The 70,687-nt window shown below is 47.9% G+C and overlaps 2 protein-coding genes across 4 annotated transcripts; both read right to left on the bottom strand.

Annotated features, from left to right (window-relative positions):
• Positions 1-1,493: 1,493 nt before the first annotated feature.
• LOC125440241 (chromatin target of PRMT1) lies at positions 1,494-16,461 on the bottom strand. 2 transcript variants are annotated; one of them, XM_048509952.1, is made up of 6 exons: positions 16,244-16,461; positions 14,132-14,212; positions 12,218-12,368; positions 6,219-6,405; positions 4,522-4,659; positions 1,494-2,587 (listed from the first exon to the last, which is right to left on the bottom strand). In XM_048509952.1, the coding sequence occupies exons 2-6, from the start codon at positions 14,194-14,196 to the stop codon at positions 2,385-2,387; spliced, it is 744 nt and encodes a 247-aa protein (XP_048365909.1). In that variant the 5' UTR covers positions 14,197-14,212; positions 16,244-16,461; the 3' UTR covers positions 1,494-2,384. The 2 variants fall into 2 exon arrangements, with proteins under 2 accessions (XP_048365909.1, XP_048365919.1); XM_048509962.1 differs by having other exon boundaries at positions 6,219-6,402; positions 16,244-16,459.
• A 6,522-nt stretch (positions 16,462-22,983) lies between these two features.
• Positions 22,984-52,684, bottom strand: S100A1 (S100 calcium binding protein A1). 2 transcript variants are annotated; one of them, XM_048510099.1, is made up of 3 exons: positions 52,560-52,684; positions 29,959-30,138; positions 22,984-23,331 (listed from the first exon to the last, which is right to left on the bottom strand). In XM_048510099.1, exons 2-3 carry the CDS (start codon positions 30,097-30,099, stop codon positions 23,188-23,190), a joined length of 285 nt encoding a protein of 94 aa, XP_048366056.1. In that variant the 5' UTR covers positions 30,100-30,138; positions 52,560-52,684; the 3' UTR covers positions 22,984-23,187. The 2 variants fall into 2 exon arrangements, with proteins under 2 accessions (XP_048366056.1, XP_048366066.1); XM_048510109.1 differs by lacking the exon at positions 52,560-52,684 and adding an exon at positions 36,160-36,259.
• Between the last annotated feature and the right edge of the window lie 18,003 nt (positions 52,685-70,687).

Genomic DNA, 70,687 nt, shown 5'->3' with positions numbered 1-70,687 from the left:
ACCCGGTGAGCTTCCACAGCATGAGGGAGAATTTGAACCCAGGTCTCCTGGATGGTAGTCATATACTCTTCACGGGCATGCTGCCATGCAACACCTAAAAATAATGTCCACTAATTCGCCAACATAAATATCCCTGCCTGAATCTTAGTCTGGGCACATATGTGGGGATCAGAGGTAGGAAGCACCCCCCCCCCCCAAAAGGGAGCTGAATAGAGAATGTATCTGAGCATATACCAAGTACATCTTCCCAGTACATCTTTGTTAAGATGTTAACAAATTGTTACAAATTGTAACAAATTGTTAAGATGTTAACAATTTCATTATAAATATTATAAATATCTTTAAAAATAACACTCTAGAACTACCATTTAAAATTAAGATGTACTTAAGATCTTAAGAATTGCTCCCCTTGGTGGCAGAGAACAGGACGTGCAATAATGGATTTAAATTACAGGACTGAAAAATACTGGATAGATATTAGGGAGAAATTACAGTAATCCAGCAGTGGAATCAGGCTCCTATGAAAGCAGTGAGATCCCAACCTCACTGGCAGCGTTCCAGCAGCTTGGCAAACACTTCGCCAGGGATGTTCTAGAGCAGGGGTGTCCAATTCTGGCCCTCCAGATGTTAATGGACTATGGTTCCCATTAGCCCTTCCATTTTTAGCCAGCATGAAGAGGAGTTTGGATTTACATCCCCCCTTTCTCTCCTGCAAGGAGACTCAAAGGGGCTTACAATCTCCTTTCTCTTCCCCTCTCCCCCACAACAAACACCCTGTGAGGTGGGTGGGGCTGAGAGAGCTCCGAAGAACTGTGACTAACCCAAGGTCACCCAGCTGGCATGTGCTGGAGTGAGCATGACAATCTGGTTCACACCAGATAAGCCTCCACAACTCAAGTGACAGAGCGGGGAATGAAACCCAGTTCTCCAGATTAGAGTGCACCTGCTCTTAACCGCTATACCCTGAGATACTAGATGAAGGGAGCTTTGACTCCTGAAAACGTGCACCCAAAAATCTTGTCTTCTAAGGTGCTGCTGCACTGAATACTTGCTCCCCAGCAGAGCCACCTTTTGAAACTTAACTGAAGAACCAGGAAAAGGGAAGAATTACCCAAGGCAGCGTCTGGAATGAATTGCTGTATTAAAGTGCTTTGATTTTTTGCCTTCCCCACTGATCACAGGGGCAGACAGCACTGTGACTAGCCCAAGGTCACCCAGCAGGAATGTAGGAGTGCAGAAACACATCTGGTTCCTTAGATAAGCCTCTGCCGTTCAGGTGGAGGAGTGGGGAATCAAATCTGGTTCTCCAGATTAGAATCCGCCTGCTCTTAACCACTACACCATGCTGCCACAAAGGTGAAGAGCCCTCCACACGAATTGGACATTCTGTGTACCCACTGCTTGCTGAATGCAAAATCTAAGTGTCTATCCAAGTGCCGAAGTGCTTGGCTGCAGATACCTAACTAAAGAAGCAGCACACGCAAAACCAGAAATTATTTGTTTGCAATTTTGTTTTTTACAGAGAACCAAAGAATACAAGATGTCATTCAAACTGGAACAGAGCGGGTCAAAAACGCACAAGAGTCCTCGCGGCAGAACCAACTGCGTGGCGTCTCGAACACAAATTTAGGCGGTGAGCCCGGAAACAAAGAGCGTCGACGCACACAAAGGAAAGGGCGGCTGCAAGTTAAGAGGTTCTGTTCTGGCCCAGTCACGGTTTGGGAACTCAACTAAAAATCGGTGGTGGGGAAGGGAACGAGACCACGGCTTTGGCTGTCCGCTCAAAGCGTGGACATGTCGGTGGGCAGAAAACGGCCAAACAGCAGATGCGAGGAGAGCCTGCAATTCGTTTCCAACGTGGCCAGCGCTGCCACCTTGAAATCCAACCCTTAAAGAGGCTGCATCTCCTTGAAGAGTCAGATTATGAGTACAAGAGCCCTTCCATCTGCGGCTAAGGCTCGTTCATTTGAGCAGGGGAGGGGCACAGAGGAAGGGCGTGAAACATGCAAGGCTACCAGCTTTATGGTGGGGGGTGGAGAAGGGGGGTGGAGTGTAGCTCAGCACTCCTGCGTCACCTAGCAAACTGGGTGCCACCTGGGATGGCAGGTCAGTCACATTCATTTTCTGAGCTGTTTCAGAAATATTTTCATATATATATTTATGTAAAAAAACAACCCCCCCAACAATTCGTACAACACAAGAGTATCAAAATGTAAAAGGAACACATTAAAGTCGTGATTCCTGCCCTTCCCCACCCGCAGGCCGGCAAGGTTCTCCCCCCTCCCTCGCATGATCTGCTGTGGCTGTTCTTAGAGAGGGTGGGGTGGGGGAGTGGGGGGGACCCACACAAGATAATCTCAGCAAGTGTCTGTGGGGAGCGGACGTCAGTCATTGGTTTCCGGGTCTGTCTGGGCCATGTAGGCATCTAGCTCAGCGTCCAGGTGTCCTTTGGTTTTGGACATGTAGGCGTCTAGTTGGTTGTCCAGCTGCTCCTTGGTCAGCGCAGGGCGGGCGGAGCCTCTGCCACGCCCTCTGCCTCTCCCACGGCCGCCAAAGCCGCCTCTGCCCCGGCCTGCCATGCCGCGACCTGGCCGGAAAGGAACAAGAATTAGAATTTTATTGCTGTGCCAGCCTGACAGGAAGTTGCCACATTAGTAGTTAGTAGTTTACCACTGGTTTTAATCTTAATGGGGTTGTTTGTATGTGTTGTAAGAGGAAACTATGTTGTGCACCGCCCAGAGCCCTCCAGGGGTAGGGCGGTATATAAAACCCACAAATAAATAAATAAATAAACACTGGCCATCCTCCTAATGATTCCAGGACACTCACTGACCTACCTAGTTTTTAAAACTGTGTTTGCGCACATATGTGCGAGCACGGGAGCTTTAAGGTGGGGTTCCCCTTACTTGAACCGGCAGATCATTTTGGAACTGCCAGAAAATGGCTTTGGCGGTTTACCTTTAGTCAAACAGCAAAGATCTTTAAGCTGAAGCGGCAGCTGTCACCAAGGCAAGGCTTTAAAAAAATCTGCAGTCAATCAAACCTCCGGTGGCCACTCAAAGGGCTTGCTGGGTAGAAGCCATCCCTGCCTGTTAAAAATACTTGGCAACTGTCAGGGAAGTGTCGGTGAGCGCAGTGCCATCCCCAGGTGCCGTGTTGGGGACCCCTGTTCTATGGTGAGGCATGTTTGCAGGTCCAGGGTGAATCGCTGGGCCCTGAAGTCCCAACTGACTGAGAAAGGTTCAAGGCCTTGGGAAGCCACCACCGGTCAGAACAGATTCTGAATTGGTGAACCAAGAGGCTGCCTAACTATGCTCCCAACAGTGTTCCCTAACTGCTTCTACTCTGCCTTTGCAACATTTCCCAGAATGGTGAATTGTACCACCAGTCCAAGGAAAACAGCATGGCCACGTGGTCCGAAACCAATGCACCAAGTCTGCTCTACAGGAGCACTTTGATCCCCGCATTGCAGGGGGTTGGACTTGATGGCCCTCGGGGTCTCTTTCAGCTCTCATGACTCTAGGAGGCCTCCAGAGATCAGCACAAAGGTGGTGAATTAATACTGGCAACGACGCTGTCCTGTTATAGTCGCTGTATGCAAGTGTGGGGCTACACCGGAGAAGCAACCACCACAAATCCAAGTTCCTTGTCATTTCAACCGCAGTACTTTTCAAGAGAGGCAGTTCCATCCTTCCTAAGTTGGGCAGGGAATAATCAACATTAGGTGCCAGGACAGTGGCAGAGGGTGTTTCTACACGCAAAAAGTGCCGGGTCCAATGTGACCCGATAACCTTTGTCCCAGACTCTGGACAACCACTGCTGGTCAAAAGAAGAAGAGTTTGGATTTATATCCCCCCTTTCTCTCCTGCAGGAGACTCAAAGGGGCTGACAATCTCCTTGCCCTTCCCCCCTCACAACAAACACCCTGTGAGGTGGGTGGGGTGAGAGAGCTCCGAGAAGCTGTGACTAGCCCAAGGTCACCCAGCTGGCGTGTGTGGGAGTGTACAGGCTAATCTGAATTCCCCAGAGAAGCCTCCACAGCTCAGGCGGCAGAGCTGGGAATCAAACCCTGTTCCTCCAGATTAGATACACAAGCTCTTAACCTCCTACGCCACTGCTGCGTACTAGGCTAGATGGGAGTACTGGCTTGATTGTGAAGAAGGTAATTTTTGTATGCACAGGAACAGAACCAACCTCTCTGCAAACACACTGCCTTTTTGCCAGTTTTCTATAGGGAAACTGGACTACTGAGATCAAAGCTTTCTCAACCCCCCCCCCCCCCAGGTAGGAATCCCAACCCCCCACCCCGTAGAACAGGATACATAGATAGCATCAGTCAGGCCCAGGTCTGATCAAAAGTCATACTTCCAAGGTATTAGCGAAGGTGACCCCCCTCTCCAGAATATAATGAGAAACTGTTCCACTTGCAATAAGGAATATCCACTACACCCACAGATGGGTCAGACCCTTTCCGTGTGCAAGACACGGCACAGTTTCCCCCCCTGAGCTCATTCCACTCACCTCTGCCTCCGATTCCACCACGCCCCATGGGCCCCCTGAGGAGCCCACCTCTGCCAGGCCCTCCGCGCCCTCTGAGGCCTCCTCTTCTCAGGCCTATCCTAGGAGAGATGCCACGCCCACCCCGGAGTAAACCTTGCCCTTTAATAGGATGGGAGAGAGAAAAACAGGCAAGTTAGTTGCTGACCTTTGAGAACTGATTAGGAGAACCAAATTGGGGTATTTCCACTTCACGCAAGGTTTGAAAGGGCTCAATATTGGGTTTTTGGGAAAACCTCAAGGGATTTGTATTTTTGATCTGATTTTTGCTTTGTATCCCACGATACTTCACAGGTCCTGGAACTTCTTTTGCAACCACAAAGACTAGAAGCTTAGAAAATCCATACTCGCTTTCAGTCTATACAATGCAAAGTGAAGGCTGAAGCAGCCTCAATTTGTCTTGGGGCCAGGCAGGAAAGGAAGGGGCTTTCCGCACTGACAGAGTTGTACTGGTTTCTACCCAGGTTCGCCTCAGTGAATCCGCACTGCAACAGAGCTCAACGTTGTTTTGTCTCAGTTCCTCCCCCTCAGAACTGCGACATCCTAGTCGCAGTTATGAACTACACTTTTCTGCCAGAACAAGGTCGATACTGCTTCGAAGCTTCAAAGTGCGGACGCATCGAAACGACACCTCATCCATTCAACCAATCAGGATTATATAATTTTGTGGCATACGCAGAACGGGAGAGTCGTGGCAGGCAGAAAGTGCATGTAACTGTAAACTGTAAAAACAAAGAACGCTCCCGTTTCCCGTGGTAACACAAGCTCCAATCACGATCGAGGAGCGAGACAGGCACCAAGATGATCCCGCCCACTTAGCTCGGTTCCAGGGGGCCAACTCAGTTGCTGTGCGGACAGCCAGGAATCACCCTCCACTGAAGGGAACCGAGTCGACCTTAGCTCCCTTCTGTAGTGCGGAAAGCCCCAAAGAGAGAGTTTAACCAGGTACACTGCTAGCATCTTAAACATTTATTTATTTAATTTGATAGACCGTTCGTCCCCGGAGGGCTCTGGACGGTGTACAACAGTTAAAACACGATAAAACATATCAAAACACAATAAAATCAAACAGTGATATTTTAAAACAGTATAATCATAGCAAGAAGGTCAAAAGTTACAGCTGCCCGGAAAAATCCGCTTTGGGAGAGGACAGGCACAGCACATACGCGGGCAGAGATGTTATCGGGGACAGCGACAATGTGGGTAGGTGGAAAAAAGTGGTAATCAGCAGCTGGCGCTTCCAAACATGTACATTTTCTTTCCACTTCCCCTGCTTTTCTGCAGAGGCTGAAAGGTTAAATCTTCTCTCTTTCCAGGCAGAGCCTCAAGGCAAATTGAGGCTCTACAAGGCTGCATTCTGCATGGCATGGACTGAATCCGAGATGTCTGATCTCCCGTTTCTGTTCTTACCCTTCTACCTGCTGCTCTCCACCACATATTCCCTTTTGTCCCCGAGTGTTTCCCAAAAACTTCAAAAATCTATTGCACTGGAACCATGCCAGCTAAGAATGTGTAGATTTATTCTAAAATCAGCCGGGGAGAAAGAGATACAGAAGCCAGCCATACCTGGCAAGGGCACCGTCAGAAAAACGCCTCAATCATTAACTGAGTCATCAAGTAGGGCACCTGCACGTCGTACTTTTAAAGTCATATCTTCTCACCTCTGAGGGGAATTCCTCCTCGCAGCAATGCTCTCGCTCCACGGCCCCCACGCATGGCTCCTCGGGGCAGCCCTCTCTGACCCATGGGCAGCCCTCGGCCCCCCAACATTCCACGGACCAGGGGTCCCACGGGTCGGCCTAAACGTGCTTGGATGTTGCTCTTCCCCAGGCGTTGTTTCAAGCTCTTCTGAAAGAAGGAAGTGTTAAACAGCGCAAAGCCCTACACAAATGAGTGGGCACAGAGGGATGCATTCAGGCTGCTGGGGGGAGAGGGGAAGGAATGAAAGACCGTGAGGAATCAGCAACCAGCTGTTCAATCCTTTGAGGCCTAAGGAAGGAGGGAGAGAAATCAGAATCTGGTCCCTGAAGCCAGGTCCAGACAGTTTCAACCGATGTGCCTCAAAGCAGTTAATTCCACCACTGGCATAACATGTGCCGGATTAATCTTTTTTTAATCTTCCATACGTAAATTAAACATGGCTAGTCAGAAATCACAGCAGTAGTCTACATTTAATTCATTGCAATTTACTGTAACGTTGTTAAAGTCCACCTTGAACATTCTCAACCTGTGCACTCCTCCCGCAGTACAGAAGAAGAGTAGGATTTGTAACTCCCCTTTCTCTCCTGTAGGAGACTCAAAGGGGCTTACAATGTCCTTTCCCTTCCCCTGCCACACAACAAACACCCTGTGAGGTAGGTGGGGCTGAGAGAGCTCAGTAGAACTGTGACTAGCCCAAGGTCACCCAGCTGGCGTGTGTTGGGAGTGCACAGGCTAATCTGAATTCCCCAGATAAGCCTCCACAGCTCAAGAGGCAGAGCAGGGAATCAAACCCGGTTCCTCCACGTTACAGTACACCTGGTCTTAACCACTACGCCACTGCTTCTCCCAGGAGAAAAAGGAATTATGTCGGGGGGGGGGGGGGGGAGTGGTGGGATCCGAAAATTTTAGTAACAGGTTCCCATGGTGGTGGGATTCAAACTGTGGCGTAGCGCCAATGGGGCTGGGCACGACGGGGGCATGACCGGGCATTCCGGGGGCGGGGCATTCCTGGGCAGGGCTGTGGCAAGGACGCAGCCGCTGCGCCGGTCCTGGAGCGGGAAATGAATGCACCCAGGCGCAGGCTGCCATGCACGCCGGTGCACCTCCTGCTAGACTGCTTCAAGTTCTGCGCACTACTTCTGAGAGGAGGGGCATAACTAAGGCAAAAATCACGTGGCAAAATCACCAATTAGTAACCCCCTCTTGGCACACACAAATAATTAGTAACCTACACTTGGGAACCTGAGAACCTGCTGGATCCCACCTCAGCGGGGGGGGGGGGGGGGGGATAACTTTTAGAATTCTAAAAAATCAAATAGTTGGCCATTATAGATGTTCAGTTTTGGTGTTAATTTATATAATTTTTTGAAATTGTGGAAGCCGCTCTGAGCTCTGGCTAGGAATGGGCAGAATATAAATATAATAATAGTCCAGTAGGCTCACAAATAAACTGGTTTGGTGGCCACATTATACAACCACTCAAGGGACATCTGGCATGATATCAGGGAAGACTGTACTGCAAGACACTTGAACCCATGCTAGATGCCAAGTCAGCAGCTCCTGGATAGACAGATATGGCTAGGGAAGTACTCACAACTCCTACTAGGTTCTGAGAGCCAGTGTGGTGTAGTGGTTAAGAGCAGGTGGATTCTAATCTGGAGAACCGGGTTTGATTCCCCACTCCTCCACCAGAGTGACGGAGGCTTATCTGGTGAACCAGCTGTGTTTCCGCACTCCTACATTCCTGCTGGGTGACCCTGAGCTCACAGTTCTGTCAAAACTATCTCGGCCCCACCTGCCTCTCAAGGTGTCTGTTGTGGGGAGAGGAAAGGAGCTTGTAAGTCACCTTGAGTCTCCTTACAGGAGAGTTAAGGTGGGGTATAAATCCAAACTCTTCTTCTTTTAAAAACGTTCAGATTATTTTAATTTCATTACATTTCTATACTGTCCCTCCCCCTTTCGAGCTCATTAAGCTGCACAGACAAAATGCTCTCTGAACAGCAAACTGGCTCTTCCCTTAAGCATCAAGCTTCACGTACCTACAGCATTACATGGTATGTTTTAGAAAGATAACTGGATAGTGCGGCTATTCAGGAGAGCTCCTCTCGGGCCAGATGCTGGTTTTTCCACTGATGTCTGTTTCTTTAAACAAGGAACTACTCTTATTTCTCTTGGATCTATAGACAACAAAGAGGCTGGGCACCATATGAAAGGCTTCCTGCTGTATGCAACATTCTTTGTGCGCTTCACTTCCTTTTGGCAGCTAACCTTCCACTGGTGAAGCTATATAGCAGCTTGTACTTCAACAGATGCTGAAAACCCACATAAAGCCTTTTCACAAGGGATGAAAAGACATAAGAACAAGCCAGCTGGATCAGACCAGAGTCCATCTAGTCCAGCTCTCTACTACTCGCAGTGGCCCACCAGTTGCCTTTGGGAGCTCACATGCAGGATGTGAACGCAATGGCCTTCTGCGGCTGTTGCTCCCGAGCACCTGGTCTGCTAAGGCATTTGCAATCTCAGATCAAGGAGGATCAAGATTGGTAGCCATAAATCGACTTCTCCTCCATCAATCTGTCCAAGCCCCTTTTAAAGTTATCCAGGTTAGTGGCCATCACCACCTCCTGTGGCAGCATATTCCAAACACCAATCACACGTTGTGTGAAGAAGTGTTTCCTTTTATTAGTCCTAATTCTTCCCCCCAGCATTTTCAACGAATGCCCCCTGGTTCTAGTATTGTGAGAAAGACAGAAAAATTTCTCTTTGTCAACATTTTCTACCCCATGCATAATTTTATAGACTTCAATCATTTCCCCCCTCAGCCGTCTCCTCTCCAAACTAAAGAGTCCCAAACGCTGCAGCCTCTCCTCATGGGGAAGGTGCTCCAGTCCCTCAATCATCCTCGTTGCCCTTCTCTGCACTTTTTCTATCTCCTCAATATCCTTTTTGAGATGCGGCGACCAGAACTGGACACACATGTACCTGCAAGTAAAGCGGTCACACCACTGCTTTATATAAGGGCATGACAATCTTTGCAGTTTTATTATCAATTCCTTTCCTAATGATCCCCAGCATAGAGTTTGCCTTTTGCACAGCTGCCATGCATTGAGTTGACATTCCCATGGAACTATCTGTCTGCCTTCTTTTGTGTCTAGTCAGGTCAAGCTATTTCCTAAGCAGCCAGTGTCAGTAATACCAATTCAAGCTATGCAGCCAACCATTCCTGGGCATCCACACTGCATGCCAGAGGACTGGTGCAGAGTGTTGTATTTAACCCCTGCAGCTAAGTCAGGCAGATCTCTCAGTTGCCAACCAGCCTGCAACTAAATTAGAATCTTCCCTCAAGCAGAGATTCTCCTCTGGCTCAGGGACCGAGAAAAGGCACACTCTTCGAGTTTAAATTTCCTTAACATCCTGCTTGGCCAACGGGTGCTTAAGGCAACTTAAAACAGGGCAGAAGGAACTGGAAGGGGAGAGGAACTGGAAGGGTTTTGTTCCACGAAATGGAATTACTCAAATGTTAGCATCCGTTAACCAACCATAAAAGTCGCTGGCTCAGGGCACAATAGGCCGAGGCAGCATGAAGGTACTTCCACATTTCAGTCCTATTTATTTTACATATTACTTGGAAGTTCCACTTCCTCAAATAAATTCACAACCCATAAAGCAGTGGTGGCGAACCTATGGCATAAAAGAGATGGCACTCAGAGTTCTTCTTCTTGCGGGCATCACAGAATAGAGTTCATTATAGGTGCTGGGGGGGAACTCGGCATATCATACATATATATTATCTATAGGCTGGCCTGAGCACAATCCTTTACCTGGGAGTAAGCTTGGTTGCTGGCAATGGGGCTTGCTTCTGAGTAAACCCTCCTAGGGTCGTGATTCACCCATTCAAAGCACTGAACGGTTGCTTCGCCAAGCTTACTCCAGAGTAATGCGTGCCTCAGAGGCAACTGTTTTTTCTAAACTAAAACCTCAGTATTCAGGTTAAATTGCCGTGTTGGCACTTTGCGATAAATAAGTGGGTTTTGGGTTGCAATTTGGGTTCGCCATCACTGCCATAAAGACATAAAGAAGCGGTCCTAGTCTCATGCTATTGGTCTGTCAAGGTCAGTGTCGGCTACTCTGATTGGCAGTATGTCTCCAATGCTGAGGGACCTACCTTTCACATCATTTATGACATAAAAAAAAAAGACAAGAGGTGCCAGGGATTGAACTTGGAAACCAGAGCTACAGCCTATCCCCAGTGAGAATCGTAACAGAGGGAACGGGCCATTCAGGCCATCTAGCCCAACCGCCTGCTACAGTATCCTGAATAAGTGTTTGTCCAGTCACTACTTGAAAACTGCCAGTTTGGTGAAGAGAAGGTTGAATGTACTGCCTAGGAGTGTGGTGGAATCTCCTTCTTTGGAGGTTTTTATATAGAGGCTGGATGAACGTCTGTCGGGAATGCTTTGATTATGTGTTCCTGTATGGCAGGGGGTTGGACTTGATGGCCCTTGAGGTCTCTTCCAACTCTATGATTCAGAGAGGGGGAGCTCACTTCATCCCTAGGCGGCTGATTCCATTGCTAAATTGCTCTTACTGTAAAAGGCATTCGTAATGTCCAGCCAGTACCTTTCTGCTGACTCTAGGCAACCCCAGGTGTACTTCGTTTTCAAGGCAAGAAATAAGCTGAGGCAGTTTGCCACGGCCTTCCTCTATGTAGGAACCCATATTCCTTGGTGGTCTCCCATCCAAGGATTAAGTGAGGCTGACCCTGCTTAGTTTCCAAGATTGGATGAAACTGGGTAAGGCCTGGCTATTAGACTCCTCCCTCCTCTTTATCGTACAGAGATATACAAATGACACCAGCTTGGCCCTCTATATCACCACCCAACAAGAAGAGTTGGATTTATAGCCTGCTTTTTCTCAAACTCTTTCCCTTCCCCACATGTGGAGGAGCAGGGAAACAAATCCAGTCTACCGGATTAAGGGTCTGACACTCCTGTGGAAAAGAGGGGAACAAAATCTGGTTCTCCAGATTAGAGTGCACTGCTCTTAACCACTATGTCACGCTGGCTCTTCCTTGCTGGATCAAACCAGGAGTCCACTTGTTTGGACCAGCATCTTAATGGATACCTTGCTGCCCTGGCTTTGAGGTCCTCTATGCAAACGCTCTCGTTGCTCACCTCTGCAAAGGTATGCTGTCTCAAAACTAGAAGGTTCCAAACAGCACTTGACAGGCCCACCCTCAATGGACTGGGTTAACTACTTTATCCGTCACAGAATCATAGAATAGAATCACAGAGTTGGAAGAGACCCCAAGGGCCATCAAGTCCATCCCCCTGCCATGGAGGAAACACACAAAGCACTCCCGACATATGATCATCCAGCCAGTTTAAAAACCTCCAAAGAAGGAGCCTCCAACACTCTCCGAGGCAGTGAATTCCACTGTCGAACAGCCCTGACAGTCAGGAAGTTCTTCCTAATGTTTAGGTGGAATCTGTTTTCCTGCATCTTGAGTCCATTACTCTGTGTCCTTGTCTCCGAGGCAGCAGAAAACAAGCTTGCTCCCTCTTCGACATGGCATCCCTTCAAATATTTAAACATAGCTATCATGTCCCCCCTTAACCTTCACTTCTCCAGACTAAACAACCCCAGCTCCCTAATTCTCTCTTCATAGGGCATGGATTCCAGACCTTTGACCATTTTTGTTGCCCTCCTCTGGACACGTTCCAACTTGTCAATATCCTTCTTGAATTGCGGTGCCCAGAACTGAGCACAGTACTCTAGGTGAAGTCTGACCAATGCACAGTAGAGTGGCACAATTACTACCCTCGATCTAAACGCTATACTCTTGATGCATCCCAGAATCGCATTGGCTTTCTTGGCTGCCGCATCACACTGCTGACCTGCCAGCTTCCCAAATCCCTCCAACTGCTCAGTGGCAGACGGCTCTCTGCCCCACTCTCACCTGCTTGAGCTTTAAGGCGGCCTGCACAGAAGGTCTGTTCTCCATCTGCTGGGCCAGCCTCCTGTTGCGGGCGCTGGCGAGCTGCTGCTGCTGCATAGTGGCTCGAATGTTGACGGGGATCGGCTGTTTGTTCTTCAGCATGTTAGTGAAGCTTCAAGGTCGAACAAAACGGGGGGTGGTTTAAATGAAAAACGTTTATTACAAAGCATTTCAATTGGCATTTCACGGCCCTTTAGAATAGGCAGCTGCGTCCCATGAACCGTTTTAACGCGACAACGTGGTACACATCGCGGCAAACGAGTTACGTGTTTTTTCTCGTTTTTCAGGAAACGTGCAAGGATGAGACACTCGGAAGGTGCAGACTGGGCACGGCATATTAAAACCAGAAGTTGAGAATCTTTATAAAAAGGTTTCAGGAGGGTAGAGATGAAAAACATGAAGCAGGAAGCAGAGATGGAGACAAGAGAAGCAGTGAGGGAAGATGCAGAGAGAAAGGCGGTGCCAACGGAAAGACTGCAAGCAGCCGGGGCAGGACATTGATGGGAATTTTTTTAACCAAGCAGCGTTGAACCACAAGGTTATGATCTAAGTCTGAAAAACTGACTCTCATCTAACTCTAGGCAGACTATTCCTCCGCCATAGAACTCAAATGCCGGACCTTCTTTGTTGTAAAATGCTCTGCATGGGCCCTAGTGCCTACCTAGCTCGCCCCCCCCCGCCCAATTTGTTTGAAAGTATAAATATAAACTATAAACACTCTAGTATCAAAGTTCCGTGTTCAATAACACATAAAATGATGGTTTTGTAAAAAGGAAGTGCACAAAAACGAATAATTCTCATATTTGCTTGGGACTATATTCTAATGTGCAAGCGTATAACTTTCTCAACCACTGTACCTCAACTAACTGTACTACCATCTTTTCCTGGAATGGAATATAAGATGGACTCGATTCTAGTGGCTCTACTGCAGGCCAATACAACAACCCTGAAACTATCTTTCCAGCCAAAGTTGCTTATGCAAGCCAGATCCAAAGTACAAAACTGTGCTATCTGAGTACATCTTATGGTGTGTACCAAAGCCCACCTACGCCTTGGAGTGATAAGCTGAATTGTATGTTATAGGCCTTTCAGCCCCACTGTTGGCTCAGGTTGGGCACCAATGCTTTTTAATATTGTGTCAATAACTAAGCCCACGGAGCTGGACAGTGATGAATGAAATCTGGCAACTCTTTGTTAGATTGCACTTCCAGCCAGACCTGGCTCTGGGGGCTAGCAGCAGGCGAACGGGTTTAACAATCCTAACCCTGTTAATCTGGGAAAAGGGGGTTTTGCACAGAAGGAGAAGGCAGGCATTAGTTGGGACACGTAATTTTACAGACACTTAGGAAGAGAAAAGGAGTAAGCAGAAAAGAGAGGGCGTGCAAAGGAAAGGAAGCAGACGCTGGATGAAGCAGAGCGCTTGCCTCTTACAAGGACCTAGGCCGGGGCCAAGGAGCCTTTGGGCTGATCATAGCGGCCAGCTTGCCTGCCTCTTACAGGCCAGACCACACGGGAGTGTGTCTGCCTTGGACACACAGCAGGCCTCCCACAGCTTAGGTAACATGCTACCACACTGTAGGGTCGCCTATGTAACGTGAACACATGTGAAAGAAAAGGAAAGTGCTAAGTTTCCTTTTTTGGGGGGAAAAAGGACACATCCCATCACATAAACCTTTCGGTTGACTAGGAGACTTAAGACCATTTTGCCCTTTTAACCTCGTGTACCACTGTTTGTGAACCGCTGCCTGCTTGTTTGCATCTGGGTAGATTTAAAACCAGGGCAAGGACCATGCTGGTTCTTGATACTGAACACAGTGACAATTAAGCAGAGAAAGAAAATCTTAATCAGCTGTAGTTGGCCGTTGGGTTCCTCACCGCTCGTTGAGGGACATCTTGGTGGTGCTCTTAAGCACAACTTTCGGTGTGGACTGCGTGGCCATCTTGGGTCCCCAGAACCTGCAAGGAATGAAGGGGCGAGGGTCAGAAGGGAGATTTTCACCTTTGTGCCTGTTCCTTCAAATCTAAATTATTCGAGACAGCTTTTTTGCCAGGAAGCATAGCTGCACTGTACCAGTGGTTCAGAAAGAATGTTAAATGTATTGTCAAAGGCTTTCACGGCTGGAATCACTGTTGTGTGGTTTCTAGGCTGCATGGCCATGTTCTAGAAGCATTTTCTCCTGACATTTCCTGATCCTCTGAAGATGCCAGCCACAGATGCAGGTGAAAAGTCAGGAGAAAATGCTACTAGAACACAGACATACAGCCCGGAAACCCCACAATACCCCAGTTCAGAAGGAAGCTTGAAGTAAATGTAGATTATACCACTATAAGAAGAGCACCACTATGTAAAGTTTGTTTTACATAGTCAAGAGATGTGCCCAGGGAAACGATCTGGGAAGTACTTAAAACAGTGGTGGTGGACCTATGGCACGGGTACCAGAGGTGGCACTCAGAGCCCTCTCTGTGGGCCTGCGCACATAGAGTTTGTCATGTGGGGTTGGCCTGGGCTGCTGGACTTGATGTGCGTGCACCTCAGCGAGCAGGGACGCTGACGGGCCTGGTGCCTGTGCTCCAGGTGGCTGCTGCCTGGGGGGAGGGGTGGTGGTGAAGAGGCGGCAAAGATGCTAGAGAGGCACAGAGCGGCGCACGTGGGACTTGCTGGAGGCTACAGCAGGCTGGCCCCTGCTCGAGGGGGTTATTCGGGTTAAATTGCCGCGTTGGCACTTTGCGATAAATAAGTGGGTTTGGGTTGCAATTTGGGCCCTCGGTCTCGACAAGGTTCGCCATCACTGACTTAAAACATGCACCCAGACCCTGAACACTGCAGTTTTTGAAAACACGAAACTGCCTTATACGGAATCATTGTCTCTCCAATAAGATCTGAGAGGTCTACCAAAATTGGCAGCAGCTTTCTAGGATTAAGTTTGAATTATGGCCTGAGAGCTACCAACTAAGTATCAGGACAACATTTAATGCAAAAGTAGCTCAGCAGTGGAATCAGTTGCCCAGGGAACCCGAAAGCTCCCCCTCACTGGCAGTCTTTAAGCAGCAGCTGGACAAACACTTGTCAGGGATGTTCTGGCTGGTCCTGGATAGAACAAGGGGTTGGACTAGATGACTCATACAGCCCCTTCCAACTCTAGGATTCTAAATCGAGGTCTTTAACATCATCCGCTAGCAACCTAATACAATAATGGAAGCAGAGAAAAAGAGAGAGCAAATTTTCCTAATTCTTAAGACCTAACCAGAAGCGCTGGTGATTGAACCAGGGGCATTTTGGATGTGCGATTTTAACGCAAATCAATTTTATGCACCACCTAAGGTTTTGACTGGTGATATATGATTTAAGAGGTGACGCATTTATTTATTTCATCAAACTTATTTGCCGTTCTCCCCCATACGGCTCAGGGCGGCTTACGTTCAAGATGAAAATAGAATACGTTAATACAAGACATTAAAATACAATCCACTAAACCATATATGATCTGGTTTCATCCTTGCATGTTGATATGCTGATGTGTTCCACAAGAACAAGAGTTGGATTTCTATCCTCACCCCCCCCCGCCCCTTCTATCCTGTAAGGACACTCAAAGGGGTTTACAAACTCCTTCCCAAGGGGAAGGGTGGAATACAAACTGAATTAAACGAACAGAAGGTAGGGGGAGATAACAAATTGGGGGGTGGGAAAGGGGTTTAAAGGGGGAAAAATAAGTGGAAGAGCACGTGAGTGGGCTGGGGGGGCATAAGAGGAGGGTCTGGGAAGGCTATAGGAGAGTTCATAGAGGCCATCTAGTCCACCCCTACGCTATTAGATAAGCCCCGCCCAGAAAGGTTAGGCCTCTTCCGCGCAGTGACGAGCCACGCCCCCTCATTATCCGGGGCCTGTTCTCTCTCCCCCTCACACGTCGGGTCTTTCAGGCCAAGGCCTCGCTGCGGCCACATGGCGGACAGCGGCCTCGCCCCCTCCCTCTGCCCGGCTGGGCTCACCGTCGGGGGCGGGACTGGCTCTGCTCTGTCGGCAGCGGCAACGGCTGGAGGCTCGGCTCAGGCTGGCCTCCGCCCTCAGGCGCCCTGAATGGGAAGAGCGGGATGGTGGCGGTTGGCGGCGGCCTCTTTTCTCCTCAATCTGGTGGCGACCCCCGAACGCGGCTGCTCCACGTCCCCCCTCAGAAACCCGGCAAAATGGCGCCGCGTCCCCCAGCCGCGCTGCGCTTGCGCGTCACGCAGGCGCACAAAAGGGGAGCGAAAAGGGCGGGCTCCAGTGAGCCGCGGCGACGTGAGGGGGAGGCGTCAGGGTTCAGGTCCAATCGAGTGGCGCGTTTTGAGGAGATGGGCGGGCTTTGCCTGTGGGATCGACCATTGTGGGTCTGCGGTTGCCTGGGGAACTCACTCTCCGAGGGGGCGGGGTTTCGCAACGAGTGCGAGGTTGGTATTGGTTGATGCCTTTTTGGGAGGGATGTAATTTGCAATATGAATGGGGCGTGGCTGGGCTCTTTGTGGCAGGTGTGTTTTGGAAGCAGGTGAATGGCTTTAGATTGAACATCTCTTTTTTTACTCCGCAGAGGTGCGTCCCTGTAAGCAGTCCGTAGCACGTGATGGCATGCTTACTCATGTGTGCACACTACACACATACCATATTATCTATTCTGTACTATAATGTACTATATGCTTACTCATGCGTGTATACTACATACATACTATAATATCTATACTGTAATATACAATATGCTTACTCATGTGTGCGCACTAAATACATACTATAATATCTATACTATATTATAATGTACTATATGCTTACTCTGCACACTGAGCACTGCACACCAAGACAACTAGACATAAGAACAGTTTTTTCCCAAATGCCATCACTCTGTTAAACAAATAATTCCCTCGATAATGTTAAACTATTCATTATATACTTATTATATAATTACTGCACTACTTTTTTCATCATTCCTATTACCCATCTCCTCCCACTTATGACTGTATGACTATAGCCTGTGCTGACATTTTATTTTATTTTATTTTATGATTTTACATTTTATGTTTTCATTACTACTGATTGTTTCCTGATTGCTTACTAGACCTATATGACAATCATTAAGTGCTGTACCTTATGATTCTTGACAAATGTATTTTTCTTTTATGTACACTGAGAGCATATGCACCGGAGACAAATTCCTTGTGTGTCCAATCACACTTGGCCAATAAAGATTCTATTCTATTCTATTCTATTCTATTCTATTCTATTCTATTCTATTCTATTCTATTCTATTCTATTCTATTCTACTCATGTGTGCATATTACACACATGCTATAGTAGCTATAATATACTGTATGCTTATTCATGCATTCATACTATATACATACTATATACTATCTATCAATATTTTTCTATATATAAAACATATGATAGTAATCTACATAATATAATATCATGTGCAATGGATTGCTTTACAGGGATGCATTACTCCAGTAAACATACTATGGGAAAAACCCTTGAGAGTTTTCACATCTGTTCCTTGGGGTTAGTAGTATGGTGGTTGTCCACAGAGGGGCAGCTCGTTCCATGATAAACCAAACCAAACCTGGCATGGTTATTTAAAAAGTGTTCAACCAAATGTGGGGTACTGCAAAATAAGTCAGAACTGCACAGCTGGCTAATGAGTCACAACAAAACATGGATTTCTAAAGTGCAAAAACATTGAATCCAAAATAAAATTGTAGTAGAAACACACTGGCCTCATGTGTTAAGCAATAAATACAACAGTTGTATTAACTTCACACTGTGAGTGGGAAATGGCAGTTAATAATATACCTGGAATAACAGGTTAAGGTTTTCAGGCAATGTAAGGCACTTCTTACCTAAACTAAACTCTTGGTGGGTCTAATTTTTCTTCTTAAATAACACTATCCTTATATTCTATTTTAGCTTATAAGATGTAATTTAAGACTTATGGGTTTACTTCCTAAAGTTACAATCTATATCTTATCTTAACTCCCTCTTAACAACTGGCAACTTAGAACTTATATAGGCATATTAATTTCTAATAATATAAATCCATTCTGGTCCATCATACAACAAACAAAAAATTATCTCATAAAGAGTTCGATGCTTCAAGTCTGGAAGTTGTTACCCCAAGGCGTAGCCTAAACTGGTGTCTCACTGGTTCGGAGTGTTTATTGTTTGAAATTACTACAAGCATGATAAGGAAATTCTGTCCTTGACATGTTATATTTTCTGTACACATTGAAGTCTTTGTGTACGATTATTTGGTTTCCCCCACAGAGTGTAAGATGCTACGTGCGTCCAGGTTGAACTCTTTATGAGAAGATTTGGTATGAATATACCGTAACTGTTATATTGATTGCTTAATGAGGACACATGAGGCCAGTATGGTTTTAATACAATTTTTATTTTGGATTCAATGCTTTTGTTTTTCTGTACTTTAGAACTTCATGATCTGTTGTGATTATGGGCATTTAAAAGCCAGTTCCTTCTCTAAAAACTTTGCAATTGAATCACAGGCTAGTAAGGGTCACATAACAGCAGTCAGCCGGAACTGGTTCAACGCATCATTAACGGGCTGCTGTGGGTTTTCCAGACTGTGTGTCCGTGGTCTGGTAGAACATAAGAAGAACATAAAAACTAGCCTGATCAGACCAGAGTCCATCTAGTCCAGCATTCTGCTACTCGCAGTGGCCCACCAGGTGCCTTTGGGAGCTCACATGCAGGATGTGAAAGCAATGGCCTGCTGCTGCTGCTGCTGCTGCTCCTGAGCACCTGGTCTGCTAAGGCATTTGCAATCTCAGATCAAGGAGGATCAAGATTGGTAGCCATAGATCGACTTCTCCTCCATAAATCTGCCCAAGCCCCTTTTAAAGCCATCCAGGTTAGTGGCCATCACCTCCTCCTGTGGCAGCATATTCCAAACACCAATCACACATTGTGTGAAGAAGTGTTTCCTTTTATTAGTCCTAATTCTTCCCCCCAGCATTTTCAATGAATGCCCCCTGGTTCTAGTATTGTGAGAAAGAGAGAAAAATTTCTCTCTGCCAACATTTTCTACTCCATGCATAATTTTATAGACTTCAATCATAAAAGCTTTTGCTCCCAACGTTTCACATGTATCTGTGGCTGGCACCTTTGGAGGTCTGGAGGAGGGCAACCAAAATGGTGAAAGGTCTGGTCATTCCATACGAGGTGAGACTTAGGGAGCTGGGGATGTTTAGTTTGGTGAAGAGAAGGTTAAGAGGTGACATGATAGCCATGTTTAGGTATTTGAAGGGATGTCATGTTTGGTGAGGGAGCTAGTTTGTTTTCTGCTGCTCCAGAGACTAGGACCAGGGTTCAAGGTGCAGGAAAAGATATTCCACCTAAACATCAGAAAAAACTTCTGGACAGTCACAGCTGTTCGACAGTGGAATGCACTGCCTTGGAGTGTGGTGAAGTCTCCTTCTTTGGAGGTTTTTAAACAGAGGCTGGATGGCCGTCTGTCAGGAGTGTTTTGATTCCTTCATTGTGTTCCTGCATTGCAGGGGGGTGGACTTGATGGCCCTTGGGGTCTCTTCCAACTTTATGATTCTATGATTCATGTCACAGCCAGACGAGTTTCTCTCCATGGCAATGTGGAATTGTGTGTGTAGAGGCAGGCTTGGCGTCAGGGTACCCTGAAGTTGGACAGCTGTTGGGCTTGAGACCTCTTGTGTGGCTTATGACCACCCATGCCCCATTCTTCTAGTGCTGCCTGTGCTCCTTGCTGAACGTATTGTCAAGGAAGACGGAGGGATCAGGGAGAGGTGATGCGCAATGTTGGCAGGAATTTTGGTGGGCACAGAAACAGCACTTCTTGCTGTATGCTTTGCTCTGTGCCAGTAGGAATACAGCTGTCGGTGGTGGGAGGGTTTGGGGAGTGGGCACTAGCGAGGGGTGGAGAGTAGGGTTGCCAGTGATTCCTGGAGATTTGGGGGTGGAGCCAGGAAGGACAGGGGCCTCAGAGGGGAGGACAGGGGCCTCAGCATTTATTATCTCCAGCAGTGGTGGGATCCAAAAATTTTAGTAACAGGTTCCCATGGGGGTGGGATTCAAACTGTGGCGTAGCGCCAATGGGGCTGGGTGGGGCATTCCAGGGGTGTGGCTGGGCATTCCGGGGGTGGGGCATTCCTGGGCGGGGCTGTGGCAAGGACGCAGCTGCTGCGCCGGTCCTTGGGCGGGAAACGAATGCACGCAGGTGCAGGCTGCCACGCACGCCGGTGCACCTCCTGCTAGACTGCTTCAAGTTCTGCACGCTACTGCTGAGAGGAGGGGCGTAACTAAGGCAAAAATCACGTGGCAAGATCACCCATTAGTAACCCCCTCTTGGCACACACAAATAATTAGTAACCTACTCTCGGGGACCTGTGAGAACCTGCTGGATCCCACCTCTGATCTCCAGGGAACTGATCTCTGTTGTCTGGAGATGAGCAGGGATTGCCAGATCCCACCTGCAGACTAGCATCCCTAGGTACTCCAGGTAGTTGTGAGCATGGTTGGTGGGAAATCTTGCAGGAGTGCAGCGGGGAGGCAGGCGGGTAAGCAGGGTTGCCAACTCCCAGGTGGGGCCTGGAAACTTCCCAGAATAGGAATTGATCTTCGGGTTGCAGTGATAAGTTCCCCTGGAGAAAATGGTTGCTTTGAAGAACCGTTTTGATATTTGACAACAGCAAAATATTGGAAGATGGAAGAATGCCTTTGCCTAGACGACTGGGAAAATAAAGTAAGGGAGTACTCAACAATAGCAAAATTAACGACCTTGGTCAATAAAAGGCCTAATCAAGAATTTCAAGACTAATAGAAAACGTACTTCTAATATGATATATAAACACCTTAAAAAGAATGACTGAAAAGAATGACTAAAAAACAACAACTGAATCCCTGATTTTAGCCGCCCAAGAGCAAGCCATCAGAACAAATTCGATCAAGGCCAAAATAGAAAAATCCCCAGATGATGTAAAATGCAAATTGTGCAAAGAAGCTGATGAAACTGTAGATCATGTCCTCAGCTGCTGCAAAAAAGATTGCCCAGACTGAGTACAAACAGAGACACAACTCAGTGGCCAAGATGATCCACTGGAATTTATGCAAGAATTACAACATAAGAACAGCTAAGAACTGGTGGGAACATTGTCCAGAGAAAGTAATGGAAAATGAGAAGGTCAAGATCCTGTGGGACTTTCGAATCCAAACAGGACAAAGTGCGTTGAAACACAATACACCAGACATCATCGTGGATTATCGAGGACACAAGAAAGTGAGCATCATCGACACTTAGCAGATCCCCATGTTGACCTTGCAGGGTCATTGAAAAAAGAACACGAGAAGGTCCACTGGAGAAATACTGTAATTTGAAAATGCGAACTTCAGCATCTATGGCACAATCCAGCTGAGGTCGTCCCAGTGGTAATCGGCACGCTGGGCGCCATCCCAAAAACACTAGGGCAGCACTTGAAAACATCTTCGAATTGACAAAATTAACATCTGTCAAATTCAGAAGGCAGCCCTGCTGGGATCTGCACGAATGCTACGCCGATACATTACAACTTCCTAGGCCTCTGGGTGAGGCTCGAATTGCAATGAAGGCCAACAACCAGCTAAAGATCTGGCAGCTGTGAAATCTACAATAATAATAATACTCCTGACCTCACGATTGTGGAAAAAAAGAAAGTGGGGATAGTTGATGTTGCAATTCCTGGTGACAGCAGAATTGATGAGAAGCAACTGGAAAAACTTACACGATACGAGGATTTAAGGATTGAACTACAAAGACTCTGGCACAAACCAGTAAAGGTGGTCCCAGTGGTGATCAGCACACTGGGTGCAGTGCCTAAAGACCTTGGACGGCACTTAAAAACAATCGGTGCTGACAAAATCACCATATGTCAGCTGCAAAAGGCCACCCTACTCAGCTCTGCATGCATTATTCGTTGATACATCACACAGTCCTAGATGCTTGGGGAGTGTCCGACGTGTGATGTAATACAAAATCCAGCATATTGATCTTGTTTGCTGTGTATAACTGTTTTTGTTTCAATATAATAATAATGATAATAATGTTATTGAATATTAATTGATCAATCTATGTCTGGCTAGATAGAACATGATTGGTATAATTTTATTCTTTATGTAGTTAGAACTGTGATTCAGCTGTGCTTTGTTCTCGTTTCCTGTTTTTTTGTTGTTTGTTCAATTAAAAGAAGGAGACAAAATGGCTGCTCTGAAGAATGATGTTGATGGTGTTGCACCTGCTGAGCTTTCTCCCCTCTCCACGCTAAATCATCATCCTCTGGAGGCTCCATCTCTGAGGCCCCTTCCGCATATGCAGAATAATGCACTTTCAATCCACTTTCACAATTGTTTGCAAGTGGAATTTTGCTATTCCTCACAGTAAAATCCAGCTGTAACGTGCATTGAAAGTGGACTGAAAGTGCATCATTCTTCATGTGCAGAAGGGGCCCAAATCGCTAGGAATTTGTCACCCCAGAACTGGCAGGAAGGGCCTTCTGCTTTCTCTGACGAGGGCCCCAGAAAGCCTGGAACTGGCCTTGTGTGGAGCGACACAGATCCTTTTGTTAGAAACATGCCCGTTATCTTCCCCAATGAAACATTCTCTGCAAGGTTTCTCCCCCCCACTCGCCCGGCCACCCCTTCCCTTTTCCAGCACATCTCCCCCCCAAACAGAAGAGGCCAGACGGAGGGCAGATAAAGTGGCTTTAATAAGCAGTGCTGTCACAATGGTTGATTATGGGGGGACCTCAAGGCGGTCACTTTGTGCCGAACGGTAGGGGAAAGCTGCAGGGCTAGCAGGCGGCCTGGGTGGGAGATGGCAAGGTATGGCCGGGACTCTGTGATGCAGCGGCTCCCGAATCGGGCCTGCCGGCAGCCTCCTTCAAACTCTTCATGTGGCCTCGCAGAAAAATTCGTTGCAAACCACGGTCAGGCCTGCCACCAGGGTCACAAACTCCGGGAAGTCCACCTCCCCGTCACCGTTCTCATCCAAGTCGTGCATGATGCCGTCCACGACGCTCGTGTCTCTCTGGTTCTGGAATGGAGAACACACAGGGTTCAGACACGACTGACAGACACAAGTGAGGCGTGGCTGCCTTCTCAGTCCCGGAGCCCACCTTTAATTGCAGAGGGTAGCAAAGGATCCACTTGATTTTTATTTTACCCTCCCCTCCCTCATTTTGGAACTCTTTAGTTTGGAGAGGAGACAGCTGAGGGGGGGATATGATTGAAGTCTATAAAATTATGCCTGGGATAGAAAATGTTGACAGAGAGAAATTTTTCTCTCTTTCTCACAATACTAGAACCAGGGGGCATCCATTGAAAACGCTGGGGGGAAGAATTAGGACTAATAAAAGGAAACACTTCTTCACGCAACGTGTGATTGGTGTTTGGAATATGCTGCCACAGGAGGAGGTGATGGCCACTAACCTGGATGGCTTTAAAAGGGGCTTGGGCAGATTTATGGAGGAGAAGTTGATCTATGGCTACCAATCTTGATCCTCCTTGATCTCAGCTTGCAAATGCCTTAGCAGACCAGGTGCTCAGGAGCAGCAGCAGCAGCAGCAGCAGGCCATTGCTTTCACATCCTGCATGTGAGCTCCCAAAGGCACCTGGTGGGCCACTGCGAGTAGCAGAGTGCTGGACTAGATGGACTCTGGTCTGATCCAGCTGGCTTGTTCTTATGTTCTTCTTATGTTCTACCAGACCACGGACACACAGTCTGGAAAACCCACAGCAGCCCGTTAATGATAGCTTTAAAAGGGGCTTGGACAGATTTATGGAGGAAAAGTTGATTTATGGCTACCAATCTTGATCCTCTTTGATCTGAGAATGCAAATGCCTTAACAGACCAGGTGCTTGGGAGCAACAGCCGCAGAAGGCCATTGCTTTCACATCCTGTATGTGAGCTCCCAAAGGTATCTGGTGGGCCACTGCGAGTAGCAGAGTGCTGGACTAGATGGACTCTGGTCTGATCCAGCTGGCTCTTTCTTATGTTCTCATTAGGCTGAGCATGGATCGGTTAAAATCCTGGGCACACGAGAGTATGCATAGTTCCCCCCACCAGGGCCTAGTGCGAATTCAAACCCAGGTCTCCCTCACCTTATTACAGTACTCTAATCATTACACCATGCTCTAATCATTACACCTAGGTTAAGGGGGGACATGATAGCTATGTTTAAATATTTGATGGGATGCCATGTCAAAGAAGGAGCAAGCTTGTTTTCTGCTGCCTGAGAGACTAGGACACAGAGTAACGGATTCAAGGTGCAGGAAAAGAGATTCTACCTAAACATTAGGATAGGCTGACCAGACGTCCTGCTTTTGGCGGGACAGTCCCGCCTCAAAACAATTTTTCCCATGTCCCGCGGGTTTTTTCAAGTGTTCTGGGGTGCAAGGCAGTGCGGCAGCCTCCTGCATGCGCATGTGGTCGCAGGAGCGCATGGCCTGGGGCGCTCCTGTTTCCCGCCCTGTCACAAGGAGCGCCTACCCGCCCATCCCGGTTCACAAAGGTGACCATCTGGTCACCTTACATTAGGAAGAACTTTCTGACTGTCAGTGCTGTTTGATAGTGGAATTCACTGCCTCAGAGAGTGGTGAAGTCTCCTTCTTTGGAAGTTTTAAAACAGAGGCTGGATGAACATATGTTGAGAATGCTTTGATTGTGTGTTCCTGCATGGCAGCGGGTTGGACTTGATGGCCCTTGGGGTCTCTTCCAACTCTATGATTCTTCTACCACTGTTGTGTGAGGATGCTCCCACAGTCTCTAAAGACCAGAGGCAGTCCTTGCTTTCTGGACCTGTCACTGAGTGACTGCAGGTAAACTGTGGCAGCCATTTTGTGGCTCTCTCTGCCTCCTAAGGCAGCCATTTTGTAGCTGCATCTACCATGCTGCATCAGAATTCCAAAGATGCTCACAGGTTTAGAAAGTTTGGGAACTCCTGTAATAGACTGTAAACTGGGCTCTAGGAGACCTGGATCAAATCCCTACTCAGATATGCCATTGACTGGGTGACCTTGGGCCAATCTGTCTAAACTACCTCACAGGATTGTTGTAAAGAAAAAAAACAAGTATGGGGAAGTGTTTCCAGACCAACCTATGGTAGGTTGGGGAAACCTGTTTTTAAGACAGCTGTGTCTCTACCCATCTCTGCCAATCCTTGGGGTGCCTAGCAGTGCAGTGCCAAAATGTGGTGCCCAAACTGTGAATTGCCTCAGTGTACCCACAAGGACATACAGTAAGGTGACCAGACGTCCTGCTTTTGGCGGGACAGTCCCGCCTTAAACCAATCTGTCCCGCGGGGTTTTTAAACTGTCCCGATTTTGCCTTCTGGGGCGCTCCCCTTTTCCCGCCCTTTCACAGGGAGGGAAATGGGACCACCGCAGAAGGCAGTGTGGCCGCCCCCACCCCCGCCCTGGTCACCTTAACATACAGTTAAGTAAGAGCTTTGTCTGGATTTGCCATCTCCAAATCAGCCTTGTGTAATGTCTTTCTGACACCTTGCTTGAAGAGATTAAGTGAACACAACACCCCTGCCCTAGAAAACGTTCCCATCTCCAGCGTTGGGCCACACACTCTTTTGGCCCCTTCCGCACATGCAGAATAAAGCACATGATTCAATCCACTTTCACAATTGTTTGAAAGTGGATTTTGCCATTTCGCACAGTTAAATCCAGCTTCAAAGTGGATTGAAAGTACATTATTCGGCATGTGCGGAAGGGGCCTGTGAATACAATGAATACATTAATGTGCTTTCCTGCCCAGTGTTGTCTTAACCCAATACTTTCCCCTCTAACTAAAGAAGACCTGCATTATTCATTGTTTGGAGTTTCTCACTTTTCTTTTTTTACTGGGCACTGTTAGTAATTGGAGCTGCTTTGAGTGCTTTTCTTAAAAGGCCCTGAAGATTTTGTATAATTGAGTTGAGCTGTGTGTGTGTGTGTGTGTGTGTATGTGTATATATATATGTGTATGTGTGTGTGTGTGTGTGTGTATATGTATATGTATATGTATATGTATATGTATATATATGTATATATGTATATATGTAAATGTATGTATGTATCCACTATGATTCATCTCTAGATACAAAATGGGTGTGTTTAAATTAAAGGCATTTTCTATGGAAAATGTAGCCTGGTGCAAAATCTGAGTTTTTCAGCCGCCCCCACCACCACGAAGTCAGTAGAGGGGGGGACCCAGTGGGAAGGAGCAGGAGTATGGGGGCGATTTTCCATCCCTATGGGGCTTTCCCCACTGACAGAGTTAAACTGGTCTCTACCTAGTTTCGCCTCAGTGAATCCCCACTGCCACCAACATTGTTTTGTCTCAGTTCCCCCTCCCCTCAGAACTGTGACATCCTTGTCGCAGTTATGAACTACACTTTTCTGCATTGAAACGACACCTCATCTGTTCAACCAATCACGAGCCGCTTTTGTGGCATGCGCAGAATGGGAGAGTCGTGGTGGGCAGAAAGTGCATGTAACTGTAAACTGTAAAAACTGTAAAAAAAAAGAACGCTCCCGTTTCCTGCCGTAACACAAGCGCCAATCACGATCGAGGAGTGAAACAGGCACCAAGATGATCCCGCCCACTTAGCTCGGTTCCAGGGGGCCAACTCAGTTGCTGTGGGGACAGCCTGGAATCGCCCTCCACTGAAGGGAACCGAGTCGACCTTAGCTCCCTTCTGTAGTGGGGAAAGCCTATATGTGACTAAATGGTTGCAGTCCAGGGACATTTGACCCCATATGCTCCCCGAGGCTGCACGTCAGCCTTCAAATGGGGCCTCTAGATCTCCCGGGATTACAACTGATTTCCAGATTACATAATTCAGCTCCTACAGGGGAAATGGCTGCTTTTCTATGGCATTGTATCTGTGCTAAGGCCCCTCCCCTCTCCAGACCCCACCCCCAAATCTCCAGGGCGTTCCCAACCCAGAGTTGGCAACTCAATGCCTAGCCTTTGAAATGGTAAGTAACTTGGTACATGGGCACTCTTGTATTTTTGGGGGGGTTGGGCATCCTGCAGTGATCCCACTGAAAGAACAGGACCTGCAGATCATTAGACCAGGCTGACCAGACGTCCCGCTTTTGGCGGGACAGTCCCTCCTTCAAACAATTTGTCCCGCGTCCCGCGGGTTATTTCAATTGTCCCGATTTTTGGGAGGCTGCCGCACTGCCTTCTGGGGCGGGAAACAGCAAGCCCCAGAAGGCAGTGCACTCCTGCGGCTGCGCGCGCATGTGCGGCCGCCTACCCCTGTCCCGGTTCACAAAGGTAACCATCTGGTCACCTCAGATTAGACATTACTGTGAATGTCTGTGGAGCAGAGCCTTGTATGTGCACAACAGCATAACAACAGGGACAAGCCACAAAGAGGTGAGGAATTCCCCAATGTGCTTGCTTGCTTTTCTAATAGCTTTGTTTGAAACCTGCTTGGGGGAGGGGGGAATTCTTGGCAGGATGATGCCCCCGGGCCGTTTCTGCTCGAGGCGACAACATCCTGAATAGTTGGAAAAGGAAACAACCAGGGGTGTGACCACAGGCGTAGCTACCATGGGGACATCCGTGGACAAGTGCCCCAGGTGCCACCTTGTGGTGGGCGCAAAAATTGCAGGTTCGTCTGTGGCTTTTACTGTTTTTTCCAATTTTGGCCTGCAGGGGGTGCAGTTTTTAGGCTAGCGGCACCAAAATTTCAGGCTATCATCAGGTGACTCTCCTGATGATACCAGCCACATTTGGTGAACTTTGGATCCCCTGAATCAAACTTCACTAAACCTAGGTGGTATCATAAGGATAGTCTCCTGCTGATACCACCAGGTTTGGTGAAGGTTGGTTCAGGGGGTCCAAAGTTATGGACCCCCAAAAGGGGTGCCCTATCCCCATTGTTTCCAATGGGAGCTAATGGTAGATGGGGCTACCCTTTTGAGGGTCCATAACTTTGGACCCCCTGAGCCAAACTTCACTAAACCTGGGTGGTTTCATCAGGAGAGTCTCCTGAAGATAGCCTAAAATTTTGGTACTGTTGCTCTCCTGACAGGCACCCTCAAATTTTCTCCAGGTTCTCTCTTTAAATTCACCCTCGTTGGAGTGGATTTAAAGGAAGAATCTGGGCTCCCTAGATTAAAAAAAACATTGATAGTATTGTTGAAGGCTTTCACAACCAGATTCATGTTGTGGGTTTTACAGGCTGTGTGGCCGTGGTCTTGTAGATCTTGTTCCTAACGTTTCGCCTGCATCTGTGGCTGGCATCTTCAGAGGTATATCACAGAGAGAAGTCTGGACACAGTGTATAACAAACTTCTCTCTGTGATACACCTCTGAAGATACCAGCCACAGATGCAGGTGAAACATTAGGAACAAGATCTACCAGACCACAGACACGCAGCCCAGAAAACCCACAATAACCAACAACAACACACACATGTTAGAAAAATGAATGATGCTGTTTGGGGTGGGTGGGTGGCAAATCTACCCTGAAACAGCATCACTTTCAATGTTGTTTAAAACTAGGGAGCCCAGAGTTTCCCTTTAAGGTGGATTTAAAAGGAGAATCTGGGCTCCCTAGTTTAAATAACATTAAAAGTGCGATGCTTAACACCTCAGGGTGTGGATTCCCCCTCTTCAAAAAATAAATAGTATCACTTTCAATGTTGTTTAAACTAGGGAGCCCTGGGTGTGTTCAGATTTGTGTGTTGGGGCATGTTCTATAATGTGATGGTGACTTTGAGATGACCTGGTTAAAAAAATGTTGTTTGGTTGTGGTGGGGGAGGGACGCTGCCCATATGCGGGGGGGGGGGGGACACTCAGATTTGGCCCCGGGCTCCATTTTCCCTAGCTACGCCACTGGGTGTGACTATTCCTACAGGCAACAGGCCTGTAGTGGCTGCAGTTCTTTCTCAGAGACAAACTAGACGCTATGGTTGCTATGGGTCTAGCCCAGGGGTAGGGAACCTGCGGCTCTCCAGATGTTCAGGAACTACAATTCCCATCAGCCTCTATCAGCATGGCCAATTGGCCATGCTGGTAGGAACTGATAGGAATCTGTAGTCCCCTGAGCTATCTGGAGCTCCTCCTGATAGTCCCTACCCCTGGTCTAGCCTGTAACCACTACTGCCATTTTAGGGAAGATTTAGGTCATTTAAAACTCCTTTTCCCTTCCCCAAAACAGTGAAGTAGGGGGGCTGAGAGAACTGTGGCTGGCCCAAGGTCACCCAACAAGCTTCATGTGGAGGATCAGGGGAACAAATTCACTTCATCACATAAAGAGTCCACTGCTCCTATGGAGGAGTAGAGAATCAAACCCAATTCTTCAGACTAGAGTCATGGAATCATAGAGTTGGAAGAGGCCACAAGGGCCATCAAGTCCAACCCTCTGCCATGCAGGAACACACAATCAAAGCACTCCTGACAGATGGCCATCCAGCCTCTGTTGAAAAGCCTCCAAAGAAGGAGACTCCACCGCACTCCGAGGTAGTGCATTCCACTGTCGAACAGCCCTGACCGTCAGGAAGCTTTCCCTGATGTTTAGGTGGAATCTCTTGAACCTTGAACCCATGACTCCTGGTCCTAACCACTGCACCACTATTGGAACCGAGGAAGGCAAGCATGGCACTGGATGCTCATGAGGGAAGATGGGAGGCGTTCTGTGTTCTCCACCGTACCTCCAGGAACATGCTCAGCTCGTTCTGCAGTAGCTCCTTCAGCTCCTTTTTGCTCAGCTTGTATTTGTCACCCTCCTTGCCTGAGTAGTTATGGAAGACGGTAATGAGGCCTTCCATGGCGCTTTCCAGCTGTGATGCCATTGCCCTGGAGGAGGGAGCAGCCCGCTGAAGGAATTGGACCTGCAAATGAACGGAGATAACTGTGAGCGTCTGTGGATCAGGCAGAGGCGTAGCTGGGCCAGAGTGCGCCCGGTGCAAACTCTGGCTTTTTCACCCCCTTTGGCTCCCTGCCCTCCCTCGCGGTGCCCCCCGCTTACTTTAGCAAACAGACCAGGCTGGCGAAGAGGCCTGCCTGTTCCCTTCCAGGCTGCAAATGGCCTGGTGGGAACTACATTTTCCAGGGTCTCCTGGGAAATGTTATTCCCACCAGGCCATTTGCAGCCTGGAAGGGAACACAGGCAGGCCTCCTCTCCAGCCTGCTCCGTTTGTTAAAGTAAGTGTGGGGTGGGGGTGTGTGTGAGCTGAGCGGCCGACCGACGAGGGGGGAAGGGGGAAAGGGGATTTTTTGCCCCCCCATGTGACCCAAAGCTGTGCGCTTGGTGTGTGGCACCCCCTTCCTGCCCCCTGATAGCCCCGCCGCTGGGACCAGGGGCCTGTGTGTGTGCTCAACCGCATAACAACAGGGACAAGCTGCCACAAGGAGAGAAACAGCCCAGTGTGCCAGCTTGCCTTTCTAACTATCTAACTAACTATATCTAACTATATTCTTCAACTGATCATTTATTTATTCATTTCGTTGGTTTTGTAGGCCGCACTTCCCCTCACGGGGTCAGGGCAGCTCTCCACCATTTTAGATGAAATTATAAAATCAATTTAAATTAACATTTAGAACAACACATAAACCTCTTTTAAACAATGATGGCGACAGATTCATTAAAATACAATACTGAACCCACTGAAGGAAAGAGCGTGGAAGAAAATGGAAGATGTGGGAGTCCGAGATGGAAAGAACTGGTTGAACAACAATGGTGGATTCTGCAGAAATATAGTGTCTTTAGGATGTTATAGGGCGTTTTCCCACTTACCTCCCCTCCGCTTTGCTGCGCGCTTCTCTCGGCACGCGTCATTCCAGGCGCGCGCTCTGCGCGGGGTCTTCAAAAGGCGCCGTTGCAATGAGCGCCTGGAATGACGCACGCTGAGGGGGCGCGACAGCAGCAGCGGTGGGGCGGCTGCATAGTCGCCGCCCCTGTAGTGTGGAGGCGATGGGGACCCCGCGCTACTTGTGCGCAACAAAAGGTAAGTGGGAAAACGCCCATAAATAGGGGGAAACGTCTCACAGCTCTTGTCCCCAAAATAAGTTCAACCCATTATATTTCTCTCAACCCGTGTTTTTCAAAAATTGCCAAACTAGCAATTTCTTCCCCCCAACCTGGGTTGGAGATGATTCCTGACTACTGAGCGAACATAAGCAGGTAGGAAATACTTTATTTCTCCTGCTCAAACCTCTTTCTTTTTTTCCCTGGTTTTTATTTTATTTCAACAAATATTAAAATGAACAATAAACATGACATGAATAGACCATACCAACCACTAAACAAACATCAATCTTATTTAACAATAACCTTAATCTGTATATTTTAGTAAATACTTCCCACTAGACTAGTACATATATACTGGTAATCTTCTACTTTTTCGTTCCTGACTTTTCTTTTTTCACCATATCTTATTTTCATAAATAAACTGACAGCTTGAGGCTCAGTTTTATCCTTCTAACTATTTTTCAATATTTACAATAATTCAAAATTCCAGTACAACTTCCTTTATTTTTATATAATTAATTAAAGGTTTCCAATCCCGTATGAAACTGTCCAAAGATATTTGGTTTAATTTAAGTTGATAGTTTATCAATTCCTAAATATTGCATCATCTTATTTCTCCAATCCCCGATTTCGGGTAAGTCTTTACTTTTCCAATTCTTCGCCACCAGGATTCTTGCTGCTGAAATCATATAAAGAAATAGTTTTCTATTTTCTTGATTTCAGACTTTGAAAGACTTCAAAAAAGTTTCTTTTTTTTAAATCAAATGAGTATCCCAAGATCTCCTGAATTTCTTTATGAATATTATTCCAAAATTGATTAATTTTTGTACAGTTCCACCAAATGTGATCACAATTCCCCTTCTCTTTTGAACATCTCCAACACAGACTGGAGATATCTGAGTACATTTTTCCACACTTACTCGGATATAAGTGCCACCGATAGAACATCTTGAAAATATTTTCTCTCAGATTTATATTTTTATTACATTTCCAATTTTTGCTCCACAACTGATCCCATTGATCTAAAGGGATATTTTTCCAATAGATACTGCCCAAGTAATCATATTTTTCTTAATTCTTTCAGACTCAGACTTCTGCTTTAACAGTAAATTATACAGCCTTTTTATCATAAATTATCCCATAACAGATCTTTTCCCATTTCAAAACCTCTCTTTACATCCCGTTTGAATTTCTCTTTGTAGGTATAGGTACCAATGACAGTGTTCCCCGTTTAGAATTATTTCATTTCTATCTCTTAATCTCCAAGCCTTTCATTCTCCTACCACTATGTCTGAGTATCTTAAATATTTCATCAATACTATATTGGGCCTTTATTGGGCCTGGTGAAGGAGCAGCAGTGGCGTAGGAGGTTAAGAGCTCGTGTATCTAATCTGGAGGAACCGGGTTTGATTCCCCGCTCTGCCGCCTGAGCTGTGGAGGCTTATCTGGGGAATTCAGATTAGCCTGTACACTCCCACACACGCCAGCTGGGTGACCTTGGGCTAGTCACAGCCTCTTGGAGCGCTCTCAGCCCCACCTATCTCACAGGGTGTTTGTTGTGAGGGGGGAAGGGCAAGGAGATTGTAAGCCCCTTTGAGTCTCCTACAGGAGAGAAAGGGGGGATATAAATCCAAACTCTTCTTAATAACATTGCTTCATGGGGGAAATCCACCCCGGAGTACTTAACAATGTTGATGTTTTATAATTTCCCCATATTTTTCTAATGGCAACGACAAAGTGGTCATCAAATTGTTTGTGAACAATTTATTGTGCCATCCGTAAACTAAGTCACGGCCTTCCAAATTCAACAATTCCCTAATTTCCAAGGTCATCCAGTCCTGAAGGCATGTCATAGCCGCTGCTTCATAATAAATCTGGAGGTTGGCCAAACCTCGTTTGTTTCTGAAGCTGCAGAGACATGACTAGAGAATCTGCAATATGAACATATTTGGGTTGCTGTAACCTCACAGACAGCCCCCTCAAAACAAAACAAAAAGGAAAAATGACACATGCATGGGATCACTAGGTTAAACAAACTTTATTCATCTACTTTTTACAGTGAAATAGCAAATGGATGAGCTGTAACCAGAGGAAACCTCTGAGGAGAATCTCCAAAGATAATCTCTACAGCAGCACACAAAATGGCAGACACCACGGTGAAACTGACAAGAGCTCCAGGCAGCAGGTGGGAAAGAAAGATTCATTTTGGCTGGCAACGCTTGTGTTCTCCCGTGCCGTGGGAACACAAAATCCCCAAACGGATCTTTTTATAACGTCCTAAAGACATTATATTCTTGATTCTTGATCTGAGGTTGCAAATGCCTTAGCAGACCAAGTGCTCGGGAACAGCAGCAGCAGAAGGCCATTGCTTTCACCTCCTGCATGTGAGCTCCCAAAGGCACCTGGTGGGCTACTGCGAGTAGCAGAGTGCTGGACTAGATGGACTCTGGTCTGATCCAGGAGGCTCTTTCTTATGTTCTTATGTTCTTATCCTATCAGGTGGTGGCCAAGACCAAAAAAGGGATGCCAACCTCCAGCTATGGTCTGGGGACCACCCCAGAATTACAGCTAATCTCCACACAGCTCCTTTGGAGAAAATGGATACTTTGAAGGGTGACATTATGCCCCACTGAAGTCCCTATTCTCCCAAGGCTCCATCCCGAAATATCCAGGTATTTCCCAACCTGGAGCTGTAATGCCTATCTCCATGTCCCCCTCTGGTGACCTGACAATGCTGTGGTGTGATGGATAATCACACTATTGTTTGTTCTGTCAGCACTTGACCACGGAAGCTTGCTGGGTAACCTTCGGATAGTCACTCTCTCTTAGCCTAGCCTGCCTCACAGTCAGTAGCATACCTGTAGGAAATGGTACCTGGGGGCTACTGATTGTGTGCCCTCCCAGTTGTGCCTTCCCCAACTGAGCCAAGCTGGTGGGCGAGCAGGGCGAGTGGAAGGTGAGCGGCAAGCGGGGTGGACGAGCAGCGAACAGGGCAAGTGGTGCAGTCAGGTAAGGAGCCCCCCATGTGACCCCGGTGAGTGCCGTCTGGGTCTTGGGCCCCCTCATGTCCCCTGTAGATACGCTATTGCTTACAGGGTTGTTATGGGGATAAAAATGGGGAGGAGGGGACCATGTATGTTGCCCTGAACCACTTCAAAGAAGGGTGGAATAAAAACAAAACAAACAAACAAATAAATAAATAAATAAATAAATGTATGCACGAAGATCTTGTCAAAAAAGATCCTCGTGCATGCATGCATGCATGCATGCATTCATTCATTCATTCATTCATTCATTCATTCATTCATTCATTCATTCATTTAATAGGCCACCCTCCACCGAACAGCTCAGGCCGGCGAACAACAGAATAAAATAACAGAGTAAAATAATGTATTGTCGAAGGCTTTCACGGCCGGAATCACTTGGGTGCTGTGTGGTTTCCGGGCTGTATGGCCGTGTTCTAGCAGCATTCTCTCCTGACGTTTCGCCTGCATCTGTGGCTGGCATCTTCTCTGAAGATCCTCTGAAGATGCCAGCCACGAATCACGATGGCGTCAAGGGCTTAAACGCCAGGGAGAGAATCACTACTAGAATGCATCCCTACAGCCTGAAGGCTCCCCAGCACCCAAGAGTAAAATAACATAAACATAATAATTTAACTATTTAAAATCTGCAAAATTGCACCGAGCCTTAGTTTGAGGAGAGGTATGATAGAAGAGGCCTGAACGTGGTTGGCCCAGGCTATCTTGGAAACGAAGCAGGGCCGGCTATCGGTTGCTATGCACAGGAAGGCAATTGGAAACTACCTCTGTTAGTCTCTTGCCTTGAAAACCCTACAGGGCCGCCAAAAGTTGGCTATGCCTTGATGGCATATTTTGCACAGGCTCATGATGGAAGAGAGAGGGGTAGGCACCATGCAATTATTCTGAGATAGATTTTCGGGTGTAAAATGTCAGGGAGTTCCAGACAAAAGGAGCGTTGAGGTACAACGACAGAAAGTCCGTGCCTGGGGGCAGTGAGGGAGAAAAGCAAGGAATTCCAGACATAAGGGGCAGTGAGGGAGAATGGCAGGAAATTCCAGACATAAGGGGCAGTGAGGGAGAATGGCAGGAGGTTCATGGCAGAAGGGGCAGTGAGGGAGAATGGCAGGGAATTCCAGACATAAGGGGCAGTGAGGGAGAATGGCAGGAGGTTCATGGCAGAAGGGGCAGTGAGGGAGAATGGCAGGAAATTCCAGACATAAGGGGCAGTGAGGGAGAATGGCAGGAGGTTCATGGCAGAAGGGGCAGCGAGGGAAAATGGCAGGGAATTCCAGACATATGGGGCAGTGAGGGAGAATAGCAGGAGGTTCATGGCAGAAGGGGCAGCGAGGGAAAATGGCAGGAAATTCCAGACCTAAAGGGCATTGAGGGAGAACAGCAGGGAGTCCCAGTCAAGGAGAGTAGTGAGGGAAGAGTGGCAAGGAGTTTCTAGTGTAAGGGGGAGTGAGGGAGAAAATGACAGGGAGTTCCTAACGTAAGGGGGAGTGAGGGGAAATGGCAGGGAGCTCCAGGAATAAGAGGAAGCAAGGGAGCATGGGAGGAAGTTATAGGCATAAGGGCAGTGATGGAGAATGGCAGGGAATTCCAGGCATGAGGGACAGTGAGGGAGCATGGCAAGGAGCTCCAGGCGTAAGGGGAAATATGGGAGAAAGACTGTTCAGCCATTGTATAATTCATTCAGTCTTCTGCTTCTGAAAATATGATAGCCTGGCTCTTGCAGTCACCTTTTTCGCTTTCTCTCTTGCCGTTACCTGCCACCTCCAGGCCTCTGCAGCTCCACCCCCACCCTTGCCTTGCGGCACCTTCTCACCTGGATGGGCTTCCAGTCCCTTTTTCCTCACCTGCCTTCTTGTTCCTGGATCTTGCTTGTGTCACAGCTACCTTGCCCCAGTCTCAGACAGAGTAAGCCCAAAATAGTTGGTCAAAGACTTTAAATAAGATCTGAGTTCCCTCCCCTTTCTTGTCTCCTGGGAGAACCCGATACGGGCAGCCGGACAATCTTGAAGAATAAACTGGGCATGCAGTTGTCTAAACTTAAGGGGGCAGAGACAAGTAGGGAGAAGTGTGTGCGAACAGAGTGGATTTTTGCAATTTGTACCAGTTATGTAGCTGACTCTTACATGTATAGTGAGCTACTTCTTTAACTTTTGATTGATGATACACACATTCAGAGACCCTGACAATTCAACACCAGGTTAGTTCGCAAACTTGTTTGTAAATCAAATTAGGGATTTATATCATTAGAACATGTAAATATTTGTGTTATATAATCTTTTACTTGTGTTTTTCTCATTTGAAATATTTTGAAGATCTTAGGTATGTGTACAATTATTATAAAAGAAGGTATTAGAAAAGAGACAGTGTGGTGTAGTGGTTAGGCACAGTGGACTCTAACCTGGAGAACCAGGTTTGGTTCTCCACTGCTCCTACACATGAAGCCTGCTGGGTGAACTTGGGCTAGTCACAGTCCTCTCAGAACTCTTTCAGCCCCACCTATCCACAAGGTGTCTGTTGTGGGGAGGGGAAGGGAAGGAGTTTGTAAGCTGCTTTGAGACTCCTCACGATTGAGAAAAATGAAATATAGAAGAAGAAGAAGAAGAAGAAGAAGAAGAAGAAGAAGAAGAAGAAGAAGAAGAAGAAGAAGAAGAAGAATAATTTTGGATTTATATCCCCCCTTTCTCTCCTGCAGGAGACTCAAAGGGGCTTACAATCTCCTTGGCCTTCCCCCCTCACAACAAACACCCTGTGAGGTAGGTGGGGCTGAGAGAGCTCCAAGAAGCTGTGACTACCCAAGGTCACCCAGCTGGCGTGTGTGGGAGTGTACAGGCTAATCTGAATTCCCCAGATAAGCCTCCACAGCTCAGGCGGCAGAGCTGGGAATCAAACCTGGTTCCTCCAGATGAGATACACAAGCTCTTAACCTCCTACGCCACTGCCCAAACTCTTCTGTTTTTGGCCCACTTCATGTATCCTTATCCATTGCACAATAGTCATCTTTAATTTCCCCCTCCTTAAAATAAAAATGTTTTTATTAAATAGAAATTAAATGTTACTAATTAATATAATGATTCCCCTCTTTTTTGTTTATTGAATTTTCAGAAAGCAATTCCTAGCGTGGATTTATATACGTCAACAGTCGAATGTGAGTTTCGAAATGTTATGTCATCGACCACCGAGGAAGGCCATAAACGTGGATAGTTCTGATGGTCCTTTCATATATTCATCAATTGTAATAACATCTGTGTTGTTGTTTGTGGGTTTTATCTGCAATATATGTTGGGATCTGGTTTGCAGGACCTGTGTTTTGAACTAGCCATTTTTATTCTGTATTATGGGTACACAAATTAGATATTTTGTTTGATAATCTTGTAGTGTTGTTAGCTGGATCCTTATAGAAATACTACCCACGCTCTGGGCAGTAGAAAAAAAATTGGCCTGTTGCTCCGTTTGTTAGATCCCAAAGAGAGTTTTGACTCTTGAAAGCTTATAGCCCAGTGGTGGCGAACCTATGGCACGGGTGCCAGAGGTGGCACTCAGAGCCCTCTCTGTGGGCACCTGCAAACAGAGTGCCCCCACCCCCACATCTAGGCTGTCCTGGGCTGCTGGGCTCGATTATTAGCATTAAACTTAAGACCTAGTTTTGGGGAAGCAGTGTAGCTAACCCTGTTAAGCGCTGTTAAACCCCACTGATTTTCATGCGAAGAACTAAAGCCCGATCCTTTACCTGGGAGTAAGCTCAGTTGCTGGCAATGGGGCTTGCTTCTGAGAAAACCCTCCTAAGGTCATGATTCACCCATTGGAAGAGTTGCATGGTTGCTTCAAAGCAAAGCCACCGACTACCACCAAGCCTACTCCTGAGTAACGCACGCCTCGGAGCCCACCGTTTTTTCTGAACTAAAACCTCAGTCTTCAGGTTAAATTGCCGTGTTGGCACTGTGCGATAAATAAGTGGGTTTTGGATTGCGGTTTGGGCACTCGGTCTCGAAAAGGTTCGCCATCACTGTTATAGCCTGTAGAATCTTGTTGGTATTTAAGGTACTACTGAACTCCTGCTCTGCTACTGAAGACCCATCTGAAACTGTTGGAAGCAGAATTTCAACCTTCTCAGTCTAAGGCCCCTTCCGTACATGCAGAATAATGCACTTCCAATCCACTTCCAATGCACTTGGCAACTGTGCGGAATAGCAAGATCCACTTGCAAACAATTGTGAAAGTGGATTGAAAGTGCATTATTCTGCATGTGCGGAAGGGGCTTGAGTATCGCATTGCCTGCATTGGATATCAGTGTGTGTCGCACACATTTAACAAGGATGGATTTCCCAGAAGGAAACAGAACATTTGTGTGAAAATGCAGATGTTGTGGTTCGATTTACACAATGTTTGTTTTGCGGCACACCGTCTCAAGTCAGACTGTCCCTCTCCAGATTGGGCAAGGGCATTTTTGGTGATGGGACTAAAGTTCTGCCAAAAGAGGGGCAGAGGGCGCTTTTATTTTCTAGGGCAGTGGTGGCGAACCTATGGCACGGGTGCCAGAGCTGGCACTCAGAGCCCTCTCTGTGGGCACGTGCAAACAGAGTCGCTCCCCCCACCCCACACACATCTAGGCTGGCCTGGGCTGCTGGGCTGGATTATTAGCATTAAACCTAAGACCTAGTTTTGGGGAAGCAGTGTAGGTAAACTTGATAAGCGCTGTTAAACCCCACTGATTTTCATGCAAAGAACTGAAGCGCGATCCTTTACCTGGGAGTAAGCTCGGTTGCTGGCAATGGCGCTTGCTTCTGAGTAAACCCTCCTAGGGTCGTGATTTACCCATTGGAAGAGTTGCATGGTTGCTTCAAAGCAGAGCCACTGACTACCATGAAGCTTACTCCCGAGTAACGCATGCCTCGGAGCCAACCTTTTTCCCTAAACTAAAACCTCAGTATTCAGGTTAAATTGCCGTGTTGGCACTTTGTGATAAACAAGTGGGTTTTGGGTTACAATTTGGGCACTCGGTCTCGAAAAGGTTCGCCATCACTGTTCTAGGGTATTTTTCTACCAAGATCCTAGAAAGAGAAGGGACCCTCTCTGCACATGAAATTAGTGCACACAAAAACATATACCGAGAATATAAATTTGTTAGTCTTAAAAGTCCCGCTGGTCTAAAATTATATTTCTTTTGCTTCAGACCAGCATGGCTACCCACCCAAATCTACGGTATTTGTACTAATCTCTCTCTCTTGTACTAATCTCTCTCTCTCTCTCTCTCTCTTGTTGTGTTAGGTACTTTGGAAGTGAAGGCTGAGAAACGGGATAAAATCCCATAATGCCATGGAAGCTGGCTGGGTGACCTGAGGTGAGTTACATAGCCTGCCTCACAGGGTTGGTGTGAGGATGAAATGGAGGAAAGAAGAAAAGTTTGGATTTATATCCCCCCTTTCTCTCCTGCGAGGAGACTCAAAGGGGCTTTCCCTTCCCTTTCCCCCAACACAAACATCCTGGGAGGTGGGTGGGGCTGAGAGAGCTCTGAAGAACTGTGACTAGCCCAAGGTCACCCAGCCGGCATGTGTTGGAGTGCACAAGCTAATCTGGTTCGCCAGATAAGCCCCTGCAGCTCAAGTGGCAGAGCAGGGAATCAAACCCGGCTCCCCAGATTAGAGCGCACCTGCTCTTAACCACTACACCAGGAGGTTGTGTAAGCTACTTCGGAGAGAAAGGTGGGATATAAATGAAGTAAATAATAATAATGGTCGTAGAAAGTGCCGCCAAGTCACAGCTGACATAATTATTATGATTTATTTTACTTCTATGCCGCCCCTTTCCTCATACTCTTGGGAAAGCCCTGGGTTTTCTAGGCAAGTGATGCTCAGAGGTGGTTCATCATGGCCTGCCTTTGCACAGGCTGAGAGAGTTTGAAGAGAGCTGTGACTGGCCCACGATCACCCAGCAGGCTTCATATGCAGGAGCAGGGAAAACAACCCAGTTCATCAGGTAAGAGTCCACCGCTCGTGTGGAGAAGTGGGGAATCGAACCCACTTCTCCAGATTAGAATTCATCGCTGTTAACCGCGACACCAGGCTGGCGCTCACCAAATAATAAATCGCAGTATTGGAAATTAAAACACCATGTATATCAGACCTGGGCATTATATGGCCCGCGGGCCACATCCGGCCCGCCGGATGACCCTGACTGGCCCCCCTGCTGTGCTGGGGAGCGAGGCGCCTTTGAAAGCCCCGCAGAAGCCGGTTGCCTTGGATGCCTGGGCATTATATGGCCCGCGGGCCACATCCGGCCCTCCGGATGACTACAACTAGCCCTGCGTGCTGGGGGCGAGGCCTTACAGAAAGCCCGCTTAAGAAGCGGTTGCCTTGGCTGCGGCTATGAACTCAAAACGCCCTACGCCCTGCTATTTTGGCCCGGCCCTCCACAATATTTTCTGTTTCTTATGCGGCCCCATGGAAAAAATAATTGCCCACCCCTGGTGTATATAAAAAGTTTTTTTTTTTAAAAAAAAGAACACTCCCAAGTATAGAAGTAGTGATTTTATAGAGGACAGGAATATAGGGGCCCATCCCTGGTAAACAGGGACATTGAAAACGGGATGAAACGTTGCTCCCGGAAATGGACGTGGTTTGCAAAATCTCAGCAGTGGTTTGCTGGGCAGCTGTTATTTCCCAGGGGCGATGTCAGCGTATGGGCTATCAATACCTTGAGAATGATTTCGGCTCTGCCTCCAGCCCCGACAGAGAACCTGTAACCCATCCTTCCGATAAGAGACCCGCTATCATGTATCTTTCGCTGGTTCCTATCGCACAATGGGAGCTGTCAGAGGCAGCTTCTCGGGTGACGGATCCAAGGCCCACCTGACTCTGGGTTACGTGGGTATAAAAAGGTCCCTTGTCGGATGGAAACAGTCCTCCCTCAATGGTTACTGCGGAAACGAAGGAGCCGCGAAACCAGATTCCGGGCTCGGAGGCAGGACAGGCAGGCCCGATAAAGCCACCTCGGGTCTTGTTACAGGTCTGGTGGGAAGAATAAGGCGTCCTCCACATTAATGTTGCACGGGGGGAAATAATTAAATCGCATTTCGTTGCTGCGTTTCCCTGGGTCGGGTTTGCCTCATTGTCAAGCGTAAGTCACGCTGTTTCATGCCCTTCTGGGCACAAAACTGGAGTCAGCCCTCGTCCGACTGGACCCTCCGCGCCCCTCCGTGTGGGAAACGTCAGAGGAAACTCTGGGGTGTTCTGTGGCATTTGATTTGTTGTGACTCGTTGGTTCAGGCCAAACCTTGAATCTCATGGATCATTGATTAGCAAGGGGGTAAGGCCAACAGTGTGGAGTAGTGGTTAGGATCAGGGAATTACAACTGATCTCCAGACTAGAGGGAGCAGCAGTGGCAAAGTGGCTAAGAGCAGGTGCACTCTGATCTGGAGGAACCGGGTTTGATTCCCAGCTCTGCCGCCTGAGCTGTGGAGGCTTATCTGGGGAACCAGATTAGCTTGTTCACTCCAACACATGCCAGCTAGGTGACCTTGGGCGAGTCACAGCTTTTCGAAGCTCTCTCAGCCCCACCCACCTCACAGGGTGTTTGTTGTGAGGGAGAAGGGAAAGGAGATTGTAAGCCCCTTTGAGTCTCCTATAGGAGAGAAAGGGGGGATATAAATCCAAACTCTTCTTCTTCTTCTTCTTCTAGTGACAATGGATGGATGTGGAGAATAGCAGGGGGAAAATGGCACTTGGGGCAAGCTCACAAACTGTGTCCCCCAATCTCCTCCCATCCGGATGTTCTGCCCTTATTGATACAACCTGTTATGTCTCAAAGAATCAGGAGTCGGAGGAACAAAACATGGTGCTTTATTTCAAAGCTGCTACTCACACATAGCCTAAAATCACTCTGCAGCTGTGCTCAATATAACACACCTACTGATTACCAATTCCAGTGCAACAGCTGCAGACTCTTAAAACAATACAGTACCTCACAATCAATACAATACATTACACAACCCAAGATTGCATTAGCCATTTCTGTTGCCGCATCACCCTGGATGCTCATATTTAACTTACTGTCCACCCTTACCTCAAGATTTTGTTCACATACACTGCCAATCGTTAGTGTATCTCCCATCCAGAGAGAAAGGAGGGAAGGAGAGAGAAACAAGGAATAGAAAGGGGGAAAGAGAGAGAAAGGGAAAAAGGGAGAGAAAGGGGGGAAAGAGAGAGAAAGGAGAAAAGGGAGAGGGAGAAAAGGGAAAGGGAGAGAAAGTTGGAAAGGGAGAGAAACAGGGAGAGAGAAAGAGGGAAGAGAGAGGGGAAGAGAGAGAAAGTGGGAAAAGAGAAAGGGGAGAAAGGGAGAGAAAAGGGGAAAGGGAGGAAAGAGAGAAAGGGGAGAAAGGGAGAGAAAGGTGGAAAGGGAGAGAAACGAAGAGAGAAAGGGGTAAAGAGAGAAAAGGGAAGAGATGGGAGAAAGAGAGAGGGGAAAGAGAGAAAGATAAAGTGGGAAAGAGAGAGAAAGATAAAGTGGGAAAAGAGAGACAGGGGAGAAAGAAGAAGAAGAAGAGTTTGGATTTATATCCCCCCTTTCTCTCCTGCAGGAGACTCAAAGGGGCTTACAATCTCCTTGCCCTTCCCCCCTCACAGCAAACACCCTGTGAGGTAGGTGGGGCTGAGAGAGCTCTGAGAAGCTGTGACTAGCCCAAGGTCACCCAGCTGGCATGTGTGGGAGTGCACAGGCTAACCTGAATTCCCCAGATAAGCCTCCACAACTCAGGCGGCAGAGCTGGGAATCAAACCCGCTTCCTCCAGACTAGATACACAAGCTCTTAACCTCCTACACCACTGCTGGGAGAGAAAGGGGGGAAAGAGGGCAGTGGGGGCATGGGGGAACATCACCCACATCCCCCCCCCTTGATGCCCCCTCTACCACAGCAAAAGAAGCCTCTGGGTTAAAAATTAAGCTTCACTTCCTTGGCCTTGCCCTGCCCTCAGTGTCTTCCCGGCTGCCGTTTGCCTAGAAGTAAGCGAATCTTAATTTTAAATCATCCAGAGGTCTTTTTTTCTGGCGGTGGCAGTGAGGAGAGGGGGGGGGGGCATAGGCCACTTTCCTCCCCCCCCTCCCCGCTGCCACTGAAAAAAAGCCTCTGGTTGCTTTAAAATTAAGATTTGTTCCCCACTAGAGAATGTCGAGAGCCAGAGCTAGATCCACATCCCGAGGGTGGTAAGGGAGTTCTTCCTGAAAGCCCCCTTTAAACAAGGAGTACCTGGGGCTCAATCCCCCCCTGATTACGCATCTGAAGGATAGACTGTATAGTATTATGCTCTGCTGAGTTCCCTTCTCTCCTTAAATGCCACGCTTCCTAGGCTGCACCCTCAAACCTGCAGGAATGTCTCATCCTGGAGCTAACAACCCTTTTCTGTGGTTGCCTTTGTGGAATTCTCTCCCAAGGGAGATCTGCTCTGGTCCTTTCTCCACTACTTTTTGGGTTCCAGGAAATTCCTCTGTGGTCTCCCCAGCTTTTGGGTAACTGCATTACCCCCTATTTCCCGCAGAGAGGTTTGAGGTCAGCAGATGCAAACTTCCTGGTGGTCCCCGGCCCTTCTACTGTTAGATTGGCCTCAACCAGGGCTAGGGCCTTTTCGGTTCTGGCCCCTACCTGGTGGAACGCTCTGCCCCCTAACATTAGGGCCCTGCAGGATTTGATGCAGTTCCGCAGGGCCTGTAAGGCAGAGTTGTTCCGCCAGGCCTAAACAATTACATCCGTTGCTGGCCCCACGCCTGGTTTTCAGCTTTAAGTTTTAAGTAGATTCTAATTTCAGTTGTATTTTAATTAGTTTTGGACTTGATTTTAATTTTTTTCCAAGTTTTAAAAAGAAGTCTATTTCACATCTCACCATATTCTCAACATCTGGCATTGCTGTTGTTTACACGTTGGGGGTGCTCAGGGGTGGGATCCAGCAGGTTCTCACCAGTTCCCGAGAGTGGGTTACTAATTATTTGTGTGTGCCGAGAGGGGGTTACGAATTGGGTCCGCTTTTCCGTCTCTACACCCTCGCCTCCCCCTCTCTTCTTCTTTCTCATAGCCCGGAGCTTGCCGGCTAGTAAGAGGAGGGACCCTTTAACTACTGTTGGGTCCAGGGGACTCTTTAGTTGTTTCTGTTGGCAGTAGACGATAGGACTTGCTAAAATGAGTTTAAATTATGGACAGAACGATACCAGCTGGAAATTAGGAACTTTTTTTTACAGCAAGAGTTTTTTTACAGTAACAGAGAAATTATTAGTGCCCCGCCCCCGGAATGCCCGGCCACGCCCCTGTCGTGCCCCGCCAGCCCCATTGGCACTACGCCACTGTTTGAATCCCACCGCCATGGGAATCTGTTACTAATTTTTTTGGATCCCACCACTGGGGGTGCTGTTGTATTGTGGGTTGCGCATGGGTCCAAGCATGCATTGTCTGCTTGCTGTGTCGTGTGCGCAGGTGTGGTATCCTTTGTGCCATCTCCCACGCCCCAAGCCGCTGCAGCGTGCTCTGTTACGCCACTGGAGGGTGTGCACCAGCAGCGCCGGGTGAGTCAGTGGCAGGGATCTCTTTATAAACTGTGCTAGCTTAATCAAATATCCAGGATTTCTCCAACCCAGAGTTGGCAACCCTAATTTCCCCTCTCATCCCACTTTAAAAAAAACCAATATTGCAATTAGCTTCTAAACACTCAAGGCAGAGACATGCCTTCCAGTTCTCTGTAAAGCATCGTGCACGCGCATGGTGCTACCCTGTTTCCCCGATAATAAGACATCCCCTGAAAATAAGACATAGTAGAGGTTTTGCTGAAGTGCTAAAAATAAAACATCCCCCGAAAGCAAGACGTAGCAAAGTTTTTGTTTGGAAGCATGCCCGTCGAACAGAACACCAGAGCATGCAGCTGTGGAGCGGAAAAATAAGACATCCCCTGAAAATAAGACATAGCGCATCTTTGGGTGCAAAAATTAATATAAGACACTGTCTTATTGTCGGGGAAACACGGTATATATTCCAACAGTTGAAGAATGGTTAGTAGCTTAATTATGTCAGTAGATTAATTATGTCAGCTGCCATGATAGAAGAAGAAGAGTTTGGATTTATATCCCCTCTTTCTCTCCTGCAAGGAGACTCAAAGGGGCTGACGATCTCCTTTCCCTTCACCAATTTTTGGACAATTGGAAACCTATGATAAAGCATATGGATAAAAAAGAAAAAAAATGAATTCATGACTAATGGTTTTGATGTTGTTTTTGCAGTGGTTGAGTGGTTTTGAAGCTTAAGGATCTTTTAAAATTAAGAATAATTAGAGGAAAGCGCGATGCTTATCAATTATATAAGTGACATTTATAAAGATATTTATGTTTACGTTACTAAGGGCCAAGAGCTATATTTACTTACAACTCGTACTCGATGCAGGCGAAGTTGGAAGTCCTTGCAATAAATGTACTTATTTCTTTTTGTACTAATAATGACAATGACGCCAGATTAATTATGTCAGCTGCCATGATAGAGGGCGGAGTTGCTCGGCTAATAATAACAATAATGTTGGAGTAATGCTAATTTCCTTAATACTTTCCTTTTGTCCTCAGTGCTAGAATTTTCACCCCCGTTCATTTTAAAAAAAAATATTAGGCCCATTTCCCTGAGAATAAAACTTTCTGGACATGTCTGAATCATCTAGTCACCTGTGGTAAGTCAAAATTGCCTCCGGGTAGCCAGGCACACTCCATTTTTTTTAAAAAAAACACACAAATATTCCCGTAGTGGACGCTGATAGAAAGACTAGTAAACAGTTTTGTGAGTTTAAGGCAGCCGCATCCTATTTGTGTCCTGTGTAACCTCCGGTGCAGTGTTTCCCAACCTTTTCAACATCACGGTACCCTTGACCTCACTCTTCATATCTCATGGTACCCCTGCCATCCTCCCCGCACCTTCCCCTCCCAGTGCCCCTGCTTCTACCCCCCCCCACCTTCTCCTCCCAGGGTGAAGGGAAGCACGGGTGTGTGTTTGTGTGTGTGCGGGAATTGGCTGTTGACCTTGCGGCAGACCCTGCTCCTGGGCCAGCTTCATGTCCTTGCTGGCGCCCCTCAAAAGTGAGGGGGGCCAGTAGTGTTGCTGCGGTACCCCTGGGACATGCTCACGGCACCCCAAGGTACCACGGAACCCTGGTTGGGAATCCCTGCTCTGGTGTGTGGGGTATGCGGAAATAAACCTGAAGCACCAGTGTTCTACCACTAGTGGGCAGTGTGGCTTGCAGACTCAGCTGCATTTGGAAAAGAAAAACCCCGCCCTTCGTGAGAATTTCAGTCGATTCTAGATCTCTCCGTGCTGATTTTTGCAAGAGTCTAGATGCGAGCTTGAGGCTCAGGACATGCCTGCATTCCATTTCTCTGAATTCCACCCCGATCTGAATTCCTCCTCTGCATCCTCCTCCAAACAGTTGTGAAATGGTCCGGCGCCCTTGCGGAACGGCCCGCTGTTTTTCCAGAAGGGAAAGACGTTCCAGAAATGTTCCTGTTTATCCACCCGGCCCTTTATGTATATTCAATTAAATAAATAAACTGTTTTTATTTGCCAGCCTCATTCCTGTGGTTTATTGTTTCTTATCAAGGCACATCCGCTGGGCACGCTTAAGTTAGGGATCAGCGACAGATAATCTTGGGCCAAATCTGGTCTGTGAGCATTTCCCCATTTACCATGAGCCCCCTATGCCGTGCGCTACTCTCAGCGGGCGTCATTTCTGGCGCGCGCCCGGGCTTCCCCACGAAAAAGGCGTTGTTTTGAAGAGTGGCAGGAATGATGTGCGCTGAGGGGGTGCAGCAGCGTTGGGGCGGCTGCGTTGTCACTGCCCCTGTAGTGGGGAGTGCCTGGGGACCCCACACTACTTGGCTACAGTAGCGCGCAGCAGAAGGTAAGTGGGAAAACGCTGACAGGCGTTCAAACTAAAGAGTTAGGGGCTTTTCAGATTAAAAAATGGATGATGGGGCATGGCAAGGATGATTATAAAATTAAGCATGGAGGGGAGAAAATTGATTTTGTTTTTGCCATCGTCAAAGCTGACCCCGTAGATTTTCAAGGCAAGAGACGTTCGGAGGTGGTTTGCCGTTTCCTGCCTCGCATCACATCCCTGATATTCCTGGGAGTTGATACAGACAATTATTTCCTCCATTTCCCCAGAATAGTATACTATCAATGGGCACTAGATGCAAGTCAGAAAATAAAAGTCTTCCCATAATGCATCACTACCTCACAGAACTCGCAGCCCCACAATGCACCATCTTATATAGCTCCAACAGAGAATTAGACAAATCACAGAGAAGGAAGTTCTTCTGGATTGCTGGGGGAAAATCCCATCCCCCAAGCTCTCGTTTCCTTCTGCTGCTCTGAATAGTGCCAGCAGAAGAATAAATAGCTATCAGGCTGATGGCATGATGTAACTTCCAGGGAGAACCTGGATGTGATGACAGTCCTCTCCAGGAATCACTAAAATGCTCTCACGTATTACCATAGAGTTTCTGGAGATTCCTAGAGAGGCATTACATTAATTCCAGGTTCCCCCGAAAATGGCAACACACCACCGCCATTTTCCCATGTCCTCACCTCTAGGTCTCCTGTTGGTTGCTAGACATGACATGGCAATGCTAAATCCTATCAATGCCCCTAAGAGTACCATCCAAAAAGGAGGGGAGGGCACGAATGGTGTCTTGGAAGCTGCATGGGGTTGAGCCAACATGGCTGCCCACTCTGCTGGCATAAGGGGCAAATACGCCAATGGAGGGGCTGTAATCAGAGGCGGAGCTACTAGGGGGCGGGTGCACATTGCACCAGGCACGTGCCTGGTGGGCAGAAAATCGCCCCCATGGGGGGCCCCCCACCCTTAGCCTAGTTCAGCCTGAAAGTGGAGACTGGAAAAGCGGCCTGTTCATTTGAGGCTGAAAATGGCCTGGTGGGAACTACACTTCCCAGGAGACCTTGCAAGCCCCAAGGTCTCCTGGGAAGTATAGTTCCCACCAGGCCGTTTTCAGCCTCACGTAAACAGGCTGCTTTTTCTAGCCTGCACTTTCAGTCTGAACTAAGGTAAGAGTGTGTGTTGGGGGGCGGGCGCAGGCTGTAATGTTGGCAGCAGGGTGCTGTGTAACTGTGTAGTGCCCAAACCCAGAAGCTACAATGCATGCTGGTGCCCTTTTGCCACAAGAGCCTGCATTGCTGTGGGTGTGGGTAGTCTGGGGCCATTCCAGGGGGCACAACCAACTTTATTGCTCCCAGTGCAATTTTGGCCCAGGAACACCCACTTTTTGCGATGCAGACTTGTGCCACCAACAAGGGTGGGACAGAGAGAAGGAAGCAGGAAAAGGGGTAATGCTATGGGGCTTTCAGGAAAAGGAAAGAAGAAATAGTGGGGAAGGGGATAGGATGCCTTTCTGCAAGTCCTTGCGGACCCCCTGCTTGTCACGATATATTGTTTGAATTAATTAGAATCATAGAGTTGGACCATCTGGTCACCTTTGTGAACTGGGACGGGCGGCCGACCGCGCGCGCATGCGCGTGTCACAGGGCGGGAAACGGGAGCGCCCCAGAAGGCAGTGCGCTCCTGTGGCTGCGCGGGGAGGTTGCCGCACTGCCTTGCGCCCCAGAAGGCAGTACGGCAGCCTTCCAAAAACCGGGACACTTGAAAAAACCCGCAGGACGCGGGACAAGTTGTTTTAAGGCGGGACTGTCCCGCCAAAAGCGGGACGTCTGGTCAGCCTAAGTTGGACAAGACGTCAAAGACCACCCGGCCAACCCCCTGCCATGCAGGAAGACGCAGGCAAAGTACTCCTGACTGATGGCCGTCCAGCCTCTGTGTAAAAACCTTCAAAAAAGGAGACTCCACCACCCTCTGAGGAAGCGAATTCCACTGTCCGACAGCTCTGACCGTCTGGAAGTTCTTGCTAATGTTTAGGTGGAATCTCTTTTCCTGCACTTTGGATCCATTACTCCTTGTCTTAGTCTCTGGAGCAGCGGAAAACACGCTGGCTCAATCTTCAACAAGACATCCCTTCAAATATCTAAACGTGGCTATCATGTCACCCCTTAACAGAGGTGGGATCCAGCAGGTTCTCACCAGTTCCTGAGAGTGGGCTACTAATGATTTGTGTGTGCCGAGAGGCGGTTACTGATTGGGTCTGCTTCTCCGTTAGAAATCCCATTAGGTCCAAAAATCATAAAGTCCTCTTGTTTCCTATGTGGCTGGTTAGTGAAGGTAGAAATCGGGATAATTCTCCCTGTTGGGCTGTTTTCAAAACATGTTTTAGAAAGATGGTCAAGTTCCTTGTTTCAGGAAAGTATCCTTCTTTTGATTTCTAGGAACAAAATTAAGTATTTGAAAGTATTAAGTATTTGACAGGCAGTCAATTAGAGGTAGAAGTAGTTGTTTCTGTTGGCAGTAGACGATAGGACTTGCTAGAATGAGTTTAAATTATGGCCAGAAAGATACCAGCTGGAAATTAGGAACTTTTTTTTTACAGTAAGAGTTTTTTTACAGTAACAGAGAAATTATTAATGGCCCATCCCTGGAATACCTGGCCACACCCCTGTTGTGCCCCGCCCAGCCCCATTGGCGCTACGCTACTGTTTGAATCCCACCACCATGGGAACCTGTTACTAAAATTTTTGGATCCCACCACTGCCCCTTAACCTTCTCTTCTCCGGACTGAACACACCCAGCTCTCTAAGCTGCTGCTCGTAGTAGGCATGGAATCCAAACCTTTTACTATTTTGGTCACCCATTCCAGCCTGTCGATATCCTTCTTGAATTGTGGTACCCAGAACTGGACAAAGTATTCCAGGCGAGGTCTGACCCATGCAGAACAGAGAGGTACTCTGACTCGATCCCTAGACACTGTGCTCCTATTGATGCAACCCAGAATTATGAATGAAAAAAGCTGTAGAGAAGTGTTAGTTTGCAATAACAAGAGGCCGCACAGTGGTTTGGTTTTCCAGAACATCAGGATGGTCCTTGGAGCTCTGCCATGGCAGGCGCTGACCAGATCCAGAGGTGTGTCATTTCGGCAGAGTTGCTGCCTTTATGGGATTTATGAGGTACGCTCCAATTCGAGCATCACGTATCCAATGCCGTGATCCAACTCAGACTGAACACCACCAGCCTCTATAAATATTCATTCAGTACACTTCATTCTTCTTCTGTTCTCTGGCAGCCAGAGGAGGGGGGACAAGCTGCCAAGACAGGGAACTTATTCAGTCCCTTGTCCAGTGACACAAGTGTTACTTAGCCTCACCCTCTACCCATGGGGTTTGGGGAAGGATTCTGGTTGGGAGCATATACTTTTTAGGGGATGGGGAAATCTGATTTTAAAACACAAAAAGCACAATATCTTTAAAAAAAACCCTGCTTCTATTTTGGTGAAAGAGCAGTCCAGCTCATTTTTTTCAGCTAGTCTTCCTCTCCTCAATTTCCTGGTAATTGATATGCTGAGGTATGCTGCCTTGGAACACGGAGGTTCTATTCAGCAAAGATCTGGTCTCTAGCAAATATCCCATCGTATTAGAAGCAATGGAAATTGCCGAACATGTCGCTTAAGAACATAAGAACATAAGAAAAAGCCAGCTGGATCAGACCAGAGTCCATCTAGTCCAGCACTCTGCTACTCGCAGTGGCCCACCAGGTGCCTTTGGGAGCTCACGTGCAGGATGTGAACGCAATGGCCTTCTGCAGCTGTTGCTCCCGAGCACCTGGACTGTTAAGGCATTTGCAATCTCAGATCAAAAAGGATCAAGATTGGTAGCCATAGATCGACTTCTCCTCCATAAATCTGTCCAAACCTTTTTTAAAGCTATCCAGGTTAGTGGCCATCACCACCTCCTGTGGCAGCATATTCCAAACACCAATCACACACGTTAGTGAAGAAGAAGTGTTTCCTTTTATTAGTCCTAATCTCTTTTCCTTCCCCAGCATTTTCAATGAATGCCCCCTGGTTCTAGTATTGTGAGAAAGAGAGAAAAATGTGTCTTCTCTGCCAACATTTTCCTGCTTACCCCAAGCTGCATAATCCTTTATAGACTTCAATCTCATGGCATCCCCCCTCAGGAAGGCGTCCTTCCTCTCCAAACTAAAGAGTCCCAAACGCTTAACAAGAAGCGAGCTCTAGGGTCCTCGTGAGAAATGTCAAAGTGTCTCTGAGAACATGCAGTGTGGTTTCGGCTATCCAAGCTGAATAATCAGTAGCATTTGGGGTGAGACACAGAGGCAAGCTGGGACCGTGGGAACTCAAATGTTTAGAAATTAAGCACAGGGGTTCAGATCTTGACTCAGCCCTAGATTTCACGTCTGAGTCAGTAGCATCTTTATCTGTAAATTGGAGCAGCCGTCTCCCCTCCGCCCACAACATTCCAGGTTTCCCATTCAAGACATAGGATGTTTTTTAAGTCAAAGTCATTTTCCTTTGTCTATATGCAGCCCGCTCTTCCGTAAGGCTGAATCTCTGGTGCTCCGAAATTTCGTCCCCATAAACTTCATTCCTTTCCCATCCTCTCGCCCATAACTAGTGCTGGATCACCCTAAAAAGAGCCGTCTTGCTGAGCACCTTGCTTCCAAAAGCAGCCAGCCAGAAACCTCTGGGAAACTTTTTGTCTTCAGAGATACATTGCCTTTGAACATGGAGGTTCCAATGAGAAAATTCAGTTCACAGAAATGCCCTGCATATTTCCCCCTTCTTTCCCCTTCGAGGAATGCTGCTGTAAATTTTCGTTGTGCGTGCACAATCACAATAAATAAATGCTTATGCTTCAAGTGCATTGGGGCACGTTCCCGTCAGCACATCCTGTGGCGGTGAGTTCCGCAGCTTGATTACAAACGGTGAGAACACGTCCTCTTGCTTATCAGCCTTGTGCCAACTGCCAATCAATTTCACTGCCTGATCTTGAGTTCTAGTATAACCAGGAAGGAAAGAGGGGTGGGGGGCTGGGAAATCTTACCGATCATCGTTTTCCGTTCCTAAATTATAAAAACCTCAATCACACCTTTCTCTGCACGAAAGCCCCCTAACTCTGCATCATTTCCTCCCTCTTTTCCCACCTGCTGTTCCTTCTTTTATCATTAGCTCCACCTTCCGAAAAGCCTGCACCGGATAAATAATAGGAATATTATTCCCCAAAGCATGTAGTTAGACAACATGGGTAAGGAACGTTGGTCCCCTGCCCCGTGCCTGCTGCCAGATCAAAATGACTTAATTAAAATCGAAATTACTTACTTAGTGAAAAGATGAAGGGTGTGCGAGAAGCAGCCGGACTGGGGTGGGGTGGGGGCCCTACTGAAGCAGTCCTGCCTAGTACCAGGGGCTGGATCCTCCCCCAAGACCCTCCCCACCTAAGCGCACCAATGAAGGGAGCTGGCGGAGTGCTCAGAAAACACAGGAGTCTGTTTGTTTGGCCGGGCCTGGCCTGGCCGGAGCATCAGCGAACACAACAAAGAGTGTTTGTACCCCTCTCTCCATCCTGCCGTCACGCCCCTACCTCTTGGCTCCTGAATCGTACAAACCGGGAACAAGAAGCCCTCTAAGGCCCAGACGCTGCAGCTTCAAACTAAGCAGGGCCGGCCGGCCTTTGCGCAGACCGAAACCTTTGTAACTCTGTCTCTCACCAAGGAGAGCCCAACTTTTACCACCTGGATTGGTTATGCTGACAAATCACAGCCCAGTCTCAGAAGCAAGCTGTTTGGGGACACACGGCCCCCTACTGAATACTGGCCCCTTCTGCACATGCAGAATAATGCACTTTCAATCCACTTCCAATGCTCTTTGCAGCTGGATTTTACTGTGCGGAATTGCAAAACCCACTTTGGTTGAATCCCCACTACCGTTTTAGCCAGGTTTCAGAACACAAACTAACCAGGTTTGAGGGTCGACCTCCCCAGTCGAATCCCCACTACCATCTTAGCCAGGTTTCAGAACACAAATGACCTCAAACCTGGTTAGTCTGTGTTCTGAAACCTGGCTAAGACGGTAGTGGGGATTCAACCTTTGAAACAATTGTGAAAGTGGATTGAAAGTGCATTATTCTGCATGTGCGGAAGGGCTCTGAGTTCTGTAATTTGTTCAGTGTGATTTGTTAAGCGAACAGCTACTTTCTTCTGACTCAAGATAGGGTTGGAAAAGGGTTTTGGAAAGGGTTTTGGAATATGCTGCCACAGGAGGTGGGGATGGCCGCTAACCTGAATAGCTTTAAAAGGGGCTTGGACAGATTTATGGAGGAGAAGTCGATCTCTGGCTCCCAATCTTGATCCTCCTTGATCTGCGGTTGCAAATGCCTTAGCAGACCAGGTCAGGGGCGTAACGAGGCAAACTGCAGCCCTGGGCAAAACCCGAGTTGGATGCCCCCCCCATGGGCGGCCACTCCACCACGACCAATTTTTTTTTGCACCAGGACATTGGTGCCTGCAGGGGGTGCATTTTTAGACATATCAGCACCAAAATTTCAGCGTATCATCAGGAGACTGTCCTTATTCTAACCCCAAGTTTGGTGAGGTTTGGTTCAAGGAGTCCAAAGTTATGGACTCCCAAAGGGGGTGCCCCATCCCCCATTGTTTCCAATGGGCGCTAATAGGAGATGGGGGCTACAGTTTTGAGGGTCCATAACTTTGGCCCCCCTGAACCAAACTGCACCAAACCTGGGGGGTATCATCAGGACAGTCTCCTGATGAGACCCTGAAAGTTTTGAGACTGTGCCTTCAGAAATGTGCCCCTCCAGCCTGCAACCCCCATTGACAGCAATACAGAAAACTCAATGCAGAACAAAGATTCTTGGGCAAATTTCTGGGATGTTCCTGCAGGGGGCGCATTTGTGGATGTATCGGCCCCAAAATTTCAGGGTATCATCTGGAAACTGTCCTGATGGGACCCCCCCAAGTTTGGTGCAGTTTGGTTCAGGGGGTCCAAAGCTATGGACCCTCAAAGGGGGTGCAACATCCCCCATTCTTTGCTAAGGCGATGGGGGCTACCCTTTTGAGGGTCCATAACTTTGGATCCCCTGAACCAAACTGCATCACACTTGGGGGGTGCCATCACGACAGTCTGACAGACATGTGAGGAAGGGGCCTAAGAGAGGTAATTTGACAGACATGTGAGGAAGGGGCCTAGGAGAGGTAATTTGCCATTGCCATTGTCTGCATGGTGACCTTAGTATTCCTTGGTGGTCTTCCATCCAAGTACTAACCAGGTCCAATCCTGCTTAGCTGCTGAGCTCTTACAAGGCCAGGCTAACCTGGTTTTGGAGGAAGACGGCAAATATCTTGCTATGGTCAGAGCCGAGGCAGGGTGGGGCTGAGGAAAGGGAGGGCGATCAGCAGGTGATAAGGTGATAAGGTCCAACCTCCGTGTCCTCCTGGAGAGCCAGCTGAGAGGATTTGTAATTCTGGAAGTTCTCCCCCCTCCACCTGGAGCTTGGTAACGGTCCTTCCAACCCAGATAAACCAGTCCTCTGTTGCTGCTGGGGCCAAGGCTGGGTATCTGAGAACAGGAAGGCCGTCACTGTCCCTTGTAAACTGCAATTTGTCCCCCCGCCCCTTTTTAAAAAGCTGAACAAAAAAGGCCCTGTTTTAGCTCTGCGGGGGGAAAAAAAAGAAGAGACAGAAGCAAAAAAAAAAGAAAAGAAAGAAAAGCAAATTCAGATCAAAACAATAGACAAAAGAAGAAACTAAACCCGAGCCTGGTGCTCGGAAGTGAAAATCCATGCTAATGGACATTCAGTGCATTTTGAAAATACCATCTTGTGCAGCGGCGAAAGAGATTCAGCGAAGCCGACAAAACACCATCTGCTTTGATATCCTTTCCTGTCTGAACGCCAGACTGAGGTTTCGTGTTGCTGTATTGTCGAAGGCTTTCAAGGCCGGAATCAACTGGCTGTTGTGGGTTTTCCGGACTGCGTGGCTGTGGTCTGGTCGTTTTAACCTAAAGTTTCACCCACATCTGTGGCTGGCATCTTCAGGGGCGTGTCATGGAAGATGTCTTTCTCTCACGGAGGGAAACGCCATGTCACGGAGAGAAACGTGACTCGCCTCTGATGGTGTCACCTGTAGATGTGAGCAAAATGTTAAGAACATGCTCAGGTATTTGCAATCGCAGATGAAGGAGGATCAATATTGGTACCCATAGATCGACTTCTCCTCTAGAAATCTGACCAAGACCCTTTTGTAGCTATCCAAGTTAGTGGCCATCACCACCTTCCGTGGCAGCATATTCCAAGCTAAAGCTATCAGACCGCAGCCACATAGCTGGGAAAACCACAACAGTCAGTTCAGTTTTTTCAAGGCTTGGAGATCCGGGTGCAACAAATATCGGATTTGGCCCGAATCTGGGCGAATTCGGGCATATTTGGGCAAAAATTGGCCGAACATGTCCTGCCCGAATATGAATGAATCCGAATGCAAGGTATTCGGGCTTTTGGGGGGTATTTTGTGGTGTATTTCACGTTTCGGCGTGCAGGGGGCACATTTTTAAAGCTAGTGGCACCAAAATTTCAGGGTATCATCTGGAGACTGTCCTGATGATACCACCTGAGTTTGGTGAAGTTTGGTTTGGGGGGCAACATTATGGACCCCCAAAGGGGGTGCCCCATCTCCCATTGTTTCCAATTGGAGCTAACAGGAGATGGAGGCTACCCCTTTGAGGGTCCATAACTTTGGCCCCCCAAACCAAACTTCACCAAACTCAGGTGGTATCATCCCTTTCTCATATAGATTTTTTGAAAAACATCTTTTGCCACCTCACACTGATTTTTTTAAAGTTTCTTTAAAAAATGTAACATAATACATATAAGAACATGTATTATAAGAACATAAGAAAGAGCCTGCTGGATCAGACCAGAGTCCATCTAGTTCAGCTCTCTGCTACTCGCAGTGGCCCACCAGGTGCCTTTGGGAGCTCACATGCAGGATGTGAAAGCAATGGCCTTCTGCTGCTGCTGCTCTCGAGCACCTGGTCTACTGAGGCATTTGCAATCTCAGTTCAAGGAGGATCAAGATTGGTAGCCATAGATTGACTTCTCCATAAATCTGTCCAAGCCCCCTGAGGTGCTACTTTTGAAAAGTTTTAAATATTTTCCCCCCGCTTTTAATGATTTTACCTCTGTTTATGTTTTAATGCCCCCTGAATCATGTTTTTACTGCTTTAATGTTTACCCTCCTCCTTCTCTAAGAATATCAAAGTGGCTGCAGCATTTCTGGGAACAAGGGGGCAGAAGCTGCAGTGAGGAGCATGAAGCCGTGCTCAAAAGGTCCCGAATCTAACCAAACCGGTTTGAATCTACTTTCATTTTTGAAGTGGGGAATCGACCCTTGTGGTCTAGAAATGGAATAAAATGTGTTCAGTTCTGGTCACCGCAATTTAAGAAGGATTTTGACAAGCTGGAACGTGTCCAGAGAAGGGCAGCCAAAACAGTCAAAGGTCTGGAATCCATGCCCTACGAGGAGAGACTTAGGGAGCTGGGGATGTTTAGTCTGGAGAAGCGAAGGTTACATATTTACACCTGGTATTGACAAGGTGATCCAAATTCACAGTTCAAGCTTCCATAAGTACTTTGTTTTTTATATTTCAATTATAGTTGCCAGGCTAAGGGCCTGTCCGCACATGCAGAATAATGCACTTTCAATTCACTTTCAATGCATTTTGCAGCTGGATTTTACCGTGCGAAATAGCAAAATTCACTTTCAAAGAATTGTGAAAATTAACTGAAAGTGTATTATTCTGCATGTGCGGAAGGGCCCTTATCCTAGCAACCAGTGGGAAGGTTGACAACCCTTTATATCATAAGAACATAAGAACAAGCCAGCTCGATCAAACCAGAGTCCATCTAGTCCAGCTCTCTGCTACTCGCAGTGGCCCACCAGGTGCCATTGGGAGCTCACATGCAGGAGGTGAAAGCAATGGCCTTCTGTGGCTGTTGCTCCCGAGCACCTGGTCTGCTAAGGCATTTGCAATCTCAGATCAAAGAGGATCAAGATTGGTAGCCATAAATCGACTTCTCCTCCATAAATCTGTCCAAGCCCCTTTTAAAGCTATCCAGGTTAGTGGCCATCACCACCTCCTGTGGCAGCATATTCCAAACACCAATCACACGTCGCGTGAAGAAGTGTTTCCTTTTATTAGTCCGAATTCTTCCCCCCAGCATTTTCAATGTATGCCCCCTGGTTCTAGTATTGTGAGAAAGAGAGAAAAATGTCTCTCTGTCAACATTTTCTACCCCATGCATAATTTTATAGACTTCAATCCTATCCCCCCTCAGACATCTCCTCTCCAAACTAAAGAGCCCCAAACGCTGCAGCCTCTCCTCATAAGGAAGGTGCTCCAGTCCCTCAATCATCCTCGTTGCCCTTCTCTGCACTTTTTCTATCTCTTCAATATCCTTTTTGAGATGTGGCGACCAGAACTGAACATCATATAAACACATTGTATATACACACACTGTACATCAACCAACAAACACACTGTAAGCCTATTAAACAAGTGCCTCTCACTAAGTACTAGAAGTTGGCTTAAAGATTGAGCTCAGACTTTCTGGAACTCAAGGTCAAAGATATCGCTGAAGATCTTTGCTGACTTTGCCCAGCATAAATCGCTGACAGGGAAACTTCCCCAACCAATGATGGACAACCAGTGTCCCTATGAAGCTCTGAAACAAATAAGGCATTTAACAGCTTAAAGGAGGGTGTTATGTGCCCAGTGTCCTATGATCCTTAGAAGGCGCCGGGCATGAAAATTGTTCTGTTTATTTTAAGCAGCACAGGCCAGAGCACTTTGGAAATTGCAGTTTGGAGGAACTGCTTTCTTCTCTACAAACTAGGACTCCCAGTTCCGCTTAGGGAAATACCAGAAGATTTGGGGAGTGGAATCTGCAGCCTTAAAAGTCCATAGTATTTATCTATATAGAACTGTGGCTAGTCTGAAGAGGTTTATATAACCATCAGGCTTATTACTAAGCATAACTCTTTGAAAGCAAAGAAGGTAGGTAAGAAACATCTTGCAAGTTCACTACACACCGATTATCTGATGTCAGTGGCGTAATGCCAAGGGGACAGGGGGTGCGCGTGATGCACCGGATGCACGCTGGTGCGGGGGCGTGGCGGGGGTGTTCCGGGAGCATTTTGCGGGCGTGGCAGGGGCACAGGGTTAGGGTTAGGGTTAGGGCAGAGGTGGGATCCAGCAGGTTCTCACCAGTTCCCGAGAGTGGGTTACTAATTATTTGTGTGTGCTGAGAGGGGGTTACTAATTGGCTCTGCTTTTCCGTTAGAAATCCCATTAGGTCCAAAAATCATAAAGTCCTGTCGTTTCCTATGTGGCTGGTTTGCGAAGGTAGGAAACGGGATAATTCTCCCTGTTGGGCTGTCTTAAAAACATGTTTTAGAAATATGGTCAAGTTCCTTGTTTCAGGAAAGTATCCTTCTTCTGATTTCTAGAAACAAAATTAAGTCTTAAGTATTTGACAGGCAGTCAATTAGAGGAGAAGTAGTTGTTTCTGTTGGCAGTAGACGATAGGACTTGCTATAATGAGTTTAAATTATGGACAGAAAGATAGCAGCTGGAAATTAGGAACTTTTGTTACAGTAACAGAAATGATTAATGCCCCGCCCCCGGAATGCCAGGCCACGCCCCCGTCACGCCCCGCCCAGCCCCATTGGCGCTACGCCACTGTTTGAATCCCACCACCATGGGAACCTGTTACTAAAATTTTTGGATCCCACCACTGGGTTAGGGTAACAATCATGCATTTGTGCAGAGCAAATTAGATTGAAAATTGTGGTTCTTACGTGTGTGGGTGGGCGGGCTACATGTTTCTGTTCTATCAGATAACGGCAGCTAGTCCAGGAGTTGTTTTGACTTCCATTTTGGTTTGGTAGTTTATTTTATTTATTTATTTATTTATTTATTTATTTATTTATTTATTTATTTATTTATTTATTTATTTATTTATTTATTTATTTATTTATTTATTTATTTATTGTACTTGTATACCGCCCTCCCCCGGAGGGCTTAGGGTGGTGAACAACAAGTTAAACAGGGTACATAAATAGAGCATACATAAAATCAGTAAATATCAGAATTAATTAATAAAATTATAGCTCTATAATTAAAACCAACCCCATTAAAATGCAGCATCCAAATGCCAAGCGCAACAGAAGGCGACCTACTATCAAATCCCCTAAAAGAGGGGGTGGAGGGGGTGGCAGAGTCTAGTGATGTTATGGGGGGGGCATCAGCGGCCGGCCTCTCCAAAGGCCCAGTGGAACAGCTCAGTCTTGCAGGCCCTGCGGAACTCATGAAGATCCTGCAGGGCCCGCACAGCTGGTGGGGGAGCGTTCCACCAGGCAGGGGCCAGAGCTGTAAAAGCTCTGGCCCGGGTGGAGGCCCGCCACATCATTGAGGGGCCAGGGGTCACCAGCAAATTGGCCTCTGCTGAGTGCAGAGGCAGATTAGGGACATATGGGGCAAGACGGTCCCGCAGGTATGGAGGCCCCAGGCCGCGTAAGGCCTTAAAGGTTCTCAATAGTAGAGATGGAAGCTGAGACATTTTTGAACTGCTGCTTCAAAATGTAACTATGCAGTAACACCAGAACACACGAGCAAATTTAAAGAAAAAAAAGGGGTGTGTGTGTTGTTCTTCTGTGTCACAGATGACATCCCACCACCGTAAGGAATAACATGTTATCAGTAGTAGTTGAATAAAAACCACTGAAGAGACAAGGGGGGAAAACCTCCAAAATGACAGGGAGAGAACTGATGTGTGGAATGATTTTGATGGAAAATGTTTCCAAGACACCAGAATTGACCACTGGGAAGATCTGTGGCAAGCCGTGCATGTGGGAAAGGCCACCAGTATCGAATCTGCGTATGAATTCGTGCTCAGCATCTTCCCACCGGTGACTTCCTTGTATATTTTCCTGCTGAATAGTTTTTCAGTTCTGAGGCATAGGTAGAGGGAGCTCTGAACTGAATCCAGTAAACAAACCTGCTCTAGTTGATCTTATTTTTGATTTTTCAAAATATCGGACACACTGAGACTTTCTGTTCCCTAGTTTGCCGAAGGGCTACAAGGGTCAGCCTGTCCTTGTTTTTCAAAGGCTGCTCAGTTTTCTAGCTCTGGCCATGCTTAGTCATCGTTCCAATTTTGGCCTGCTGGGGAAACCGTATAATTTTGTAAGATCTAGATCATTCATACTACATATGGATGTGAAATTTGGGTAAAGAAGAAGGGTGGCAGGAAGGAAATTGATTCATACGTAATGTGGTGTTGGAGGAGAGTTTTATGTAGCCAGTGTGATATAGTGGTTAAAAGTGGTGAACTCTGATCTGAAGAACCGAGTTCGATACCCCACTCCTCCACATGTGGCAGACTCTTACCTGGTGAACTGGATTTGGTTCCCCACTCCCACACCTGAAGCCTGCTGGGTGACTGTGAGCTAGTTACAGTTCTCTCAGAACTCTCTCTGTCCCCCCCACCTCACAAGGGGGCTTTCCCCACTACAGAAGGGAGCTAAGGTCGACTCGGTTTCCTTCAGCGGAGGACGATTCCAGGCTGTCCCCACAGCAACTGAGTTGCCCCCCTGGAACCAAGCTAAGTGGGCGGGATCATCTTGGTGCCTGTTTCGCTCCTCGATCGTGACTGGCACTTGTGTTACGGCGGGAAACGGGAGCATTCTTTTTAAAAAGTTTTTACAGTTTACAGTTTACAGTTACATGCACTTTCTGCCCGCCATGACTCTCCCGTTCTGCGCATGCCACAAAAGCGGCTCGTGATTGGTTGAACGGATATGGTGTCGTTTCAATGCTTCCCCACTTCGAAGCTTCGAAGCGGTATTGACCTTGTTCCGGCAGAAAAGTGTCGTTCATAACTGCGACAAGGATGTTGCGGTTCTGAGGAAGGGGGGGGGGAACTGAGACAAAACAATGTTGAGCTCGGTGGCAGTGGGGATTCACTGAGGCGAACCTAGGTAGAAACCAGTTCAACTCTGTCAGTGGGGAAAGCCCCCAAGGTGTCTGTTGTGCAGAACTGAATGTGCAGAAATACAAGGCTATTGAGACCTGCAAGAAAGGTCCAGTCAGAAGAGCCAACGGCATAGTCTGGAAGTGCAGAGAAGTAAATGCCAATCTGAGTTTTTTTAATGTGATACTAGCAGTAAAGCCCATTTTAAATTAAAACCACGGTAGTTAGTGGAGGCTTGGGACAGGGGTAATGGGGTGATTTGGGGCAGGGGGAGGATGAAATGGGGAGGTTAGTGGGGGAAGAGTGGAATGGCCAGACTTGGGGTGGGAATGGAAGAAGGGGGTGAGGGAGTGGGAATGGTTGGGTCAGGCTGGGAAGGCAGTGCACGACAACCCGGCGCTGCCATGATTTGCTGTTTGGAGGCTGGAAGAGGGCAGGAAAGGGAGTGGGAAGGCTTGGGCTGGGCCAGCAGGGTGGCAGATGGCAGCCTGGCATGGCTGCGCCACCTCTATTTGGTGTTTGGGGCCAGGGAAGGTGGTTGGAATGTGAGGGACTCACTTCCAGCCAATGGGAAAGCAGGACTCTGCATGCCCATTGGTTGGAAGTGAGTTGGCGATTCATTCCAACCCTTTCTCAATTATGCATTGGGATTGCCCAAAAATGGGGACAGCCCAGCACTACGGCATCATGCGGTGCGCACCCTCCGATTCCACGTGTCGCAGCTGCAGAGGTATGCTTTGAACTGTTGACAACACACCGTAGGACAATAACGTTTTTCTAGGGCACCTGTAGCTGAAAGGAGAAACACCCTCTTGGCTAAGGCTCCGGCAAGGTAAATGAATGCAGCACACAGTAGGCAGAGCTCGTGTAAGGGTGTACGAGAAGTGTAAGGGTGTACGAGAAGCGCTCAAACAGTCATCCTTGGTATGCGAACGCGCGTGTTCTAAATATGTCCTTGTCTTCCTCTGTGCAATGCTCGATACCAAACTGCCACAAGCTGTGAAGAATCACGGGGCAGGGAGAAGGAAGAAAATCCCTCCACACCCTAATCTCTGCCTCCAGGATTATATGATAAGGTCTCAGTGGCTGGAACAGAATATTATTCCCTCATCACTTTCTCCCTGTAACTTACCCTGAACTGCTCTTCTCGTCTTATGCCTCTTGGAATGCACTTAGTCTGCCCCCCTCTCCATCTTTCCTGGGGTGACAACTACGGCCCCTTCCGCAAGTGCAGAATAATGCACTTTCAATCCACTTTCATTACACTAAGGCAAAGCTTCCACTTCAATACCTTTGGTCCAAAGGTTGCTGCGCGCAACTCCCAGCGCACGCCATTTCTGGCGCATGCCCCGGCTTCCCCACGACCTGCGCTCTGCTCTGCGCGGGGTCATCAAAAGGCGGCGTTTCATAAGGCACCAGGAATGACGTGCGCTGAGGGGGCGCGACAGCGGCAGCGTCGGGGTGGCTGCGTTGTCGCTGCCCCTGTAGTGGGGAGTGCTGGGGGACCCCACACTACTTGAGGAGAGTAGCGCACTGCTTAAGGTAAGTGGGAAAATGCCCATTGTTTGCAAGTGGATTTTGCTATTCTGCACAGTAAAATCCAGCTTCAAAGTGCATTGAAAGTGGATCGAAAGTGCATTATTCTGCATGTGCGGAAGGGGCCCTAGACAGGAAGGAAAAACCCAGTCCCTTTAACAGAGGTTTACCAAGCCGAAACGGGCAGTTGAAGTTTTTGGTGGGATTATGTTAACTTCACCTGATAACTGCTTCCTCAGCGAATGAATACTTTCTTTTCCATTTCATTTGGCATTCTTTCAACATCCCCTCCTTCCTAACCAATGTTTTAAGTGCTTTTAAAAAATGTGTTTTCGCACGTGTTTTCGTTCTGTTTTTGAATTGTTTCAACGATGCGTATTTGGGTTTTGTTTTAACTTTAATGGCTTTGAAAGATGGCTTTATCACCCAGGTTTTACATCTGTTGCCACCTTGTGTGCCTTTGTAAGGACAGAAAGATGGGATACGAATTTTGTAAATAAATTAATAAAAGGAGGGAGGAATGGACCATGGAACAAACAAATAAATAATCTGCTCGCAGAGGAAACTGATGTTAAAGGGATAACTACAGAGAATGTTGGAAATGTTGGCTGAATTCCCCCTTCTTGTATTCATTTATTTATTTTATTTTATTTATATCCTGCCCTTTCACCATAAAGGGTTAATGATCAAGTCATTTTTCTGCATATTTGGAGAGTCGCTCAATAATACAGGAACTGTTACTCTCAGCCGGAATCTCTCTCTCCAGAACAGAATAAATTTTTAGGCTCTTAAGCATAAGCATAAGCATTTTATTGTCATTGTGCACGCACAACGAAATTTACAGCAGCATCCCTCAATGCACACAATTTCAGACTCATACCCCATCCGCACTTTCCCCTTCCTCCACCCATCCCTACACAGCCCCAAACACATCAACACGAAGCCGCGGAGTTTAGCATAGCCACAGCTCTAGAGTAGAAGCTGTCTCTAAGCCTCTTTGTCCTAGTTTTGATAGATCTGTATCGTCTGCCGGATGGTAACAGTTCAAAAAGAGAGTGTGCTGGATGAGATGGGTCTCTCAGAATATTTTGGGCTTTCTTTAGGCTTCGGGAATTATAGAGTTCTTCCAAGGAGGGGAGAGGGCAGCCGATAATCCTCTGTGCAGTAGTGATCACCCTTTGGAGCGCCTTCCTATCTGCCACTGTGCAACTGGAGAACCATACACAGATGCAGTAGGTTAAGTCACGGAGCTACAAGGGGGCGGGGGTATGTGTGCCGTGTACCGGGCGCATGCCTGGGGCCCCTCCCCCTTTCCCCCGCAGCCACCCCCACGGCGCCCCCCGCCCCCTTCCCAAACTTACGTTAGTTCCTTTCCTTTTCCAGAACTTTTTCAGGCTGCAAAAGGCCTGTTTGCAGTTAAAAACAGCCTGAGGAACTACAGTTCCCAGGAGACATTGGGGCTCACAAGGTCTCCTGGGAAGTATAGTTCCCATCAGGCCGTTTTTACTGAGAACAGGCCTTTCGCAGCCTGAAAAAGTTCTGAAAAAGGAAAGGAACTAAGGAAAGTGTGGGAAGGGGGGAAGCGGGGAAGGGGGAGCGCTGGGGAGGGCATGGGGGCGGAAAATTAGAATGCGCACCAGGCGCAATTTGGCCCAGCTACGCCTCTGCTTGAGCCCCCCCATTCCGCAGTTTTCCTCAGTTCTTTCTTCTTCACTGACTCTCAATGGCTCTTGACATTTTAATAGTCCCTTCCCCCGGTGTGCAATGGCTCCCTCCTGCCTCAACCGACCTGCTTCCTGGCCAGCCGGGAGCACAACAAGGCTGCCTCGCACCACCTGGGCCTTCTCGCTGGGCTCGCTGGGCTCCTGCGGCACCGCAGGAAGCGCGCATGCTCATCCTGCCGCCCACTAGGTGGCCAGTGGTGCCACTGTACCCAGGCAAGGGTGGCCTAGCAACAGCCCAGCAGCCACTGTTGTCGCTCCCCACATGCAGAGGGGCGTGGGGGGCAATTTTCCACCCCCACGTGGCTAAATGGCTTCTGCCTGGGGATATTTGACCCCATACGTCCCCCTTGGTGGTACGCCACTGAGCACCCCCCACCCAGATTCCTGGAGATTTGGGGAGCCAATTTGCTATCAGATACCGGGGGTATTTTAAAACAAAGGTTAATCTCATTGCAAAGAAGAAGAAGAGTTTGGATTTATATCCCCCCTTCTCTCCTGCAGGAGACTCAAAGGGGCTTACAATCTCCTTGCCCTTCCCCCCTCACAACAAACACCCTGCGAGGTGGGTGGGGCTGAGAGAGCTCCGAGAAGCTGTGACTAGCCCCAGGTCACCCAGCTGGCGTGTGTGGGAGTGCCCAGGCTAATCTGAATTCCCCAGATAAGCCTCCACAGCTCAGGCGGCAGAGCTGGGAATCAAACCCGGTTCCTCCAGATCAGAGTGCAACTACTCTTAGCCACTGCTCTTAGCCACTACGCCACTATGCCACTCTGGGAACTCTGAAGGGAAGGATTCTGGGAGGCAAGTTAATGATCTGTGGCATGACTAACCAAACCAAGCATGGAAAGAATGGGTCAGTGGCCAAAATTAGCGGGGCTGACCCAGTTGACTGTACAAGGAACCTATTGCTCGGGGCCCAGTATTTTCGAGGGTAATGATGACTCAGAGGTATGCCCCAAGAGCCTTGCGGCTCAGCAGCCTGTGCAACACAAGTCTGCCTTTTGGACAGAATGGCAAAATAACTTTGGTGTAGCCCTGAGAGGGGAGCATGAGCAAAATCGGTGCTAAATGGCAAGAGAGGGCTGTGGCTCAGTGGCAGAGCATCGCCTTGGCATGCAGAAAGTCCCAGGTTCAATCCCTGGCATCTCCAGTTAAAAGGACCATACAGTGGAAGAAGAGAAGAAAAAAATTTGGATTAATACTCTGCTTTTCTCAACTATAAGGACTCTCAAAGCGGTTTACAAACTCCTCCGTAGGATGCCTATGACTTCCTGCCATGCTCCCTTGCTTTCTCTTATTCCTGGAACTCTCTGCCATTTTCCCTCACTGCCCCTGAAGGCAGAGACTCCCTGCCGTTCTCCCTCACTGTCCCTTACGCCTGGAGCTCCCTGTCAATCTCCCTCACCACCCCTTATGCCTGGAACCAGGTATTAGGTCAGTGATGGTGAACCTTTTCGAGACCGAGTGCCCAAAATGCAACCCAAAACCCACTTATTTATCGCAAAGGGCCAACATGGCAATTTAACCTGAATACCGAGGTTTTAGTTTAGAAAAACAGTTGGCTCTAAGGCGCACATTACTTGGGAGTAAGCTTGGTGGTAGTTGGTGGCTTTGCTTTGAAGCAATCGTGCAACGCTTCGAATGGGTGAATCCCAACCCTAGGAGTGTTTAGAAGCAAGCCCCATTGCCAGCAACCGAACTTACTCCCATGTAAAGGATTGTGCTTTAGTTCTTCCCATGAAAATCAGAGGGGTTTAACAGCACTTAACAGGGTTACCTACATGTCATGCCCAACGGCCCGGGCCAGCCTAGATGTGTGTGTGACAAACTCTGTGCACGCGTGCCCACAGAGAGGGCTCTGAGTGCCACCTCTGGCATCCATGCCATAGGTTCGCCATCACTGCATTAGGTCTTGGATCTGTAGTCAATAAACAGACTCTGGATTCAGGAACAGTAGTGTTTATCGCTTTGGCATCAAGCACCCAGCTTCAGGAAGCCAGTTCTGCTGAATCTGGCTTTCACAGTTACATTTATCCCCCTTTCGCATTCCCTTGAATTCCCCCCTCCTGTTTTCCCAGAGAATGTGTGAAAGAGAGGTGTGAAAGGATTTGTTTTGAAGCTAAGCGTCCCAAGGCCGAAACAGAGATAGCCTCCTGCCAGGCTGCCCCCACAGGCTCCAGTATTTCCACCTCCCCCTGGGGTGCCGAGCAGGGTTAGCCTACTTATCGACATATGTAAGCGTATAGAAACAGATCAAATAGAAAAGTGTTTCATTAACATATCACAGGTTCAGTTACATTGAAGGACACAGTTCAACCACCAGACCCAACAGAAACAACACTCCCTTGCCTAGGTGTTGTTCCTAGTACCTTCTTCCTTGCATTCGTTTAATGCTAGGAAGAGGCAGGCACCATTCCTGACACCATGGAAGGGGCTGTGGCTCTGCTTTGCATACAGAAGGTTGCCGGTTCAATCCTCAGCATCTCCAGTTGAAAGGACCAGGCAAAGAGGGAAGGGTTTGGGGAAGGGAGGTGTTACCTGAAATGGTGGGAGTCTGTCCGTTTCAGAGATGAGGATTTAGTGAGAGCAGGCTGTTGGCTTAACAAGGGGCCAGGCAAGCTTGGGATCTTTGTTGCCTATGTATACAGAAGGTTGCTTTCACAAGAAATCCACAGGAGAGCGAAAGAAAGTTTAACAATTTTATTAAAGGGAAAATAATAAACGCACAAGCACACAGTAATCAAAGCAGCTGAACACACATGCATTCCTTGGATGCATATAGTGTTGAGTGGATAGGTTTGGAAACAGATGAAGGGAATTGGAAAATTTTTAGGGGTGATACTTTACAAGATCCTGAAATGGCTTTAGGTCAAAGAAGCAGAGTTCAGGGCCTGCCTGGCCTCCAAAGAAGTGTGGTGGAAAGCAGATAGCATGTAATACAACTGAACCCAAAGGCAGGCTCAGCCAGCATGGTGTACTGGTTAAGAGCAGGTGCACTCTAATCTGGAGAACTGGGTTTGATTCCCCACTCTGCCACTTGAGCTGTGGAGGCTTATCTGGGGAACTAGATTAGCTTGTGCACTCCAACCCATGCCAGGTGGGTGACCTTGGGCTAGTCACAGTTCGTTGGAGCTCTCTCAGCCCCACCCACCTTACAGGGTGTTTGAGGGGGTGGGAGGGAAAGGAGATTGTAAGCCCTTTTGAGCCCTTTTACAGGAGAGAAAGGGGGATATAAATCCAAACTCTTCTTCTACTGGGCGCTGAGTACAGAGAGAGGGGCTATTTTATAGGTAGAAACAGACCCTCTAGTGATGCAAAGAGACCTTAATCTCCCTGGACAAAGGAAAGTGCTTGTCTTCCTGAGGAAGACAAGAGGGTGAACATCAACTTAAGTGCTGAGTTGTTCATCTAATGACTTGAGCACTTGACTTAAATGGGCTAAGCCAGGGAGTGCCCAAGAGTAGCTGGCAAGCTAATTCAATTACACCTGCAAAACAACATCAGAGCAAATGAGGTGGTCCTGGGAGAGAAGTTAGTCAGAGGAAGAAATCAGGATTAGTGTAGTATTGACAGGGACATTTAAAGAAATCACATTGATTGGCCGCTGAGTCCGCCCCTCTCTGTTGCCCTATGTGTCATCGGCTTATCTGAAAATCTGCCAGTCCCCTCCCGGGGTTTTACCAGATGTCATCCACCTAATTTATTAATTATGGAAAGGTTATTGCTGCTACTGTTTTTATTGTTTTTATTGTTTTAATTGGGATTATTGTTTTAGCTTTAATCCCTAGGGCATAGGTGTCAAACTTGAGGCCCTCCAGATGTTATGCAATGCAAGCAGGGGATAATGGGGACTGCAGTCCATAACATCTGGAGGGCCGCGAGTTTGACACCTATGCCTTAGAGAACAGAGTGGCAGGCTATTATGCAAGGCAGATATGGGTGAGGTTGTGACTAGACAAGGTTGCCTTGTCCTTGAGGGTGACACCAGCCAATATAAAAAATGGGTGCCCCATCTTGGCCCCACACTAATAGACACCCCTGCAGGTTTGCAGGAAAGGTAGAGCTGGAAAACAGGGATCCTCCAACCCACCGTGGGCTGGTATGGTAACAAAGGGACTTCAGTGGGGAGATGACGCCATTCAGTCAGTTCACACTCCAAAGAAGCAATTTTCTTGCAGGGAGATGGATCTCTGGAGTTTAGTTCTAATTCCAGGAGGTCTCCAGCCCCCATCTGGAGGCTGGCAGTTCTTGACTGACCTTGATGGTTCAGTGATGTGATTCAGGATAAGTCACCCATGGGAGGTTAAAAGACACCCACGGGAGGTTATGATGTTCTGGTCAGGCCCGCAGGGCCCTGATCTCGGTTGGGAGCTCATTCCACCAGGTGGGGGCCAGGGCCGAAAAAACCTTGGCCCTAGAAGTGGCCAGCCGGACCTGTCTTGGGCCGGGGACCTCCAGCAAATTCCCCCCGATGAACGGAGGGGTCTAGAGGGGCAATGTGTGGAGAGTCGGTCCCTTAGGTATGTCGGTCCAAGACTTCTCACAGCCTTAAATGTCAAAACAAGCACCTCGAACCTGATCCGGAACTCGATTGGCAGCCATTTAGTCAAGTGATTAGTTATAATGGTAGATTTCTTCATTGCTTCCAATGCCCGATTCCCATGTTCTTTCTGAGTTTCCTTGAATAAAAGTTTTATTTTGATTTAAAAAAAAAACACACCTGAGCCTGATCTGCGGAGGCTGCCAAGCCGCATTGGCAAATAGCCCAGCGTTTATACCCAGGGCCAATAACTGGCACAGCCTTATTTTCAGCATCTCTTCCACCCTCTGGCATCCCTGAAGGAAACTGCAACCTCATCTTCTTCTTCGGCCTAAATTCCTGAGGGACGGCGCGCATGACCAGGACTGGTTGCCAGCTGGGGTGTGTGCGAAGGATTCCGCTTGAGGCTGACGCAATGTCTCTTGTCCTAAGCAGATCAGAACGTCCTTTGGCACCAACAGGGCTGTACTGAGGCATCCTAATTTCTTTCTTGCAGCACTGAGATCTGGCCATCTAGGGTTGCCACCCTCCAGGTGGGGACTGGAGCAGAGGTGGGATCCAGCAGGTTCTCACAGGTTCCCGAGAGTAGGTTACTAATTGTTTGTGTGTGCCGAGAGGGGGTTACTAATTGGTGATTTGGCCACGTGATTTTTGCCTTAGTTTCGCCCCTCCTCTCAGCAGTAGCGCGCAGAACTTGAAGCAGTCTAGCAGGAGGTGCACCAGCGTGCGTGGCAGCCTGCGCCTGCGTGTATTCGTTTCCCGCCCAAGGACTGGCGCAGTGGCTGCATCCTTGCCACAGCCACGCCCAGGAATGCCCCGCCCCTGGAATGCCCAGCCACGCCCCCATTGTGCCCCGCCCAGCCCCATTGGCGCTACACCACAGTTTGAATCCCACCACCATGGGAACCTGTTACTAAAATTTGTGGATCCCACCACTGGACTGGAGATCTCTTGGAATTATAACAGATCTCCAGACTACAATATGTGGGCTTGGAACTGGCGGTGGGGGGTGGGGAAGAGAGGTTGGAATTATAATGAATCTCCAGACTACAATTCGTGGACTTGGGAAATGGCGCCCGGGGCGGGGGGGGGAGGCGCTGGCAGGGGATGATGGGAACCGTAGTCCATAACATCTGGATGGCCGCGAGTTTGACACCTGTGCTCTACAGCATTGTTTGGAGGCGGTCGCTGGTTGGTTAAAGCAGAGCAGGTTAAAACTTAATCCATCGAAGACGGAGGTCCTCTGGCTGGGTCATGGTGGGGATTGGGGATTGGGGATTTCCAGCCACCAGTGTTGGAAGGGGTCTCCTTGGTGCCGACCTCTTCGGCTCGCAACCTGGGGCTCCACCTGGATTCCTCTCTCTCTATGGAGACCCGGGTGGCCCATGTTACCCAGGTGGCTTTTTTGCATCTTTGCCAGGCCTGGCAGCTGGCCCCAACCTCTCCCAGGCTGACCTGGCCACTGTGATCCATGCAACGGTCACCTCCAGGTTAGACTATTGTTACTTGCTCTACGCAGGCCTTCCCTTGCGGCTGATCTGGAAACTGAAGCTGAACATGTTTTTAGCTATTATTATGAGGTGCGTTGAACAGTGAGGACCAGTGTCG

This window comes from Sphaerodactylus townsendi, linkage group LG01 (assembly GCF_021028975.2).
Source record: "Sphaerodactylus townsendi isolate TG3544 linkage group LG01, MPM_Stown_v2.3, whole genome shotgun sequence".
NCBI lineage: Eukaryota > Metazoa > Chordata > Lepidosauria > Squamata > Sphaerodactylidae > Sphaerodactylus > Sphaerodactylus townsendi.
The sequence above is the reverse complement of the archived record's forward strand: the minus strand, read 5'-3'. Positions and strand labels throughout refer to the sequence as shown.

What these genes read in the sequence shown, in the direction of transcription:
- LOC125440241 (XM_048509952.1), bottom strand. Translation starts at nt 14,196, where the DNA reads ATGGCCACGCAGTCCACACCGAAAGTTGTGCTTAAGAGCACCACCAAG. An exon ending in AAGATGTCCCTCAACGAGCG is followed by an intron (nt 12,369 to 14,131) that starts GTGAGGAACCCA and finishes TCGACCTTGAAG; the next exon opens with CTTCACTAACATGCTGAAGA. An exon ending in TGGTGGAATCGGAGGCAGAG is followed by an intron (nt 2,588 to 4,521) that starts GTGAGTGGAATG and finishes CTTTCCGGCCAG; the next exon opens with GTCGCGGCATGGCAGGCCGG.
- S100A1 (XM_048510099.1), bottom strand. Translation starts at nt 30,099, where the DNA reads ATGGCATCACAGCTGGAAAGCGCCATGGAAGGCCTCATTACCGTCTTC. An exon ending in AGCTGAGCATGTTCCTGGAG is followed by an intron (nt 23,332 to 29,958) that starts GTACGGTGGAGA and finishes TCTCCATTCCAG; the next exon opens with AACCAGAGAGACACGAGCGT.